The sequence below is a fragment of the Drosophila elegans genome, unplaced genomic scaffold (assembly GCF_018152505.1).
Source record: "Drosophila elegans isolate 14027-0461.03 unplaced genomic scaffold, ASM1815250v1 contig_368, whole genome shotgun sequence".
In the NCBI taxonomy this organism is placed as follows: domain Eukaryota; kingdom Metazoa; phylum Arthropoda; class Insecta; order Diptera; family Drosophilidae; genus Drosophila; species Drosophila elegans.
The window spans coordinates 375392-447480 of NW_024545750.1; positions in this window are offsets into that span (position 1 = coordinate 375392).

A 72089-nucleotide genomic window follows, 5' to 3' on the forward strand; every position below is an offset into this window, starting at 1 on the left:
GTTAAATCTCTCGCCAGGTGGTTAGGGTGCAAAGATAACTTGGTAAAGTTCTTTTCCTTCTGTACTGCGATCACTTCTTTGACTGGTAGAGTGTTTAAGTAACGATGTATGTTTGTCAGCTTGTTACAGGGAATAAGCCGGTAAAATCAATTGATTCACCTGTGAGCATGAAAATTGTTTTGGAAGACGACAATCCAGTTTATCAGCGCCCAAGACGCACATCGTATGAGAACAAGTGCTTTATTGAGAAGCAAGTGCAGGAATGGCTGGCAGAAGGAATTATTGTGCCCAGCTCCTCAGAGTATGCATCACCAGTTGTACTAGTTGCAATAAAGGACGGATCCAGAAGATTTTACTGTGATTACCGACGACTAAATTAAAAAATCAAGAAAGACAATTTTCCGATGAGTTTAATTGACGACGTTCTCGACAGATTGCAAGGATCAAAAATATTTACTACTCTCGACATGATGAACGGATTCTTTCATGTACCGATTGACTAACAATCCAGAAAGTTTACAACGTACGTAACGCATAACGGGCAATACGAATTCACGCATGTACCGTTTGGTATCTCAAACTCTCCTGCTGTATTCTGCCGATACCTTACAGCTACATTATGGGATCTCATACAAAGTCAATCTATGGTAGTATACATGGACGACATAATCGTGCCAAGTAAGGACGAAAACGACGGTCTGCAGGCATTGGGAAAAGTTTTGAAAGTAGCTTCAAAAGCTGGATTACGCATCAAATGGGAAAAAGCCCAAATTTTGAAGAGCAAGATCGATTTTCTAGGTTACACTATTGAGAACGGAACCATAACACCAACTAACGAGAAAATAAAAGCGGTCGTCAATTTTCCAATTCCTCAAAGCAGACAAGCTTTGCAGCGTTACTTGGGTCTGACGTCTTACATGCGCCGATTTATAAAGGATTATGCCTTAGCAGCAAAACCACTGAGCGACTTGCTGCGAGAGAAACATAGTAGAAAAAACGACAGAAATTTGACTGAGGAAGATTTAGTTTTAGTTAACTGTTCGATCCGCTAGCAGAAACCGAAGTGAATACAGATGCAAGCAAGTATGGCTTTGGCGGCGTTTTAATGCAAAGGGACTCAGAGGATCAACAGTTTCACCCAATAGAATTCACGAGTCGAAAGACGAATGCTTCTGAGGAAAAGAACAGTTCGTACGAGCTTGAGGTTTTAGCGATTGCAAACGCGCTGAAAAAGTGGAGAGTCTACCTGCTCGGAAAGCGATTTACAGTGATCACCGACTGCAACGCTTTTGGAATGACGATTAAAAAAGACGACCTGCCACCGCGAGTTGCAAGGTGGGCCATGTCATTGCAAGAATTCGAGTTCAAAGTGGAGCACAGAGCTGGAACCAAAGTGAGGCACGTGGATGCATTAAGCCGATTGACATGTTTTTTAATCACAGACTCCACAAAATCACTATTGTTAAAGGCACAAAACAACGACGACTAGATTAGAGCAGTTAAATCCGTATTGAGCAGCAATGACGTATATGAAGACTTCTTTTTAAAGAATAATATTCTTTACAAAGACACAGTAAACGAATTACTGGTTGTTCCTGACTCAATGGAAGAGGAAATCATACGCATTGCACCATATTAGGGACACTTCGGTAGCAAAAAGACTAGTGATATTTTAGAAAAGAGGTATTATATCCCTGGAATCCAGCCAAAAGTCGAAAGAGTAGTCAAAGGATGCGTCGAATGTCTGATCATTGAATCCAAGCGAGGAAAAAAAGAGGGGTTGCTCAATCCCCTTGACAAGGCTCAAGAACCTCTTGGAACGTATTATATCGACCACCTTGGCCCTTTAACTGATACAAAAAGAAATATAATAACATTTTGGCGGTCGTTGATGGATTTGTTTGGCTTTATCCAACAAAATCGACGGGATCAGAAAAAGTTTCGAAAAGCTTGAAAAGCAAGCAGCAGTCTTCGGCAACCCTCGCCGAATTGTTACTGACTAGGGAACTGCATTTACTTCTGGACTGTTTAAAGAGTACTGCAGCCGCGAAGGAATTCAACTACTTCACATCACCACCGGCATGCCTAGAGGTAACGGTCAAGTGGAAAGAATCCAAAAAAATTGTCATACCCATGTTGAGCAAGATGTGCCAAGAAAATCCTGCCAATTGGTATCGCCACGTCGCCACGTAGACAGAGTTCAACAGATAATAAACAGCAGTCCACCTCGAACTACCAAGAATAGTCCTTTTAAAATTTTGACTGGACTCGATATGCGCAAAAAAGACGATGATTTGAGGAAACTATTTGAAAACTTAGGTATAGAAGAGTTAATTGACGAGCGAGAAGAGATACGTGAAAAAGCTCAGGAAAACATAGAGAAAGTGCAGCAAGAGAACAGAAAGAACTTTTATGAGAAAAGAAAGGTTGAAACTGATTATGAATAGTAGCAATTAAGAGGACACAGTACGGCACTGGTATGAAACTTCGCCCTAATTTTTTTGGCCCGTACAAAATTACTCAAAAACTTAATCACGGACGTTATGAGGTACAGAAAGAAGGCAACCAGGAGGGGCCAAAACATACTACAACAGACGCAGAATATATGAAAAAATGGGGTTCATTCAGAGACGAATGAAGATGCAGGATGGCCGATTGTGGGATAGGGATACTTTAGTTGATTTAGTTGAGAAATGAGTTGATATGGGGACCCACTGTTTTGAATTTCACAATTATTGCAATTGCTGATGACAGCCAGATTCGCAAGCAGAATTCCATCCCTTTTTATCAGGTTGATCTATCGCCATCACTCTCTTCCCTAAAAGGCCCAAACCAAGAAATTGGTCGATTGCGAGAATTTGTCGAAGGAAGGTCATGGTCTCCATAGAGTGCGAAAGTCGTGAAAATTAATTTGTTCTGCTTTAATTAAATAATCTCTTGAAGAGTTTACCCGAATTAAATAAGTAATTTGTAATACCCTACATATATATTTTTTTTGTTTAACCTTGCTTTTATTTTTTAAATCTTTATTTGATTTTGAGACTAACAATAAGTTAACGAATCTTAACATTAAACTTTCACTAACAGTATACTAAGGCTGCATTCTGGTTGCGCGTCCCTCAAGTCGGTCACTGGGTGGGTAAGTCATTGCTACGGAGACGTGATTGGTTGCTCAACCTTGTTAAATCTCTCGCCAGGTGGTTAGGGTGCAAAGATAACTTGGTAAAGTTCTTTTCCTTCTGTACTGCGATCACTTCTTTGACTGGTAGAGTGTTTAAGTAACGATGTATGTTTTCGTTGCAAGCGTACCACGGTGCCCCGGTGATTGTTCTCAGTCTTCGACTGAGCTCGCTGGCCTTTGTCAATATCGCTATTGATGGTATCCCCCATAACTGGGAGCCGTACATTCATATAGGTTTTAGTACCGAGATACCATTTTTCCACATCGACCAGATGAAGAGCTAGCTGCGCAGTTGCTTTTATCGGACTTTTTGAGCGGCTAAGAATAGCTGTATCATCAGCAAACGCAGATGTTGAGATATCAGCTGTGTAGAGGATATATAAGGTTGGCCCAAGAACGCTGCCTTCAGGAACTCCATCTCGAATATTGAAATCGTCAGTTATGGCAATGTTGCATTTTTTGTCATAGAGGTAAGGCTCTAAAAGCTTGTGTATGTTGTAGGGCGGCATTTTCTTGATCTTGTACATTAGACCTTTTAGCTAAACTAAATCAAATTCTTGAGAGACATCTAAAAATATAGCTGTACAGAACTCTCACGAACGCGCTCCGAATTTCTGATGTTATCCGGTTGACATGCTCAATTGTTTCGTGCTTTTCACAAAACCCAAATTGATGTGATGGGTTTCATTCCTGGATTTTTCAAAGAAGAGCATGAAAGTGGGCTTAAAGGTTCATATGAAGTGGGGATTGTATGGTCTTTTAACGGCTTTGCTATCATTATTATATTTTTATTTCAATCTCACAGACGGCGCAATATGGGAGCTAAGTGATCATTTTGGGGGTTATGAGGTCGCAGCCCGGGGATTTTTTTCGGATTCAGATTATTTTTGATGACGTTTGGGCGAAATTAAATTAGTTTATGTTGAAACTGAGGCTCATATGGTAAAGTCGGCAAGGTGAACGCACTATTGGCAGGATTTGGTTGGAAGACATTTTTAAGGTGGTTGGCAAACGTTCTGACTCTGTCTGCATCGCTGCACGCCCAGCCGGCTGTGGGGTTTTTAATAGACATCGCAGCTTATTTTGGTGAGCTTAGAGTTGGGTGAGCTCTCTATAGTGAGTGTTTTGTACTAGATGTTGACAATTGCTCTATGTAGCGGCGCTGGAAATAAGCTTCTTCTTGCTGTAAAACTTTAGTGAGTTGACGTTAGGCATGTCTTAAGCTTTGCCTAGCAGTTGGCGATCTGTGGAATTGCCACTCTCGACGTAAGCGTCGCTTTTCGAGGACGAGCTGTTCGATTTGTAGATTTGTCTTCTTTTGGTTGTATTGTGTATTTGAGGTGTTGAAACACGAGCTGCAGAGACGAGTATAGTGTATTAACAAATCAGTCTACGTTGTTTTCATCGTTGAGATGAGGTCTTAGCTCAATGTGTGAGCTACTATATTCCCTGTACTCAACCCAATTGATTTGCTGTAAAGTCAATTTAAACGATTGTTCCAATGTTTCTGGATGTCGGAGAAGAATAAACAAGACAGACGAGTGGTCAGATGAAAGATCCAAAAGGCATTCGGCGCCCATCAGATTTTTAGGAATATTTGGGGTAATCGCAAAGTCATATCGGGTAGTTTCTTTGGGTCTGCCTGCCAGTATATTAGTCTGCTATAAGAAACATAGTCGAGCTTATTCTTGGCTGTTACAATTGCCTTCCTTTTGGAGACACGAGACGAGATCCCCAGTGTGTGTGCTTGGCATTGTAGTCTCCTGCTGCTATGAAGTAGTATCCTAGTGAGTTGCATAAACTGCATAAACTCATCTTCAGCTATAGTGAAGTGAGGGAGGCAGTATACGGCAGCTAGGGTAAGTTGGTTGCCAGTATTTAGTTCTACATTTATGGATGTGGCCTGTAGGTAGATTTTAGCATATGATAGTGGTGCTTAATGCGGCTTCTGATTAGAATTCCACTCCCACCATCTGTATGATTCGATCCGTAGAATGAATAGCCTCGTAGTTGAAAATTGTATTTGTTAGTGTTTCTGAAAGCAGCATTACGTCGATATGATTGTCGAGTAGTTTATGCTGTGAAACGCCGTTAGCGTTAGATATTCGTTAGATATCCGTAGGGAAATCATTATTTGTTTTAAAGGCGAAAATAACGCATATTTTTATGATTTTTTTGCGGCGACATCTATAATATTATTTTTATACAAAATAATAAAAATTAACCGGTGACCGTAAATCTTCGGAGGAGCCTTAAAAAAAGTTGTTTTGCTGTGAACATCATAACTTGTGACTGGATTATCAGAAAATAAATTTATATGCATTTTATGGCTGATGAATTTTTCGAGGTTATCACGTTTTTTTTTATTTTGAAGTGAACAGCCAAAATGTGATACAACTTAGGAAAATCCATAGAGGGCTACGTTTTAAGCAAAAACCAAAAATAGTGGGTGATTGGAAAGCACCACAGACTAAAATTACTGATCGTACAAAGCTAGATGCTCGGTCATTAATTTCAAAATCTAATTTTCAAAGTGCTTCAAAATTAATAAAAGATTTTTATACAATACAGGTGAGAAGAATGTCATATGTATGTGAGATGTTGGTTTACTATTGTTTATTGATTAATTATTAAGTAAGTAAGTAATTAAGTCACCTCCCCGTCTTCTCGTCGCCTGCATAAAGTCAACTCTCGCTTTTTGCTCATCCTCGTCATCCGATTTTGATCTTCATTTGTAGTCTTCTCGTCTTTCGTCTTTACTTTTAGATCTCACATCTTTCGTAATTCTCGATCAGCTTAATGGTTGTTGTCTAGGGTAAACGTATGGCATGCTGGCTCCTTAAAGCAAACACACCGCGTATTCGGCCATCCTGCTATGCTTTCACCTCGAATGCATCGTCGTCTTCATCAGGTGTTGACCAACGCTTCAAATACTCAGCACAAGTCGAAGAATTAATTGGACCATCAAAATTGCCGATCTTCTGCACATCGTAGGAGTTATTGCCTTTGAATGCCAAATTGAGTCCTTTTAATAGCGACAATGTCACCAACATCGTACTTATTAGCTTGCTTGCGACGCAAGTTATAGGATTTTCTGTTTTCATCTTGTACCTTCGAGATTTGAGTCTTAGCTTTAACTCTCAAATCACTTCGCTCGTCGTCAAACGCTAAAATCGCATCCTTGTTTATCAAGTCTTGGAGCTTGATGTCTTCCTTTGTACGCATTTTGGAACCTACTTGAAGCTCGAACGGCGTTGTGGCGATGGATCTAGAAAATGTAGAGTTTATCGCCTGCTGTACTTTGTTGACGTGCTTGTACCACTTTCTTTGGTCGCCGATGCTTAAATTCGAGAGGACTGAAATTATAGAGGCGTTCAATCTCTCGACTTGCCCGTTCGCGCGTGGAAGTCCTGTGTTCGACTTGATATGTTTAATGTTTTCCTCGTCGCAATATTTTAAGAAGCCCTACGAAGTAAATGCGGATCCTCTATCCGAGATGATGATTGTAGGGTTTCCAAATACTGCACTCTGGTTAAGCAGTTTTTGGATTACTTCGTTCGATGAAGTCGAAGTTCAACCAGCAGAACTTGGTAAAGGAATCAATTACTGGTAGGATATGCTTGTAATCCTTGTTGGTTGAGTCTAACGGACCTAAAAAGTCGATATGAAAGGTGTGTAGAGGAACGTCTCCTTTGTCCAGAGGGTGCAGTAGTCCTTTTTGCGATTGCTCAAAATACATGAATTTTTTCCTCAAAACCTGGAATTTAGTACCCTGTTCTGATCAGATCTTTAACATTGTTCGACGCAAAATGACCCTGCTCATGAGCTCTTGTTATGATTTGCCTTTGCATGTCTCTCGGTACCACAACTAACTCAGCGTCACTGACTAATTTGTGAAGAATGCCACCCTTTAAAAAGTAGTCATTGTAGGCTTCTTTTCCGTCTTTGAGAATATCAAGTATCGCTCTAAAATGTTCATCTTGCTCCTGCGCTTTTAGAATACCTACTGATAAACTTTGGTCAACAAATGTTATTACTGGGTAACGGCTCAGGGCGTCCACATGTTTCATACGAGTTCCAGATCGGTGTTCTACCTCAGGACATCTTGTAAAAATTGGACCCAGCGAGCGACTCTTGCGCAAAGATTTCGTTTGTAAAAAGTTTTTGTGAATGCGTTGCAGTCGGTTATTATTTTAAAGTGGATACCTAGCAAGTAATCTTTAAACATGGTGAGAGCTTCAATGACTGTGTATTGATGTGGTGAATTCTGTAACGAACAACGTTGAGCTGTTAGCCCTGCACGCGTTTAAATCCGGCTCTAACTCGTCAGCGACTGTCGTGGTGTTCTTGAGAGGCTGCAGCTTACGGGTGCTCTTGAATACCTTTAACAATTAAAATGTATCGCGTGCAAACAGTCAATGAGACAATATCGGCCGGAAAGGAGATAGCATAAAAAACAGACAGACAGATAGAAATAGCACTTCTCACATTACACGCCCCTAAATGTAAATGGGGGTTATCAGCCCACCCTACCTTGGCCAATGCTCTTCCAATAAAATACTGCATCAGTCCCCTTTAAATAATTGATTCTACGACGGCTCTCGGGTCAGCATGGAGTTAAAAATATGATTGTTTACTCAGACATTATAATCATTGTTTATTTACTAAATATATGAGGGAAAGATATGAACTTCATTTAAAATTATATATTTTTGTACACTGGTATTGTTTAAAACTAGCATGCATAATCCTTAATAAAACTTTAAATTTTCATAACTTCATATATCGTGCGATCTCAATTTCAGTAACTAAAGAATAATAAAATATATTTAAATTTAATATTACAAATTTACTCTTTTTTTTCTTAACTGTTTGTTTCATAAGTAAAATTATCGTTAGCATTCAGACATTTCATTTAGTATTTATTTACTTTACATTTTATTTAGTATTACTTTACACTCGATCACTTAATTGCGTCATAAAATTTCGGATAACTCTGAAGACCTTTAAATTTGCCGCAGGGTATAAAATTGTCAAACTTGGCTCACCTGAGATATCCCACTGATGAAAGCGCTTCTATATGTTGGTGGTGATGCTGAAAAATTGTAAACAAATGCAAGCCAAAGAAGTTCGGCAATTATAACCTTATCGGCTCATACGTCGGCATATATTTAACGTGATCGAAATTTGCATACACATCTCTTGAATTTTACATGTCCATACTCTTTGCCTATATTCGCATCTTTTTACTCTATGTATAACTAACGATAAAAACTTTGGAACTTCTTGTGCTCTCCTTATGTTCAACTAATTCTCATTTTTATATTAACATTTCGTTTAACATTTTAACTTATTCATATTTTTATTGATTTTACTTAGTAGAACTTATCCTTATCTTATAGGATTTCTATGTCTTCATTGGGTTTTATGTATTTACTTGGCGACTACTACTTTTGGGCACTAATCTGACCTAGTTTTAGACACTTTACTATGGGAATTACTGGGATTTATCTACTGTAGACCATAGCTGTTGATTAGCAGAGCACAGACGAATTTATAAACACTTTTTGGTATGCATTTTATTTACTTTGACACACGTATGATAACAAAAAAAATGCACTGTACACTATTGCGGCATGCTGCTGGCGCTGGATATGTTGAGCTCCGGATGGGGTTTCCTTATCCTCGTTGCACCGGGGTTTAGTTGAAGACGTTGTCGAACTGAACTGCCTTTTTGGGGCAGAAATGACTGAAGATACGATCGCCGGCGGTACTCGGCGACGAAAGGGCATGTAAGAATGCCGTCCCCTATGACAAATAAAACGCCTGAATGAGGGCATTTTCACTTGCACCGGTTATAGGTTATGACTTAACCGTGAGGGTGTGGTAATTAACCGTATTGACCAGAATCTGGCCAAGAATTGGTTCACTGCCACAGCAGCACCTTATGCCGTGCAAAAATTTTTGTGCAGTGGTGAGCTGCGAACGATTTGATCGGCCACAACCTCTTCAATTTTTGTTGTATTATCAACCGCTCAGGTCGAGACTCAGATTAAGAAGAAATCATGAGGTTTTCGAGGGCGGATATTACAAGATGGGTTACAACCGGGATTAGAGCTGGGCTTTCGCCAAAAACGTTAACGCTAATGCAGTCCTACCTATTGACGATTAATCTTTCACTTTAAGGTTGCCATTTACAGCCTATACCGCCCACTAGCGCAACTAAACATACGATATGTGGTTCTATACTCCACTACAATTCCTTAGATGATGAGAAATGCACAAATGAAAGAAAGACTGCATGATGAGACCAGATCCGATCTTACCGAAAAGGCTTAAATTTATCGATACTTGGGAAAAAGAGAAAAATACTAAAAACTAGATCAGGCGTGGACATTCCGCCCGCCTTGCAATCTAATTCGAATTGCAAAAAGAAGTCTTCAATGACTAGTAGCACCGTATGCATTATTGTGCACAGGTACCGGATAGCATCCATCCTAGCACAGTGTTCTGCGCCACCAGACGCCCACTCGGATTTGGTAATAACCCAGGCTGGATCAGATTAGGGTAGACGTCTGCACCCAGAACCACGGAGATTCCTGTTGGCCTATAGAAATTCGGATCGGTTAGGACGATGTTGGCCAGTTGTATCCGAACCGTGTCCGACAATTCCCTTGCAGGAATACGCATCCGCAACTGGTCTTCCACGCTGAAAACCACTTCCATCCTAGGCTTCTCGGCATTGATAGGGATAAGAAAAGCTTTGCAGACGCGCTCGCTTCCAACTCACAGGATTGGGAGATTCATGGCCTCGGCCTGCGAATTGTCAATTCGGCTGACGCTTGAACAGGCGTCCACCATGACTATGACATCAAATTTTTTTGAGCCTACGTCGAACCGTAAATTTGCCGGGGGCAGGATAGCTGTCGAGGTGTGCGCGAGAACGGTTGAAAGCCAAGGCAATTCAGCAGCTTGAGGCGGAGTTGGTGAACGTTGACGTCAGTTCTTCCTGCGATAAAGGTGGAGCAGAGTGTGGTGCACATGATCGGATGACGCCATCGGAATCAAGAAACGGATTCAGGTTGAAGATGTTTAAATTCATCTTGATACTCATTCCGTTGGGTCTGAATGATTAGAATTCGTTTGACATTAGATATTTCATCTGCGCCCAAATCGACATCGACATATGAAACGTTGCACGAACGCCCTAATCCTTAACATGCGGTTGAAATCGGAGAATCTATCAAGAATGTCCCATATTAGACATGCGCAACAAAATAAAACTCATCTGCCGTTGCATTCCATCGCACTCCCAGCGTTTTGTTGTGCTGACTTCCTCAGTCTCCAGAAAGTCGACCGAGAGCAGATGCTCTTTGTGGAGAGATTTGAGAAGGTCTATCTCATTGGATCAATTTCAATTTACAAAGGGGGAAACCAGGTGAACTGAGCGCTGATCGTAATTCCGAAATAGCTAAAATGGCTTCGGACCTTGAGTGTGCTCCTGCAAGCACATCATCGACATACATATAATTAGAAATAATGTCAGAAGCACGGTATCCCTGTGCTTCGACGTCATTGGATAGCTGCTTTAGGGTGCGTAAGGCCAAAAGTAACCGTCTAAAGTTCGTAATCAGCAATACCTTTTGATCATTTTGAAAGAGGATTCTTTGAAACGGAGTGTGTGAAGGGGTTACTCCGATTTTGCGGTACATTTTTGTAATATCGGCGTTGAATACGAATTTAAATATACGCCATTTAAAAATTTGAAGGGTCAGATCAGATTGTAGTATTGGACCTGGATACAGAATGTCGTTTAGACTGTTCCTATTTGATGACGGACTCGAAGCATTGAAAACTACACGTACCTTTGTAGTGGCACTCTCGGGCTTAAAAACCGCGTGGTGGGGTCAATAAAAATTGGTACTGTCCGTGTTTGAGGAGACCTGCTTTAAATGGCCAAGATCCAAGTATTCCTTGATGACTAAGTCATAAATGTTTTTCAAAACAGCATCTTTTTTTAAACGGTATTCGTTCCGTAGAAACTGTGCGAGGGCGAAAGACCTTGAGTGCCCCAGACTCACACGTTCCGCATTTTTTAGGGTAGGGAAACTACATACTTCCCCTCTGTTGATCTGGAAGTCGCTTGGACGAAATTTTGTTCACAACAACTATCGGATTCTTTCACAACCTAATCTGGGAGATCCTCCACCTCCCAAAACTTTGTGAGTTATGTCTCCATAGTAGGCTCAGATTCTATGGAAACCTTGGTTGTGAAGGAAAAAACACTTTTTCCTTTGGCTAAAGAAATTGGGCCGGTCAAAATCCACAAAACGAAAATCGTTTCTTGGCCCAGTAGCGAGCCACACAGATTAGGTTTAGAACCTGAGAGAAGTACTGACGGAAGAATATCCGCAACTATTAACAAATCAATTTGCGAGGGCTGAAAAAATAGAGGGGCAGCTAACTGAATATTTGGTATCTCTCTGACAATACTGCGATCATTTGTGCTCGTCCAGCCAACTGTGGCAAGACTAGTGCAGTCGTATCAGCTTTAAGCATTGGTTTGGCAGGGCTGCCAATCTGGAAATGGCATAGCTTTTGAGAGACTCCAGAACTGGCTTGGTTAAGCCCTGTAACTTTAGTCCTCTCGGTTTGAAATGGAAATTTAATTCGATTAGCAAGTTTTTCCGAAATAAAAATGCCTCCTGAACCTGAATCAATCAGGGCTCGGGCTGGGAAGTTTTCTCCTAAATGACACACATTGACAATGGCTGTACCTAAAAGGACTCCGTGTTGATTGGAAACAAAGGGGACAGAAGTGGACTGTATTGGGGTAGCTTCTTGCATAGTTGCTTGATCCTGCGCATAGCTATTATGATTACTAGGAACGTCTTTATGTAGGAGCGTATTGTGGTATCACTTGCTGGTAAAGCAGTTGTGCCTACTTTTGCACTCACGCAGATGATGTCCTCTAGCGAAGAAATTTAAACACAATCACCTTTGTTTAAGTTATATAAGTTTCTTGCTCTGGTTGAGACATCTGGAGGAAGCGAGGACAAAGTCGAATTGGATGTGCCTATTTGGAGCCGAGATCACAGCTGCGCACCTTTGTCGCAACCTGGGTATCGAAAGAGTTCACTCTTTTGGGTGCGGCACCGGAGAAGGAGCACACGAATTCACTCTTACGTCCTCCATCGCTTCTAATGCACAAATGAAAAGAAAGACTGCGTCGAGGGTATTATAGGATAATTCTCCAGTTTATTTTGTCGTAGGATTTTCAGCAAAAATTCGTGCGTGTGTGCTTTTACAAAAACGTATATATATAAAAGTGACGATCCATGATGAGAGCAGATCCGATCTTACCGAAAAGGCTAAAATTTATGGATACTGGGAGAAAGAGAAACATACTAAAAACTAGATCAGGCGTGGACAGACTGAAAGAATCTCAAGTGCGTAACTGGTATTTTTTCGTTGAACTTCAGTGGTTTTCTTGCTCAAAAAATGTACTGGATGCATGTGACCATCGCCCAAGAATTTCTGCAAAAGGATTGCCCCAAATCCGTCAATAGAAGCATCGAAGTGTACTTCAGTCTCGAGTTTCTGATTGTAGATGCTCAGAACTGGATTTGCGGTCAATATCTTCTTCAGATTGTTAACGGACATTTCTTCTTTCGGACCCATAAAAAATTTGGTATTGTTTTTAGTCAGGTCTGTAACGGGTTTAGAAATAATAGCATAATCTCGAATGAATGTCCGAAAATAGCCTGTAAGTCCCAAACAAATTTCCAGCTGCTTCAATGCTTGCGGTGACTTAAATTTAGACACAGCCTCAATCTTCTCTGGTGTTGGATAAATCTTTTGGTTTTCAATGATATGGCCAAGGAATTGTACTCGCGTTTTTAGAAAATGACATTTTTTAAGATTCAGCTCAAGACCATACCATATGCACAGGTGTCAATAACCTCCTTCAGATTGAGTACTGCATTTTCTTCGTTCAAAGCCGGTATAATGACGTCATCGATGTATGGCAAAGCAATGCATTTGCGTGGCGCTGAAAAACGCCAGGTGAGTTCGAAAGGCCGAAGGGCACCTTCAGGAACTGATATTGTCCACTTTGAGTGACAAAGGACGTAAATTTTCGGCTTGACTCTGAGACAGGTACATGGAAATTTCTGTTCTTCAAGTCGATCGTGTAGACAATCTTTGCATCTTGTAGACGGTCTAGTTGATCATCAATAAGAGGCAGGGGAAAATGGTCTTTAACGATTACCTTATTAATCCTTCGAAAATCAATGACTCATCGATGATTCCATTTTGTAGCCATTCTTCTACTTGCTCTTCTACTAGGCGTGCCTCAGCAAACGGCAATCGTCTTGGTCTGGCAAAAATGCGCATCTCGATTTTAGTTGTTTTTGTGTGAAGCGGCTTGTAGTTGGTAACTATTTTGTGAACTTCGGCTTTCGCGAACGCACTGGCTTGCTCGTTAATATTAAGTTCACTATTGTTTTCAGCCATATCAATTTGCATTACATTTACGAAATCGTTTTTTTGTTCGTCGTCACTGGGCATTTTACGCATTTGTAAACCGTCACGATTGAAAATAATCTCAGCATGTAAGGAAAGTTCCTCACCAATAATCAATTTGAAGTCCATGCAACCGATTGGAACCACATAAAAATCTAAAAGGAACGATTCCTTGTCAATTTGAATGGTCTCTTTGAAATGTCCAATAGGATTTATTTTGCTTGCTTCGCGCTTACTCCCGAAACCAATTAGAGATACACTACAGTTTTGCAGCTTCGGACGTCGAATTTCGTCATACAAGTCTTCGCGGACAAGACTGAACTTGCTACCGGTGTCGAAGAGAGCCACGCAATGTAATTTCCTTGCTCGTGCAACTGCTCTTCGACTGCACTCTATGCGTGTTCACTTTACTGTTCTCAGCTTTTGCATTTTGGTCACAATTGCGTGAAATATGTCCGTACTGGTTACACTTAAAGCATTTTGTACCTCGTTCTTTGTTTTTGAAATTATTCGAAACGTGTCCTTTTTCACCACAATTATAACAGGTAACCTCTGCTTAGACAGCTTTCCAAGTGCTTAGACCTCTCTCACTCATTACAAAGAGTTTTGCAGTTCCTTTCAAAGATTTTTTCGCGAATATTAACTTTTGCACCTCATTCCAGCACATGATCTCGGCCTTTTCTTCAAACTCAGTTAATCACGATTCAATAGATATTGAGTTAGTACCGTCGAAAAAACGAATTTAGTCTTCTAAATCGCGGAAGCTAAAGGCGAAACGCGGCATTGCCAGGTCTTTGCAATAAGTTTTCGGTTCTTGGTTCGCACTATTCGCAGAAATTCGCGCATTTTGCATTCTGTTTTCTTCCTCAGTCATGTCGATTCTTGTACTTCTTTCGCTCTCAAACACATCGACATCTTCGTCTTCGTCGTCTGATGAGTCGATTTGTTTGTGTAGGAGAAGCCTAGTTTGCAACAGATTGCGAAATATGTGAAGTCCCACGTCATCAACGTTGTATGTTATGTTTAAAACATTGCAGATCGATGCTAAGTCCCGTTCGCTTAGATGTTGCTGTATACAACTTTCGCCTGATAATTTTCCGAGGTCTCATCAAAATCCAATCCGGAAATGTCTCGAAGTCTTTGGCGGTTGTTTCGATCTCCCGCTCTTTCAAACACGTATTTGTGCAAAGCAATAATGTTCTCTTTTCTGCTGCTGCGCAAATTTTCACTTAAACGGCTCATTATTGTTCAAAAAAGTAAAATGACAGCGACGAAATAAAGTTCTAGAAGTTTACGCAAGTTGAACCACACACATGTTTTTTTTTCAGGTTTTCACTAGTCACTTATCCACTTATCCACATATCCCGGACGAGCCCCCAAATGTGGGATTTTAGTTTATTATTGTTTATTGATTAATTATTAAGTATTAGAAATAGAAATACACTTTAGCAAAATTTAAATTGAACAAGATCTCTCGTCTTCACGTCTTTGGTTATCGTCATGGAACCACACTCGTCAAAGGCTCAAACTCAACTCTCCGTCTTCTCGTCGTCTGCAAAAAGCCAACTCTCGCTTTTTGCTCATCCTCGTCGTTCGTCTTTAATTTCAGCTTGTAGTCTTCTCGTCTTTCGTCTTTACTTTTGTATCGCACATCTTTTGTAGTTCTCGTTCAGCTTAAAGGTTGTTGTCTAGGGTAAACGTATGGCATGCTTGCTCCTTAAAGCAGACACACCCCACTTTCGGCCATCCTGATATGCATTCGACTCGAATGCATCGTCGTCTTCATCAGGTGTTGACCAACGCTTCAAATACTCAGCACAATTCGAAGAATTAATTGGACCATCAAAATTGCCGATCTTCTGTCTTTTGATTTGACAGTTTTATACGGGTCCAAAATTCTGGTTTCCGCTTTGGGCCGCTGCCAAATTGAGTCCTTTTAATAGCGGCAATGTCACCAACATCGTACTTATTAGTTTGCTTGCGACGCAAGTTACAGGATTTTCTGTTTTCATCTTGTACTTTCGAGATTTGAGTTTTAGCTTTAACTCTTGAATCACTTCGCCCGTTGTTAAACGCTGAAATCGCCTCCTTGGAGCTTGATTTCTTCCTTTGTACGCATTTTGGTACCTACTAGAAGCTCGAACGGCGTTGTGGCGATGGATCTAGAAAATGTAGAGTTTATCGCCTGCTGTACTTTGTTGACGTGCTTGTACCACTTTGTTGGGTCGTCGATGCTTAATTTTTAATTTCGAGAGGACTGAAATTATAGTGGCGTTCAATCTCTCGACTTGCCCATTCACGCGTGGAAGTCCTGTGGTCAACTTCCTCGTCGCAAAATTTTAAGAAGTCCTGCGAAGTAAATGCGGATCCTCTATCCGAGATGATGATTGTAGGGTTTCCAAATACTGCACTCTGGCTACGCAGTTTTTGGATTACTTCGTTCGATGAAGTCGACTTAGTCGGGTACAACCAGCAGAACTTGGTAAAGGAATCAATAACTGCTAGGATATACTTGTAATCCTTGTTGGTTGAGTCTAACGGACCTAAAAAGTCGATATGAAAGGTGTGTAGAGGAACGTCTCCTTTGTCCAGAGGATGCAGTAGTCCTTCTTGTTTACCTGTTTTGCAATCTATGACCTTTTGAATTTTTTCCTCAAGACCTGGAATGTAGTACTCCGTTCTGATCAGATCCTTAACTTTCTTCGACGCAAAATGACCCTGCCCATGAGCTCTTGTTATGATTTGCCTTTGCATGTCTCTCGGTACCACAACTAACTTAGCGTCACTGACTAATTTCTGATGAATGCCACCCTTTAAAAAATAGTCATTGTAGGCTTCTTTTCCCTCGTTGAGAATATCAATTATCGCTCTAAAATGTTCATCTTGCTCCTGCGCTTTTAGAATACATAATGATAAACTTTGGTCAACAATTGTCATGACTGGGGAACGGCTCAGGGCGTCCACGTGTTTCATACGAGTTCCAGATCGATGTTCTACCTCATAGTCATACTCTTGTAAAAATAGAACCCAGCGAGCGACTCTTGTGCAAAGATTTTGTTTGTCCAAAGTTTTTGTAAAAGCGTTGCAGTCGGTTAATATTTTAAAGTGGATACCTAGCAAGTAAACTTTAAACTTGTTTAGTGCTTCATAGACTGCAAGAATCTCAAGTTCGTAACTGGTATATTTTCGTTGAGCTTCAGAGGTTTTCTTGCTCATAAAATGTACTGGACGCATCTGACCGTCGTCTAAGGATTTCTGCAAAAGGATTGCCCCAAATCCGTCAATGGAAGCATCGGTGTGCACTTCAGTCTCGAGTTTCTGATTGTAGATGCTCAGAACTGGATTTGCGGTAAATATCTTCTGCAGATTGTTAACGGACATTTCTTCTTTCGGACCCATAAAAAATTTGGTATTGTTCTTAGTCAGGTCTTTAAGGGGCTTAGAAATAATAGCATAATCTCGAATGAATGTCCGAAAATAGCCTATAAGTCCCAAAAAACTTTCCAGCTGCTCCAAAGTTTGCGGAGACTTAAATTTGGACACAGCCTGAATCTTTTTTGGTGTTGGATAAATCTTTTGACTTTCAATGATATGACCAAGGACTTGTACTCTCGTTTTTAGAAAATGACATTTTTTAAGATTCAGGTCAAGACCATACCATATGCACAGGTGTCAATAACCTCCTTCAGATTGAGTACTGCATTTTCTTCGTTCAAAGCCGGTATAATGACGTCATCGATGTATGGCAAAGCAATGCATTTGCGTGGCGCTGAAAAACGCCAGGTGAGTTCGAAAGGCCGAAGGGCACCTTCAGGAACTGATATTGTCCACTTTGAGTGACAAAGGACGTAAATTTTCGGCTTGACTCTGAGACAGGTACATGAAAATATCCGTTCTTCAAGTCGATCGTGTGGAAAATCTTTGCATCTTGTAGCCAGTCTAGTTGATCATCAATAAGAGGCAGGGAAAAATGGTCTTTAACAATTACCTTATTGATCCTTCGAAAATCAATGCAGAGTCGTGGAGAGCCGTCCCGTTTTTGTACCATTACTACGGGGCTTGTGAATTCGAAGTCAGACTTTTCAATGATTCCATTTTGTAGCCATTCTTCTACTTGCTCTTCTACTAGGCGTGCCTCAGCAAACGGCAATCGTCTTGGTCTGGCAAAAATTGGCGTATCGTCCTTTAGAATTATGTGCATCTCGATTTAGGTTGTTTTTGTGTGAAGCGGCATGTATTTTGAAACTATTTTACGAACTTCGGCTTTCGCAAACGCACTGGCTTGCTCGTTAATATTAAGTTCACTATTGAAAATAATCTTAGCATGCAAGCAAAGTTCCTCACCAACAATCAATTTGAAGTCCATGCAACCGATTAAAACCACACAAAAGTCTAAAAGGAACGATTCATTGTCAATTTGAATGGTCTTTTTGAAATGTTCAATAGGATTTATATTGCTTGCTTCGCGCTCACTCCCGAAAACAATAAGAGATACTCTACAGTTTTGCAGCTTCGGACTGAACTTACTACCGGTGTCGAAGAGAGCCACGCACTTTTTGTTTGCAATAGTAATTTCCTTGCTCGTGAAATTGCTCTTCGACTGCACTCTATGCGAGCTCACTTTACTGTTCTCAGCTTTTGCATTTTGGTCACAATTGCGAGAAACATGTCCGTACTGGTTACACTTTAAGCATTTTGTACCTTGTTCCTTGTTTTTGCAGTTATTCGAAACGTGTCCTTTTTCACCACAATTATAACAGGTAACCAACCTCTTGTAAGGACCTGATTTCATAAATATACTCGCTCGCTACGTTAACGGGCGGCTAGCTCAGAGAGGTTATGGGTTTGTTCCACCAAATTTATATTGGGTGATTGCCTTTGACCAAAGAATAACGCAAGAGTTCTGTTGGGATCGTAAAGGTTTTTATTCGTCTCCTTATACAAGCCTCGCGGCTCTTCCGCTACAGCTGCTCCTCGTCGTCGTCCTCTGCGGCGTCGCACCTCGACTTTGTCTCTCGCGGAGTCGCTCCTCGTCGTCGACTGATTGCTGGTATCTGACTCGTGACGGCTCCTTCGAGACTCTGGATATTATGCGAACCTCACTGTCGGCAAGGTGTTTTGCCTAGCAGGTAGAACTAGGTTCGACCTCTTCGCCCAGCCACCTTTATCGCTGACTCCACGCAAGGACTCCCTGAGCTCGATTTAACCACGACCTAGCGCCCGTTGGATCTCAGCGTTGTAGTCTCAGCCTTGTAGACTCTCAGTCGTACGGCGTCTCGACTTTGCGATCTTGATCCTGGTACTCGGCACTTGATTAGCTTGCTACTGGTCTCGCGTACACGCACTCGCTCTGATACTCGCACTATTACTTCCTGGTGCACCGCGCTTGCGCCGCCTTTTATAGTCTGTGATGGTCCCGTTATTTCCCTTCTCCAGCTCGTGTGATCGGGTCCAAGGTCCACTGCCGCACCGTTAGTTCACGGTGCGTCCTCTGTGTGCGGGTCCGAAGTCCGCCAATTAACCGTTCGACCTTGTTGCCCTTGCCGTGTGAGGGTCCAATATCCAGCGTGGTACCGTTAATTCACGGTGTCTCCGCTTTGTCCGGGTCCAAGGTCCGTTGTTTACCGTTTTACCTTGTTTCCCTTGACTCCTCCGGCATTCTCGCCTCCTTCGCTGTTGCTATGCAGCTCTCCTGCATCGGGATTTGTGGGGAGTTTTAAGACTCCTCACACTAATATTTAAAGCTCTTCTTCACTACGCTTTGGTTTCTCATTGTCGTGCATTTTTTCTCTTTCGTTTTTTGTGACGTAACTTTTTAACTTCTCTTTGAACTCACTCAAATTTCGTATATAAGTGTTTTGTCATTTGGATGACCGCTTATGCCATCGATTACGTACTGAAGTAAAACTGAATCACTAATTTCACCACGAATGGCCATCTCCTTCATTCGGTACTGGTAAGCGAAACTACACTCTTTATCGCGTTTACTTTTGCTTATCTGTTCGTCTATTTGCTTGCTGCTTACTACAGTTTTAAACTAATTTATGAGAGAAGTTTTAAGAGCTTTCCAAGTGCTTAGACCTCTCTCGCTCATTACAAAGAGTTTTGCAGTTCCTTTCAAAGATTTTTTCGCGAATATTAACTTTTGCACCTCATTCCAGCACATGATCTCGGCCTGTTCTTCAAACTCAGTTAACCAGGATTCAATAGATATTGACTTAGAACCGTCGAAAAAACGAATTGAGTCTTCTAAATCGCGGAAGTTAAAGGCGAAACGCGGTATTGTCAGCTCTTTGCAAAAAGTTTTCGGTTCTTGGTTCGCACTATTCGCAGAAATTCGCGCATTTTGCATTCTGTTTTCTTCCTCAGTCATGTCAATTCTTTACTTCTTCCGCTCTCAAACACATCGACATCTTCGTCGTCTGATGAGTCGATTTGGCGGTGTCCGAGACGCCTATTTTGCAACAGATTTCGAAATATATGAAGTCCTACGACATCAACGTTGTATGTTAAAGTAAAATTACAGCGACGAAATACAGTTTTAGAAGTTTACACAGATTGTAACACGCATGGCCTTTTTTTCAGGCTTTCTCTATACACTTATCCACTTATCCCGGACGAGCCCCTTAATGTGGGATATTGGTTTATTATTGTTTATTGATTAATTACCACTCTCGTCAAAGGCTCGAACTCAACTCCCCGTTTTCTCGTCGTCTGCATAAAGCCAACTCTCGCTTTTTGCTCATCCTCGTCATTCGATTTTAATCTTCATTTGTAGTCTTCTCGTCTTTCGTCTTTAAATTTAGATCTCACATCTTTCGTAGTTCTCGTTCAGTTTAATGGTTGTTGTCAAGGGTAAAAGTATGGCATGCTGGCTTCTTAAAGCAGACACACCCCACATGTATACAGTAAACCCATGTTTATAGTGTTAGAGGTTCATTAGTGTTAGAACATGTATAATTTCCATTCCACTGGTTAACACACTTTAAATTGATGAAATCTTCCAGAGATTAAACCTTTATTTTCCGGGGCAGATCTACTCCTTGATTCAGAAAATGATAGTCAAATTTTTTTGTGAGGAACCTTTTTTTTAGGTGTTAAAACGTTTTTCACCTGTTTTTGAGCCAATTTTATTTTTTATTTCTATCGATCTTTGATCTTTTGATCTTTGGAAGATTTCATCGATAGAAATTTGTAATCCCGAATTATCAGTATACGCATTAAAAATTTAAATGATACTATAAGATTACATTACATGGACACTGATTCCTGGGATAATACTGAATTTAAATTTAATGCATCTGGATATTCTGAAGAAAGAGCTACTTTATATGATTGAAAAGTATGTGTTGAGTCACATTCATTTATTAATCTAACTACATTAACTAAATTGTAAGCTCATACCCTGTATTAGCAAATGTTAGAACCTAAGCTCCTATTTCTACGAGAGAAAACTCTACTTTGAAACTTGTACAACAACTACCTATTGTACTCTCTGAACGCTGAGAAATACTCTCCCACGTTTCCGTTTGAAATATATTAAATGAGTTCACTTTTAGAAGCGCAGATCACCGGTCGTATTGTACCCAGCAACATTGTGGCGCCCTATGTGGTGCAAGAAAAATAACAATTTCGACATTCGCGTTTGTGACTACCATTAAAAATGGAAAATGTTCACTTCACTGGATTACTTTGTTGGCAAATTGGTACCACCAGCTCGTCCTGGAAAATGTATCTTTGGAAATCTAATCGAATCGGAACATCGAACACAGTGGGAACTACAGAGAATTGGATTTCATCGCTTGTCGTCATCGGAAAATTCTCATAACCTCGCTAATTCCACTCCTGTATCACGCACTTCTTCGTTTATTGAGAATTCGCTTTAAGTTTAGGGTCTTTAACTGGTTCATTGGACTATCGTTAACTCGTCGTCGAAAACATCGTTTTATAAAGCTGGTTCACAATATCGTTTGGGAACCACTATTGGAGTTGCCAGGTCAACTCATCGTTAAATCATCGTTGGAAAACTGGTTCGATTGGCACGAACTCATTTGGGAACTTTATCGGAGCGGCTTCATTGGCACGCACACTTTAATTTACACAAAATATATGAATTCTCTTGGCCATGACGACTGTCGTATTACTGTTCAGAAGCGGAACCTAATGGCACAGGCGACCAATCGCGATCGTCAACTGGAAAATAGACGTCGCTAAAGGTTCAACTTACCTATATTCGATGGTAAATATTCGGAGTAAAAAAATTTCATTACAATGTTTAACCGGATTATCAATAACCAATCAATCAAGAAGTTCAATCAACTAATTTCTTGTCTCAGGGGTCCTGTACTGGAAAGCATTCAGGCCTTTCAAATTACTGTTGATAATTATCCGAAGTCTTTAACTCGGTTAATGTCGCGCTATGATAATCCGACATTAGTTTTTCTCGACAACATTCTTTAATTATTTACTTTACCGATCATCGGGATTGTTTAGTACCCTGCAATCGCTAGGTACCGAACAACAGTCATCACGTCTTAGTCACAGCTTCAATTGTTCGACAAATTATTGCGTAATCTGTGGCAGTACTGTGCACAGGAGCTTGAAGTGTGCGCAATTCCGCGGGGTGAACTGTACCCAAAGATATGAAACTGCAAAAAGACTATTTTTTGTGCTTGAATTGTCTTGATGTTGGCCTATGGGAAATCAACTGTCCCAGTACACAACGGTCGCAATGAATAGTCTCTGGTCGTGTTGGAATCTCACACAATTTCTGTTATTTCAAGAGGAACCAATAAACAAGAACTTGGAGCGATTTTCGGCCACTGAAGACATCGGAAATTACTCCGAAGCAACAAATATGCGAGGAAATCTTCAAACGATCAGTTACCAGTGAATCTGATGGCAGGCTTGTGTTTTTTTGCCATTCAGAGCGGATCACTGCTTAGAGGACCTTCATATCTACTAGAACCGAAAACCAAACGGCCACCGAACACTAGTCAAATATTGGATCATAAAGTTCTTAGCTTGGAAAAAAGAAAATCGGCATTCATGGTTACTCAAGGACGAGTCCCCGCCTACTTTTTGGAAGCAATTCGCCAGATAAGTTCTTACAAGCGATGCTTGGTAGTCGTAGCGTGGATGAAAAGATTTGGATATGCTTACATTCTCTTGAAACGGCATCGCCATCAGCTCAAGAATTGCATTATATGGAACTTGCAGCAATGGCACTTCGCTGACGAATTCCACCCGCTTTAGAAAGGAAATCAAATGGTTGAAAGATGAAATATTTGTTCTGAAATACATTCAAAGTTCACATACAAAATTATCACGCTGGACCCAAGGCTTTGGTCTACTCGTCTTCAATTCTGGATCCTAAACACTGTTATGTACGAAATACAACATTGATTTACACAACACCTACTACGTATACTTTTTGTTGCAAAATGGAAGCTAATATTTTTATTTTAAGTATTAAGCACTTTCATTGCTCTAAAAATTGTTTTGAATAAGCTTGCAAAATTTGTTAAGGAAAGCTTCCCTAGCTCGTTGCTTACGCTGAAATACCCAATGTATATCATGCTCTCTCGTTCGATGCTAATTTTGAAGAGGACAGATAGAGCACAACAAAAAAATGAATATATTCAAATAGCTAGACCAATTATAAATTTGAATTGGTACATTAACAGTCAAAATATTGACTATGATTTTTTTATTTATGGCCTATGGAACCGACTACTGTGACTTCATAAGATTTTAATATAAAGACAGCAATTACATGAGGGTGAGTCACTTTTTGGGAGAGAGCTAGCTAAAATAGAAAAGTGTGAAATCGAGACTGAGCAACTATACAACTCCATAAAATAAATTGAAAATGATGAAAATAATTTATATATTAATATAAATCTCTTAAATTAATTATATTTAATTAAATTAATTATATTTTATTTGCTTGCTTTCTTCTTCTCTAGCAGATTTATTTTCTTCTTCTTCTTGATTATCCCCCTTTCTGATCTTAGGTAACAACACTACAGTACTTCACTAAGATTTCATTAATTTAATTTATTTATATCACTGCTATTGGTAATGATAATAGTTATTTTTGGTGCAATAACTGAACAATGTTATTATCAATAAAATTAGAACTAGAGTTTTAAACTTATATTAGGTGAAAACATATTAGAACCTTAAAGTTGAAGATATTCAACTGAAAAGAGAGAGAAACAAATTAAGCAAAAATAATATTAATATATATAGATATTTAACTCACCTTTTTTTTGTTTGAACGAGTTTTTGCTTCATTTTTATTTTTCTTATGAAAAATAAAGAAGTTAATTGTAGACTCCTACTTATTTGAAAATTGTTTCGACTCATCAAAGTTCTACACTCTAGCAAACATAATTTCCACTGCTATGGCATTCCTTTTTGCCTTTTTTTGGAGGGGCGTGTGAAGTCGGTGATCCCGGTAGTCTTGGATATTTCGGCACAGGTAGTTGAAACTTTATTTGCATCTAAGTAGGAATGTTTCTTTAACCTTGTTGATACCTAATGATATGCTATTCTCATAACAAACAAATTTTGATATCCTAGCTGATAAAATTTATAAAATCCCTTATTTTCTGTTACTGATGTAGCCTCTCTCGGTTTTCCCTTCTTAGTAAACAAGTTTTAAATTTTTGTAATAATATTTGTTATCAATGCTACTTTTCTCTTTTCCCATTGTTTTTGTTCATCGCTATCACTTACATCTTCTTCAAAATTTAACAAGTTTTGGGGTGAGTTGGAGGGTGTCAAGTCATCATGCTCATAAAAATGAGTTGTTGCTTCTGTAGTAGAAGTATTAGTTTTTACTGTTCTTGGTTCTGTTGTTATTGTTGTTGTTCCTATCTGTTCTGAAATTGATATGTTCTCTGTTTCTAAGATTGTTTCTGTGGTTGTTGATGTTGTTATTGTTTACATACATAGAGGAGATCATTTTAGCTGAATCCCCTTTAGCCCATCAACATTTTGCAGCGAGATGTTCTTGTACAGAAAATACTCCAAGTGGATTTCCAAAATATCTCGATTTGGGAGAATTATTTGTAGTCCAGATTCACTGGTTTTGGGCTATAGCTGTCGATTTCAGCAAAGCCTTTTTTAACTCTTGTATTTTGCCCACAAACTTGTATTTCATCATCCGAATCTACCTGAATTGTGTTCAAAAGCTCATTCAAAAGGAGATTGGATCTTGTATTTTGAGATAAATTGTGTTTCGCCTCGAAGGATATGAATGTTTTCGGGTTACACGAAAAAGCTTCAGGAACGAATTAGTCAGAAAAAACGCGATTATATGACTGTTTTATTTTAAAAATATATATTTACCCACACCACATCCCATAAAATAACATGACTTTCCAAAATACTGGCTTCCCTGCCTTGGATACACTGGCTTAAAGCTTGACTGTAAGCTATGTCGTTTTCCGCGACTGAAAGCTTAAGTTTTAATCAAAGCTTGTAGAAATTGCCGAGAAATAGGTTACTGTTTTGCTATTTTTCAGTTGCTAAATAAGCCGACTTCAATGTTTTTGTGAGGCTTTTTAATTCGATCCACTCAGCCGCAGTCAGATTCACTGATGTTTTAAGAGAAGACTCACAAAAATTCTCAAATTTTTAGAGATTATTCAACATGTGACATGATGAACTTCAACGGGATTTCTTTTCTACCAAATACCTTTTACAAATCAAATACCACAAGAGATTAATAATTTTTTCGGGCTTTTTCAAAAAAATTGAACTACTACCAGACATTCAACAAAGTCCTTCCCTGCTAGCCGAAGAGTGTGCGCTGCACATTTGATGGAGCTGATTGAATTGATATATATATAATCGACACGTAATACTCTCGGAATCATCTAAGCTATCAGTTTCAGAACTATTAAGAAATTCTACCGTTTTCATCATATTTCGACAGTTGTCAGTAGTGATACCTCTTGCTTGCTTATGTTGAACTTATTCAGAAGTGACTGAATTTCGGCAAATCCAAAAGAAAATAATTAAAATTATTGAACATGAGTGAGTTTACTAAACTCTGTAATGCTCAGCAGGACATCCATATTGCGACCGAGACATTTGCCAACTTGGACGACAAAGAAGAGAAACTGATTGCGTTGTTATGACGGGCTTGCAATGGAGACCAGTTTCTAAAAAGGGCAAGGATCCCCGTATATGTGAGAGTTATTTAATGCCAAAAATCCAGCAGTAATGCATTGTGGTACTGCGATCAGAATTTGCAGCATGCGCTCTAGGTTTCTGTCATTTTTATACAAAATAGATTTTATATTCAAAAGACATTAAAAATTGCGCCAACCTTGCCTTTAGAAAACAGCTGTTGTAGTGATGGCACGAAGAAAATATCGTTAAACATCGGTATTTTACGGTATTTTTTCTAAAAACTTTCGGGGCGAATGGTTTTTAATCGCATTTAAAAATCGCATTTATTTTAAATGCGGCATTTACCCTTATGGGATTCCCTGTGTAAATAAATGCGCATTTGGCTAAATGCGTTTTAATGCGGCAATGGAATCAGGCTATAAGAAAGGCTATCATTTCATGCAAATGTTCTTTTCTGCTACCAAGACGATTGTATTCCTGTACGTTACAACCAGAATGATCAATCCGTTAAATAGTTGAGAGTCAAGCTGCAGAGTGAAGGACAGCTAACGAAAGTTTTTCCACTGTGACAAAATCGATGGAAGCATTTTTAACTATTTTCGCACTTATTTTTACAAAAAATTTGACTTTTTCATTCCACTTGGTCATCCTTGTTCTCAGTCAAATCATATCAATCGTCATATTCATCCTTGTTTTGCTTCCAGATGCCGTTTGAGATTCCAGTAGTAGCTTGTGACGCTCAGGAGCGCACAAAGTAGATATAATAACATAAGCAGTAGCTATAGATAGTCGTTAAGTAGGCAAGAAGCCGAAATAATTATAAGTTCAAAGGCAAGAAGCCAAAATAAATTTAAGTTAAATGGAAATATTCAAATTTAAATAACCGGGCGGGCGCGCCAAACAAAGGAAACGGTCACACTGACCAATAGCCACCACAAGCCACACGCGGTATGGCCATGGCTATAGGATTATGAAACTACAGTCACACTGGCGAGGGCCGGGAGGATATAAAAAGGGTGCCGGGGCCCATACAGATCACTCTGCGGCCGACGGCGATCGGAGAAGGTAAGGCTTACACTTTGGAGTAAGCCAACTTCTCCGGGAGTTAACTGCGGAGTCTTTTTCGGGATAGGGTCTAGTGCCCCGTCCACCCCAATACATTGTAGTTAGTTGTTTCCCCTCCCTTCCCCTTCTTCCCAACACCCTAAGGACCGGCCGTCATCAGTGATAACCGACCTTTGGGATCCCACACCCCAAGACCGACCGTCATTAGTGACACCCGATCTTCTGGGGACTCCACCACTCGGTTCTCCGAGGCGCTCCTCGGCCGTCTGCCGAACCGATCCCACCTGGTTCTCACCCGGGTTGCGTCGGTCCGCAACGCGCCCTGACCACCACTCGGTTCTCCGAGGCCCACCGGCCCTGCGTGCCCGGAACTAGGACCGATCAGATCGGTAAGGCCGACCCTTCGTGGTCGCCACCCTTCTCATTCCCTGGTAGACCCAAGCGGCCTCCACCCTCTTCTCGAAACTGGTAGCCCCAGCGACTCCACCCTCTTCTCGGAACTGGTAGACCCAAGCGGCCTCCAAACTGTCTTATCTTCCTAGACATAAGCATAGCCAAGAGGGACGTGGCTCTTTCTTCTCATCCACAGGGTACCCCCCGCCACCGCCGCCGACGCCGCCGCCACCCGGGACGACGACGACGCCGAACGACGACACGGAAGAAGACCCGGCACCTTACGGGCGGACGAGCCCCCTGCAGCACGAACTATATATATATATATATACTATGTAACAAATAATTCTCAATAAACGCATACCGATTCGATTTCACTGAACCCGCTTACGTGTCATACTCTGGGAACCGGGTCGACCTCTTACAGCAACCACTCCTGACATAAATAAATGTTGGAACGAGCCCCTGGACACCGTTGAACTACCTCAGCAAAGCAGGATCATTACAAGCTTACAGAAAATTTGTTTCGAAATGAAAATTACAAAATTTTCGAATAGTTATATTTTGTTTCTTCTTCTTTTTTTCACGACGCCCCTTGGTGGACAATGAACAATAAATTAAAGGCAACAAGTTTTGAGTGACAGTGACACATACATATGTTGCAGCATTGTTATTATTTTCCGCCATTGTAATAGCGCAGCGAGTTTCATTTTCACACACACGAAATCCTAAATGCAACTGCCAGCGTCATCCCTTCATCTTTCTGTGCTTACCACTGCACCGAACCACACTCGCTGTCGCCCCGCTAAACCGGTACTTCTTAAGCGACAACATGTAGACAACCAACACAGCACCCTTAAGAGGCTGATGCAATATTACTATAATGATGAAATTAGTCTTCTGCTAAATTCCAGAGACTGTGTACCCATATACTCATACCAAAATCCACACACTGTGCGCGTTGACACATATACATAACAAATAAAGCGCAAGTGAAATTTAATTGCAAACCAATTTGCACAAATATTATATATAAAAAAAGTTATGCGTGGCGAGTGTTCTTTTTTGTTCGTTAACAAGCGCAAATTACTAACAAATCGTGCCGGTCGCGAAATAATGTATTTTCTACTTCGCCAATACTGCCGGAACCGATTGATGCCCAGTGATTGCTCTGATTGCATGAGGAAAGTGGCAGCCGAAATAAAAGATCCGAACGCTGAGCCTGAGGTATTTGTGCAAAAATGTAGAGCTCTAGTTGTAGACAAAAATTATATATATCATTAATTTTCTTGTGCTGAAAAATTTGACCTCGCTTTCAACTCTTGGCATATACTTTTTGATATGTATCGTAGCTTCAAAAGAATATTGCATCATCCTTCTTAAAAGTTATTCTCTGGTATCAGCCTTTCTTATGCAAACTCTGTTCCTATTGGATCATCTTATAACAGTGCACGCACAATACTAACATACTCAACACATGTATAAAAGATTGCAAAGGGAGCCGAATAAAAGCACTTGTATATTTGACCTCAAACCGATCGTATCAATCTATTCCTTCGGAACACAACATTTTCTGGCGACGAGTGATAAAGCCAAATACTTCGTGACGGTAGTCTAAATCGTAGGCATCGAACGGAAAGTGAAGAAAAACAGTGCCGCAAAATTTAGTCTTGTGTATTTCGTGTTGGTAGTCTAAATTTATAGAGATCGAACGAAAAAATAATGCCTGATAACAATTAGTTAAACTTTGAAACATTGTTGGCTCAACAGCAACAATTCTCGCAGCAGCGTATAGCAACAACACCAATAGATGGAGTCCATATTAACACAAAACCGTGTCGTTCACAACGTAGACAGTTCAGTATGTCCGCCGTTTCCAAATTTCAACAAGGATCATCAAAGTTGGGAAACGTATCCCCAGCAACTAACACAGCAATTCGCCGCATACTCAGTGCAATCCGCGGAGAATAAAAAAGCGTATTTTCTATCGTGGGTAGGCACGCACGCCTTTGAACTTATCAAAAATCTGTTCGGAAGCGAAAATTTGGATCAGGAGACCGATGCGCAAATAACGGAGAAGCTATCACAGCACTTCAAGCAGAAACGGCATATTGTTCCTGCTCGGTATGAATTTTTTAAACGTCAGATGAGGGACTCTCAAACACATAAGGAATGGGTCGCCGATCTACGTGGCATTGCTCGTGAGTGTCAATTTGTTTGCCAATCAGACAGGTGTTAATTAAATTACGTTAATGAAATGATCCGCGATCAAATAATTGTCCCACTCCTTTCGACGCAACTTGCACAGCCGCTTTGCAAATGCTTCATCCGTCACTCGAGGACGTTCTCTCTATTGCCGAAACGTACGAAGCAACAACGAAACCGTAGCAGCGATCAAGAAGAGCGAGAAGAGAGAGATTGATATGAACGCAGTATACACACACAAGCAACACCAACAGAAACGCAACTATGTTGATGGAAAGGGAGGCAAGATAGTGCCAAATCTGGCTCCGGCTGCGGTCACTCACACACTCGCGAAAATTGCAAATTTCATAAATGTTCTAGAAAGGGACACAAAGTTATCGTTTGCCTGTCGAAACAGTGCAAAGACAAAATGGACACCGACAAAGTCAAAAATCAAAACAAAAACAATCAAAAAACTTTAAGGCAAGCATTTATTTAAAACCGAACTCCGTTCCAAAATTCTACAAGAGCAGGTAATTCTGTTTGCCCAATTGGAAAAATTCAAATTGGAAGCGCGTCTAACAGAAGCAGGTATTTGCAAACCTTTTTAAATTGAGCAACTGGGCATCGCCTGTAGTACTAGCACTCAAGCCGGGTGGAGCACTACGAATCTGTGGCGATTTCAAACAAGGTGTCAATTGCCAATTGGACATAGAGCAATATCCACTGCCAACACGTGAGTCTTTGTTACACCAGATCCGCCATGGCACGCATTTTTACAAAATGGACCTGAAATACGCTTGTTTACAAATGGAGTTAGACGAAGCAGCAAAAGATATTATGGTCGTCAACACGCCGTTTGGTCTCTTCCAGTACCAACGTTTGCCCTATGGAATAGCGAGCCCCATCTATATTCCAGCGTCATCTTGAGCAACTTCTAAGTGGTGTAGGAGGTTGTGGAAATTATCTAGACGACATAATTATTTCAGTTCCATCAGTAGATCAACATCTTGATAGACTCGTACAAATTTTTTGCATTTTACAGGAAAATGACATATATTGTAAGAACAAGAAATGTTTCTTTCTAAGGGACGAGATAGATGTATCTTGGGAGAAGAGTCAGTGTCAAGGGCATCCTTCCGGACTCATCGGGACTAGGAAGGAGGAGCTAGAAGGAGCTAGAAGCCCTCCAATCTACAGCAGTTAGATGCGTTCATGGGAAAATTCAACTATTACTGCAATTTCAATTCAAATTACTCCCAGTTAGTTTCACCTTTAAATCAACTTTGTAGGAAGAATATTCCATTCAAGTTTGGCCCTGACCAACAGCAGGCTTTCACAGCATTAAAACGACATATTCTGGACGCTACAAAGCTAGCACACTTCAACGAGGATCTTTCGCTCGTTCTGGCCTTTGATGCTTCTTCCTTCGGCATTGGTGTAGTTTTATCACACATTCATCCAGATGGCAAGGAAAGCCCATAGCATTTGCATCAAAGTCCTTATTTGTACACCAAGTTCGATACAGCCAAATTGAGAAGAAGGCCCTTTTAATCATTTTTGGGGTAAAGAAGTTTCACCAGTACTTGTGCTTTGGGCAGGAAATTCATACTTATTACTGATCACAAGCAGTTGGTCACAATCTTCAATCCAAGCAAGCTTTTGTCGACGATGACTTCCAACAGACTTCAGCGCTGGGCTGTAATATTGATAGCCAACAATTTTGAAATCAAGTATCGCTCAACTACAGCTCATGGAAATGCAGATGCACTCGCACGTCTTCCAATTACTTCAGATTTCAACTTTGATAAGGAAGAGGCATGCTTAATTCAGACGAAATAAATCAAAATATGGAAAGCGACAGCATTTTGAAATGGGTCAATCGCTACGTATCAATAGGATGGCCAAAACAACTAGGCGATCTCGCGATAATGCCATACTTTAATCGTAGATTTGCTTCAACAATTAACAACAACCTACTATGTGTTCATTCTGACGTCAATAGAATTATTATTCCTCGCAAGCTACGAACTAAAATTCTCAACCTCCTTCACGGCGGGAACACGGCACGACAAGATGTTTGGTGGCCAGGTGTCGACGAAGGTATCGCACAATTGACCAAGAGTTGCAGCGCTTGCAAGCAATCCAGCCCCAGTTAAAGAATTTCAAAGCTGGCCAAAAGCTGCATCAACCTGGGAATGGTTACACATAGACTTTGCAGGACCCATATTTGATTCAATGTGGCTAATATGCGTCGATGCGTATTCTCAGATTCCGTTTATGACATCGACGACAACTGCAAACACCATATCAGCACTTACAGCTACATTTGCCATTGAAGGTTATCCCAAAACTCTAGTCAGCGATAACGGACCGCAACTTACAGCTGCTGATTTTAAGGATTTTTGCACTCAGCATGGAATTAACCACCTTACTATAGCCCCATTCCATCCAGCATCAAATGGACTTGCTGAGCGTTTTGTACAAACTTTTAAAATTACAGTCACCAAAAACATCAAGGAAGGGTACCCAGTCAAAACAGCGGTTACAAAATAGCTCAGTTCATATCGTTTTACACCTATCCCAGAAGGCAAAACACCTGCAAAACTCCTACATGGTCCTCCAGTGCGTACGATTTTAAGTCAACTCTTCGAAAAACGAACTGAAACCCAAGAGAACCAGCCGACCAAGTATTACCCAAACCAAAAAGTATTTTCCAAAAATTACGCAAGGGGAGAAAGGTGAATAAAAGGTTCTTCGAATATCCACAGATTTCATCAAGCGCCACGTTAACCAGGTCGAACCACGATCCTATTCTGACGACATCAACAGCAACTCCAACGTTAGCGACAGCCCGTTTTGGTGGATGCCTGATTCTCGAAATCCGTGAGCAACAATGTCAAGCCCTAGACATGAAAAAGAGCAACCGTGTAATCCAACCACTTCCATCCGACCCTGGTTCCAGTGAAGTAGTTGCAGCATCCCGGCAAGAGAACCACCAAGCGACACAGCCACGTCGATCGAGCATTCCAATCAGAAGCAGTACTCGACCACGCCAAGAAGTCAACCGCTAGCAGCAGCTGATTTTAGAAAGCGCAAAACTACATACTAACAATATGTAATTTTAGGGGAGAGATATGATATGTATAGTAACTTCAAAAGAATATTGCATCATCATTCTTAAAAATTATTCTCTGGAATCAGCCCTTCTTATGCCAACTCTGTTCCTATTGCATCATCTTATAACATGTACACGCACAATACTAACAAACTCAAAACATGTATAAAAGTTCCGAATAAAAGCACTTGTATATTTGACCTTAACCCGATCGTGTCATCTTATTCCTTCGGAACACAACATTTATCTATATAGTAGAGCTAAATTGCATGCATTTAAAATAATAATATAGCACACACACACACACACATATGCACAATATATTTTAAACTATATTTTAAAAATACATTAATTTATCAAATAAATAATCTATTTGAACCGCAATTGGATGCTAAATTTGTTAAATGTTAAAACTTGTTACTGCAATCACTGTCGTCCTCCATACCCTCTTCTCGTTGAACTTGCAAAATAATAGTTGGTAAAAAAATCCCAACCGCTATACATAACCAATACATGGTCAAACACATAAGCAGCTTTCGCTTGACCGCCGCTAAAATGGTTGTTGTTGGATTTTTTCGTTTGCCGCGATGAAGACTAGCGGTCCGCCAAGTGACGCGCTACCCTGCAATCGATCGGGTATAATACATTTTAGGCGTAATTTGCACCGACTATTAATTTTGATACCTCGTGCCCGACAATCAATTATTATTTTTTTCTCCTATTTGAACATATTAAATAATTTTTTAAACTAATAATATAATTATATTTTTCGTCGTTGTTTTTCATTTGAAAATTTATTTAATATTTTATCATCATGGTTTGCGCTTATAATTATTCATTTTATTCGATTTTTATTGATTTTTATTTTATTTTATTTTCTTGAATAAATTATAGAAAAATATGGAATCAAAAAAATTTTAAAATAAATCGGTTTTGGAAAACCTTAAAAACAAGCCTAAAAGCCGAGTTACAAGTATTCGACGCTTGGAAGAACGGCTAGATGCGAGGTCGGTTCCGATCCAAGCGTAATTGATAAGGCAAATCAAGAGAAAGATCCTAGATCCGCTACGTTTGGAAAGGAGTTGAAAGATTTAACAATAGTGACCAAGGTAAAAATTCTTTTGCTTGAAACGGCCACGCTCAGCCTCGTTAGCTCATCTCGGGTCCGACTTCCGAATTTAACATTCTAAGATTCTGCGGCAAATATTCGGAGTTTAAAAATTTCATCAGCCTTTTCGAAACTCTAGTTCATCGAGACGATAGTATTCCCGTTATCGAAAAATGCAATCACTTAATTTCATGTCTCTCTGGTGAAGCCTTAGGAACTATCAAGGCCAAGTCATCGAGAGCAACTATGAAAAGGACATGTCCAGTAGTAAAAAATGTTCTTTGAATCTAGCCGTTCTTTCAAGCGACGAATACTTCTAACTCGGCTTTTAAGTTTGTTTCTGATTTTTCTGATTTCAATTTTTTGTTTTTTTACTTTAATTTATTCATGAAAAGTATAAAAAAAAAAAATAAAAATAAAATAAAAATAAATAATGAAAAGCCCAAACGAATAAGACGAAATATTAAAAAAGTTTTAAAATCAAAAACAGCCTGCAAACAAGTGAATGATTCTGAATCTCTTTTTAGTTGGAGTGCTTTGCCACTGCGCTCAACATACTCCCCCGTTGAAAGCCTGTCTGCAAAACTTGTTGAAAGCTCTCCTGACGTCGCCCATGGACGTCTTCAGACTAGCAACTCGGCAGATGCCATCGCGTCCAGGAATAAGTGCGCTCACCCTAGCTAAGGGCCAACGCATGGGAGGTAGATTTTCATCCTTCACCAGCACTACGTCGTTGATCTTTAGCTTTCGTTCAGGAGACCGCCAGACGCTGCCAGTCATCCAACCAGTTATAATTGAGCTTGGTTAGATCGGGCTCAATGATAGTAGTAGGCCACCAAATTGGAAGTGCGCAGGTGTCAAAACATCGAGGTCATCTGGATTCTCTGAAATTGATAACAAGGGGTGAGAGTTAATGATTGACGCAATCTGACTAATCAGAGTGCGAAGTTCATCAAAACTTAAAGTTTGGCGGCCAACAGAGTGGTAGAAATGGTGTTTTGCCGTCTTGACTGCTGCCTCCCACAATCCGCCAAAGTGTGGTGAGCGGGGGGCATATATTTGCCAATCGACTCCCTCCGGCAAGCACACTTGGTGAACAGACTGCATATAGGAATCGCTCAACAGCTTCAACCGACAACTCATTTTTTGCTCCTAGCATTGTCTGACCAAAACTGGCTAGGCCTTCCACGTGGAGACATGAATCTTTTTAAAGCGCTTAAAAACGATGCAGTTGGTAGATCCTTGACAAGCTCTAAATGCACAGTTTTGCTTGTAAAGCATATGAACACACATACGTAGCGCTTGATGGGAGGCCTGGTGCGAACTTCTGATTTGTAGAAGAAGGGGCCACAAGAGTCGACCCCAGAAACAGCAAAAGCCCGTACGCACTCCAAACGCTCCTTCGGAAGATTGATGGGTTCCAGAAATTTAGGCTTGGTCCGGAAGCTCTCCACACAGCCTTTCACTGCATTTAAGACCGTTCTCAGTCCTCCAATAGGCCAGTATTGCAGTCGCATGTTTCACGATAGCCTCACCAACAGAGCTACCACCGGAAATGAAATCATCGACATAGAAATTTTGTTGCAATGCAGCTGAGCCTGCAGGAAAGGAATTATTTTCATTGGTGCATTGATCGAATAGATAGAAATGAGGCAGGCTTGCTTCCGTAGGTAACTGTATCCATTTTGTAAACTTCGAGTTCTTTGTCCGGTTCGTCTCGCCATAAAATGCATTGAAAGTAATTATGGGGTTCACTCACCCTTACGCACCGATACATCTTGCAATTGTCTCTAGTAAGGGCTACCTGATAAGTACGAAATTTAATCAAAATATTAAACAGCCTTGCCTGGGTCCAGCCATAAGGACATCATTGAGAGACGATCCGGATGAGGCTAAAGTTGATCCATCGAAAACGAAGCTTTGGTTGTAGTGCTATCCTTCTTTAGAACACAATGGTGCGGCAGGAAATACCTACGAAGGCTCAAGTATTACTTAATAAAGGCCCAAGTATTCTTTAATAAAGGCCCAAGTATTCCTTAATATAGGCAACATATTTATGTTTCAAGATTAAGAAATCTCCGATGTGCCTGCGTGTATAGACACGGTCTTCAGCATAGGGCTTCAATGGCAAGTGAACAAATTAATCGCCGGAGGGAAGACGAGAGAAGTTTTTGACAAAATGATCTTCACACTACAGCTCTTCCTTGCTGGCCATTATGAATCCACAATCCAAATTTTCGACTCTCAAAATTGTCTAACCAGGTCCTCCAAACGGATATCAAATTGGGTATTGTTTTCCGAGCCATTTTCTAAGCCTTGAGATGCCAAAAGAGATGTATTTCCGCGAAGCGTGTCTCCGCCACCAGTCACGATCCAGCCAAGACCATTCTTCTGCAGTAGAGGCAAACCATGAACCAGCTTAATTTGACCGGATAACCGGTCATAAAATAGGCTAGCACTAAGAAGCAGATCAACGCGCTGTGGACAGTTGAATGCAGGGTCAGCTAACTGTATGTTAGACGGCATATTCTTATCAGCGATATCAACGATGTAGCTAGGCCGACTGTCCGTACTAGTTGGCGCAACAAACGATTTTAGAGCAACAGAGTATTCAGAAGAACGTGACTGCAGCTAGATGTTGACTATAGATCCTTCCGAAAAAAAACAGCTGTATCACCAAGGACAGACGCCGTAGCTGCTGAACGATATTTCCTTAACTGCAACTCCTGGGCGAAGCGAGATGGCCAAAAGCATAACATCAGAATGAAATCCTTGGACTGAAAGAGAGGTAGATGGCTGCGAGGGTGCGGGGAACTTGCAACGATGAATCATCAGGGCCTAGATGGAGAAGCGTGTGGTGTTTTCCACCGCAAGTTCGAGTGTGGTGCCCCTTCTTTAAGCAATTGAAGCACAGGGAAAGTCTTTTTACTTCCCTTTGGATCGCCATAATATCGGTTGCTACTGTGTTTCCTTGCTCGGAATTCATCTGCGTGTATAAAGCAAACCAAAAAAACGCACTGCCCAACACGCGAGTTTACCGTTTCAATTTTGCTGTAACGGTAAGTAAGTGCTGTGACCAGTTGGCGGTATTAAAAAACAAACACCGCACTATTAGCACTCCGAACGTACTTAGTTGTAAAATTATGTACATATGTATATAAGCACTTGCAAAATATGCCGATATTTATGCAATTATATAACATACGATATTTTATTAGGACCAGCTTAAAGCAAAACCAGCCTAATGTAACAGTTGCTCAAGCGGGAATTTATGACTTCCTTGTGCACTGTTCTTCTTTGGCACAAACGAATTTTCACAAAACTAAATTTAAGTATCTCGCCGGGGCATCCAAATGTTGAGCTAACAAGCTTTTTTGTTAGTTATTTTAAAAACAAATTACAATAAGGTGAGTTACATACAATAAATCAGTTTATTAGCGTTAATATACAAGGTTTACGGGTTTTGCGAAAGCCGCAGCCTGCAAACAACAACAACGAAAGTATGCGCTGACAACGGACCGTAAGCGTTAAGAGGCGGGCTCAGAATGTGTACTCCAATTAATAGAGAGATAAGAAGAGCCGCTTAGAAATGAGTGATTTCGACTCTCTTTTTAGTAGGAGTGGTTTGCCGCTGCGCTCAACAGATACGTATATGCCAAGAATTGAAAGCGAAGTGCAATTTTTCAGCACAAGACAGGCTTTAAATTTTTTGCACAAATACCTCTTGCTCTGCGTTTCGGTCTTTTTATCCGGCTATCTATCGAAGGGCGTTTCCTCGGTGGCGGTAGTATTGGCGAAGTAAAAAACACAGTATTTCGAAACCGGTACGATTTGTTAGCATTTTGCGCTTGCGTGATTTTCGTTTGTTAACAAACATAAAAGGAAACTCGCAGCGGGCAACTTTTTATATATAATTTATATATTTGTGCAAACTAATTTGCACTTAAATTTCACTTGCACTTGAAATGTTATATGTATGTGTCACTGTCACTCAAAACTTATTTCCTGTACTTTATTGTTCACTGTCCACTCGGGGGCGCCATTAAAAATGAGAATATATTTAATTTTTAATATATTAATTAATATGTATAACGAAAAGAAACTTGGTGTCGTAAACTTTATTTTGGCAAAATGTGAACGAAAGGAACCAGCGTGCGATCGAAACGAATCAAGACACTTGAATCCAAGAGTAATTAAAATTTCACTCAAAAGAAACGGAAAGTTTCTCAGAACAATTTCACAACTAACTCAAATGACGAAAAGCTCGAGACCGAGGCTTGATCGTCAACAGAATCAGATCAGCAAGATAAGTTCAGTTTGAGACCTCAATGTAATAGGTCGGTGTTCTTCACTAATAAGTAAAAACTCTGTAAACCATCAGTTGAATAAAATAAAATTATATTTTTTTATTTAATCGGAGTTGCAAACTTATAATTGGCACAGTCGGTAGGATCTAAAAATAAAGTCCTTTTAAATACGGTACTGATCAATAAAAGGATATACCAAACAACTTGTTATCTTGATCAGCGAATTGAATAAAGTGCGCTTTAAAGATCCGCAAAAGAATATACGTGACGTAAAACCTACGAGTGGTCATAAGACATCCAAAAAATCCAATTCGGTCAGAAATAAAAAAAACATTCTGAAAATAAAAGTAAAAATACGTGACGTAAAACCTACGAGTAGTCATAAAACATCCAAAAATCCAATTCGGTCAGATATAAACATTTTAAGAAGCCCAAATACAAACTCAAGACAAGATGGCAATCTAACAGTTATCAGAGATCCATCTGAACCAGTTACTGGGTCAGATCAAAGAGCTACAGTACTTTGATGAAACACCAGGAAAACTCTCAGGATTCATAAACGAAGTCGAATATTTGTTACAGCTGTATCCAACCCAAGTACCAAAACAGACACACGTCATTTTCGGAGCAATCAGAAGAGTGGTAGTCGACACAGCAGCAGAAACCGTCGCACAATCTGGAGCCAATAACTGGGTAACAATGAAGACAGCTTTAACCATCGCCTTCAAAGATCACAGGCCCTACGAAACAATCATCAAGAAGCTGGCGGAAACACAATTCAATGAGAGTCTAAGTAATTTATAACAATAGAAAAACAATATAGGAATGTGTTCGACAAATTAGAATTAGAGTCTGATCCATCAGATAAAATAAATTATACAAGAATGTTGAATAGAACAGTTCATATTACCATTGATCGAAAACTTCCCGATCGCATGTATATGTCACTAGCAAGAAAAGATATAACCGGTATTCCGAAATTTAAACAAGCATCTATGGAGTTAGGATTTTATGATGCAAACCCAGAAGAAGAATACACACAAAATAGAAATAACCATAAAAATCATAGGATTAAAGGAAAATATCAGGGTAATAATCAAAGATATTACGATAATCAAAGAAATTTAAGTTCGTACTACAATTCTAATTCAAATTCTAATACTAATGCAACAACTTCCCAGAATAACCAAAATCAATATCAACAACGTCCCATTCCCCCACACTTACAAGGCAATTACCAAACATTAAGAAACAGTTTAAATCAAGCCAGACTACAAAACCCAAATAATCATCAAAATTCGAATGATCAGGCTAATACAAATAGATTTAGTGGTGCCACAGTAAAAAGACAGAGGGAAAGTCAAAGTGGCCAAAATAGGATGGATGTAAATTTTCAACAAACTGCCTCGGAGACCGAAGACACAATCCATTAGTAAAAATTGTCTTTCCCAATAAATTTTATAAGGGAATGATAGACACAGGATCATCAATCAACATAATGAATAAAAATTTTGCTTAATTAAAGGAGACAAAAGAAGATTTAAAAGTGTAAATTATGTTTTAGTTGTGCAGCCTCGCACTGTCCCTCGCCGCTGTCCGTGAGGGTGAAGAGTTGCGATCCAATTGCCACCGTGGCTGGTCCGGGGGAAGGGGTGAAGACGTAATTGCCACCGTGGCTGGCTGCTCATATGGATGTGCCGGGCGGTTGCCAATGGCTCTCTTCTCTCTTCTTACGAAGACTACGTTGGGAGTAACTGACTCCGTTGCTAACGGCCCTTAAGGCTCGATAACCAATTTCAATTAATGGAGTAAGTGTTGACGGCCACTGCCGGAGTTTTACATTCAAGCCAATGCTCTTTATTAAATGTCCAAATTAAAACTGAAAACATATATGACTTTACGTAAGCTATGGCGCGGCCGGCAAGCCGACCGCTCGTGCAGCAAAGTGCTGATACTAGCAAAATCAACATAACTCACCATACCGTGCACCGCCAAGAACCAGGCACGTCCCCTAAAGATGTTTATGCTGATTTTGCAACTAAACACTAGGGTGATCCAATAATCACCCAAGTTCTGTATCGACTTATGATTACTCCTTAACAGTGTTAACAACTCTCCCCTTAGGAATATGACCGTCCTCGGTCATCTGGAATTTGTCAACGGCTTGTTGGATCTCCCGTGCGTCTCGTCTCCTCCTCAGCATCATGATGAGTAGGAAGGAGCAGCTGAGAAGACTGGCTCCCAAGCCGACCGCGAACCAGTTGTCGATAGTTCCAGCCGATTTTACTTCCTCCTTAAGCCCTTGGATAACCTCCAAGTTTTGGTTGTTAATTCTTTGGAGAAGTGGCATGCTTAGTGTGTGATCGTGGCCGATGATATTGAGTAACGGGGATGCCGCCATGCCCGGAGTTTTTCTTATGGCTTCACGTTGGTTCGAGTATTTGGTGCCTTTGATGAAAGCCACTCGCTCGAACGTAATGAGGTGTGAGCCGTTGGTGGCTATTTCAGGGCCGTCATCAGTGCTGACTTTAGCTGGGCATTCATTGATTATTATTACTCCGTCATCTATTGACGTGATGGGGCTTAGGTGGCTGGCTTGCGTCTCGCATAGTGCGGTACTCCCCGCGTGTAGGCCTCGAGCACAAGTATCATGGGTCGCCAGCTTGCAAAACGTCGCGTAAGTTGTTGTTACGCAATCGGTGACTGCTAAGACATCGCTATTGCATTCGGCTACTGTGTTCTCTTTCAATTGCAGGATGGTATGTTGGTGTGATACAGGGGAGATCATGACTTTTTTACAAATACTTTTAGTCTTAGGGTATGCGATTAGCACATGGATTTTACTATCGGACTGAAGGACTCTAATGTTAGACGCCTCTAGTAGGCTAATGATGGGGACTTCTGTGGGGTGATCAACAAATACAGACTTCAAATCATTTTGATTAAAAATTGCTGGGTTTATGATGCTGGCTTTTGCAAGTTTAACTGTAAGCATTACGTTTTGAATCTCAGTTATTAGTATTCTGTTTCTGGCCAAAAGTACTTCGTATAGGTGGGAAGTGTCAACTATTTTATTTTGTTTTGCCTTGATAATTTTATTAACGGCCTCTGTTAATTCATTAATTTTATTCTGCGTCTGCGTATTTATTATAGCCTGCCGGTTATTTGACTCAATTAAACGTGCCTCGGACATTTTTAGCATATCGAAGTCGACCGCATCAGGTGTGCCTGCAATTACTTTGAGTCCGGTGCCTAGGAAGTCTAGACTCCTGGCCATCCTGTGGTGTATTTTTAAAACAGACAATAAACTTCTAACATATTCGGTATCGACGTCTAACAATTTTTTCATATGAGACTGTGGGAATAAATCGGACAACCTAGTAGTTTCTTCTATTATACTTGAAAATTCGGACAAATTACTTGAGTGTCGAAGCAAGTTTCTCTGTTCCCATACTAACGCAATTCCGTCCGTAATTGGGATATACTGCGCATGCGAATAATCCGTCACTCTAGTGCTTACTACAGTTAACGTTATCAATAAAATTCCCGCGATCCTGTAAACAAGCGAAAGGTTAAATCTACTGTGTATAAACTGGAATAAGTATCTAAGGTGTAGTGTATATGAAAATAGGGTAAAAAAGGTAAGAAGAGTTGAGGGGTATTTTATCTAAGGTTGTCCTTGTGGACCACCCTCCCTGTAATGAGGACAGACGTTCCCATGTCTGCTTGTACACGTTATTCTGTGTACAGTGCGGTAAGTTTATTTCCTAACCTCTTGTTATTTTTGAGGTATACTTTTTCTCCTACCTCAAGAATTCTGTTTTGCCTGGTAGGGTTGCATCTATCTAGATTGGCCTGTTGCGCCTTTTCAATATTACTTATTATTGCAAATTTCTGTTCGGCATTAGCTGAGTGCAAGGCCTGCTTAGGTGGTAGTCTTGTCACTAAATGTATTGTCTTGTTATATTCTACTGTGGCTCTCATAATAAGCTCAACGGTATCATCAACCTTTTGGTCGATTTTCATGCACCTAGCTATCTCAGTTAGGGTACTGTGGAATCGCTCCACTTGCCCATTTGAGCTGCTGTGTAGAGGGGGTGCATTAACAATGTCAATGTTAAATTGATTTTTTAATAATGAGGTTATTGTCTCTGAGTTGAAAGATGCCTCATTATCACAATATATTGTTTTAATGTTTGGGAAAAAATTTATAAGTTGTAATATGGGGCTGCGCACATCGACTATGGCCATAGAAAGTAATGGCTGTACTACAGCGAACTTTGAAAATTTATCTACGCAGGTTAAAAAAAATCTCTTATCCGTAGAGTATATGTCTATATGCAGCATTTCGCCAGCATATGAGGGGGTTGGTGTGATACCCAGCTCTTGCTTCTTGGGGTGTCTGTTGTACTTCCCCTTGGTGCATGTTTTGCAGTTTACAACCACTTCGTTGGCGAGTTTGGATATATTTGGAAAGTAGTAATCCTGAAGGACTTGTTTAACATTTTCCTGGGCTGCCCTGTGAGCGCGGTTGTGTTCGCAGATAATTATTTCTTTTTGTTCATTTGCATCCGTGATGTCATTCACGAATTTTTTGCAATGCCAAGACTTGGTTGCTGGGAATTCGGTCACCAAGGAATGTTGGATGCATGCTAGTGCGGAGAGGTCGCAGTAAATGGCGTTAACAACGTCTACGTTTACTACCTCTTTGACCAATTCGAACAGCGAGTCCCTGTTATTGAATTGGATTATGTGTCGGTTTTTGGTCCCGAACACTATGAAGTGTCGCCGTAAAGGCTGCTCTGCTTCCTCCAGGATTATTTGATTCCTGTAGCAGTTCAGGGGTTTATCGGTGGATTTGACCGTGTAGGTTAAGGAAAGTTCACTATGAATAGTGGCTACGTCATATTGGGGTTCGTTTTGTGTAGCGTTTATGTTTTGTCGTGACAAAGCGTCGTCCACAAAATTTTTTTTTCCGGGTTTGTAGAATACCTTGGCGTTATCTTCTTCGATGAATGCCTTCCATCGTTTAATTTTGGCATTTGTATTTCGCTCGGATACAGCCCAAACAATTGCCAATAATTCTCTTTCTTTGGTTGCGTAATTGAGTTCACAGTCTTTCAACGTACGAGATATCATTGTGATTGGCCTGCCTTTTTGGGACAGTACCGCGCCGATACCGCTTTCTGAGGCATCGGTGGTCAAATCGAAAGGAAGTTTGAAATCTGGATATGTTAATATCACATCTTCTGACGACAAAATGTCTCGCAGGCGCTCGAACGCTCTGCGTTGGGACTCATCGAATGCGATAGCCACCTTTTTTGACATGTGTTTATTAACCGTGCCATTCTCTCCCTTAAGTATGAAGGTAAGTGGTCTGGCTATGGTAGCAAAGTCCTTGACAAAATTTCTGCAGTAGCTGGCCAACCCTAAAAAAGACCTGAGCCTGAATAAATTTTTTGGTTCGGTGTACTCCTGAATGGTTTTTACCTTTTCCGGGTCCGTTTTGGCTCCGTTTGATGTAACAATGAAACCTAAAAACTCTACACTTTCTGTGAAGAATTTGGAGAAAATTATCACATCGTCTACATAAACGTAGCATATTTTCCCGATCTGTTCACGTAGAACGTCGTCGATCGCCCTTTGAAAGATGCTTCCCGCATTTTTCAGTCCAAAGGGTAGACGGCAAAATTCATACTTTCTTCCGTTTATGGAGAAAGCAGTTTTTTCACGGTCTTTTTCTGCCAGATAAATCTGGTCGTACCCTGATTTTAAGTCTAGGGTAGTAAAAAATTTTGCCTTTCCTAGGTTCGCTAAAATCATAGGAATACGATGGTTCGTTCATCCAGTTTCCTGAAATCGATCACCAGCCGTTTTTTCTTGTTGGCATCTGCATCAAGTCCCTTTTTGTCTACAACCCATGTTGGGCTGTTAAATGGCGACCTAGAAGGCCGGATAATGCCATCCTTTAACAGCTGTTTGATTTCTGTGTTAACGAAATCTGCTGCTCCCATGGGGTAAGGATATAGTTTGGAATATACTGGTTCGCTAGTTTCTGTACGAATTGTGGCGATGATCGAGGTGTTAAAAGATAACGCCTCGTTAGAGTGCGAAATCACTTGTTTCCTCGTAAGGATCATTTTTTTAATTGCTGCTTTCACTGAATTTGGGACTACTAAGTCATCGATATTTGTGAAGTTCACGTTATCGCATTCCTGGTATTTGAGTTTCTCAGATATGTTTCCATACCTGATTACACTGTTATGTAAATCTAATGCCGCTCCCGCCTGCGTTAGCAAGTCGAAACCTATTATGGCATCAAAAGTGTTGAAAGTATCGAGTAAAAAAAATTGAGCCTTTAGGCCGAATATGCGCATAAAGCATTTTTCTTTAATATTACTGGAGCCATGAATGGAACTCACAGTGAAAGGGGAGTCGACAGGCATTATGTTCTTCAGCTCCTTTAAAGGCTTTACATAAATCTTTGCCGCTCCAGTGTCTATTAGGATTTTTCCCGCCAGCCCTCGCTCAATGAAGGGCAAGCGGGACCTTCCTCTAAAAAATTGACGAGGTCGTTACTGTCAAATGAGTCACTGTCATCGTCAATTTCATTTAGTGCGGCTGTGGCCGCGCTTTCATAATCTTGAGTTTCTCCCGCGCTTGCAGTTTGCTCAACGTTGTTAACCCGCTGGCGCCTTTGGCCAGTCATTCTCTCCGAAGAGTTTGGTCTTTTTAGGTTCTGCAAATTTTGGTATTGAGTGTTGTTTCCCTGTTTGAAACCCGTAGGATGTCGGACTTTAGAAGATGATGGATCAATGTCCATAGGTTCCAGGGACTGATTTTGCTTACCCTGATCTACCCAGTTGTCCCGTTTATGCCATGTATCGTTGTTCTGATACTTGTTCGGCTTTTTAAGGAAATGTGGATTTTTTTCTGGTTCCCGGTCGGCACCAGGATTTTTCCCTTGTTTCTCGGGCGCTCGGTACTGGCCCTTGTGAAAATCAGTATTCTGATTTCTTTGCTCAGCTACTTTGGCATATGTGGCCGCGAACATACTTCGTTCGATACTGGCCTCTGCCTCTCTAGCTAATGCCAGTGCTGCTGGCAGGTCTTTTGGCTGTGCTGGAAATACAACAGCCCTTAGTGACTTTTTTAGACCGGAAATGAATACGTGTAGGGCGTCAGCCCTAACTTCTGTATTGAGTAATGAAGCCCTTTCGTCGTCATGTGTCATGACAATTTTGTTTGTAACGAGGGTCAATTTTTGTTCGACTTCATCGTAGTACTGCATAAGTGTTTGGTCGCCCTGACGGACCGACTCAAGTCCCTGCCGTAATAGGCGCAAAGATGTTTTATCTGCGTAGGAGCAGTCTAATCTAGCTAGTATGGCTTTAAAATTAAGCACTGTATTATAAGAAACTAGCAGTGCGCGAGTTACCGCTGATGTCTTCCCGATGACATCACCTCCACCCAAACCCCCTCGGGCATTGTCCCACTAACGGCGATGCCGTTCAACCCGGACATAGGATCGCCAACGCGGTTTCTGGATGCCGGATCGTGTAATCAACTGGGTCTCGGGCATCCGGCCGAAACCGCTGACCTAGGAGATTTCGCAAACTCAACATATGTACCCCACCGGCAAACGAAGCTCTCATTGTACTTGAAACCAGAAATAAAAATCAGTCTTAGAGTGACACTTGGAAGTATAAGTCTTTCATTCCCGAAACCTCCTAACTCGACAGCCTACACCAGCCAGATCCGACCTCTAATTGCACCAGCCAGATCCGACCTCTAATCTACACCAGCCAGATCCGGCCTTCGACTATAATTGGCGCAGCCGGTTTTTAAAAGAACCAAGGATGAAATTCAGCGAGATCATCATAGTAGTTACTATGTAATAATTCGGGTAAGCCAAGGGGCAAAGTAAAATAAAATATACCAGTGGAAATGAAAGTGCAAACATTTTTGTGTGCCCACAAAGAAATGTGGATAATAAAGAAAATATATATATTTGAACAAAATTTTTCTCAACGATCTGAGTCAACGAGTTAGTGACGGTTAACAAAAATTTATAACAAATACCCATTTGGTGTTTATCAATTGTTGACCAGCACAGTATACACTGTACATTAAATGTGGTTAACTCAATCTATCTAAATGTGGCCATCTAAATCAAATTATGTATCTATACGAATTGTGACCATCAATCGCTGATCGGCACAAAATGCATCGCGCATTGTTATAGATATATAAAACGACATGTTAAAAGAAAAAATATATATAAATAAAATTTTATACACGACAAATTTTTATTATATAACTATACCAATTGTGACCATCAATCGCTGATCGGCACAAAATGCATCGCGCATTATTATAGATATATAAAACGATATGCTTAAAAGAAATATAAATAAAGATTTTTATACACATTTTTATTATATATCTATATCAATTGTGACCATCAATCGCTGATCGGCACAAAATGCATCGCGCATTAATTTAGATATATAAAACGATATGCTTAAAAGAAATATAAATAAAGATTTTTATACACATTTTTATTATATATCTATATCAATTGTGACCATCAATCGCTGATCGGCACAAAATGCATCGCGCATTATTATAGATATATAAAACGACATGCTTAAAAGAAATATAAATAAAGATTTTTATACACATTTTTATTATATATCTGTATCAATTGTGACCATCAATTGCTGATCGGCACAACCTAAAATACTCCAAGTAAAACGTACACTGAAAATTTGATTTCCACACCCACATCATCAAAAGATAATAATAAAAAAAAAAAAAATAATAATAAAAAGCTACAATGCTGCAGAAAAAAATACAAACTCGTCGATGAAATCGTTGAAAGGAAAAAAGCCCTAAACTACTTACATTGTTGGCATTTCAACTATAATTTAAGAGTAAAATCAAATAACAATTTGCAAAACAAGCACACAGTAATCTTAGTAATCATTGCCTCACCAACGGATTGAATAATTACTTTGCCCCATGGTTACCACAGGAAAAAAGTACACACACACACACTAATTATGTCAGTTTTACAGATTCTCAGCGTAATACAACGACACAAATTTCCGTAACTATTAGCATAGACTAAGCCATACACCCGTATATATATTTACACGTAAAATTACCTATATACAAGCAAAAAATATATATATTTATTTTTTTAATTACACATACGACATTTACACAAACGTTTTCTTATTAAGTTAGCTACACGAGAAAATATAAGTAATACGATTTTTTTTCCTTTTCCACACAATTTATAATTTTACACCTCTCCTTTTAAAGCACATAATATCTACCAAAACATATAATTCCAAAATTCACATATATATCTCCTAAATCTTTAATTACGCAAATACGTATTTTCCCCACCAAATGTCACGGAAAACAATAGTAGAGAAAACTAGAACTAGACTAGGTCTCAGGAATAGTACTAGCCTACCCAATATTAGGGAAGAAGAAATTATAATCATGGATTCGGGAAACGCATCGGGCTCTAGGACCACTAGCCCCACTGATAGTGCCACTAACAATATAGGAAATGCTAGTACCATTCTAAACACTTCGTCAACCACAACCCTAAATACCACTCTTAACCCAACCGATATATTAGCCTTCGTCAAACAATTGCCTACTTTCGAAGGGACCCCAGGTACCCTCCAGAAATTTATTGTAAGCGTTGAGGAAATTATTATGCTAATAAGGGGAACGGACCAGACCCCGTACGGACAATTACTACTAAGAACCTTGAGAAACAAAATTATAGGAAAAGCGGACGAGACCCTGAATATCTTGGACACCAAGCTAGAATGGGACAGTATCAGGGAAAATCTGAAGCGTATGTATGCCTGCAAAAAGACTGAACCAATACTCATCGCCGAAATTCAGAACCTTCCCGCTAGTTTGTCCCTGGGTAAATTATTTTTCGAAATCACAAGACTCCGTAGCGAACTTTTGTCACTCCCCGCAGACCCAGACCACGGTGTAAGTGCAGCATCAAAAAGAGCTCTTTATGATGGAATTTGCCTTAACGCCTTCCTCGTCGGGCTACGAGACCCACTCAGAACGGTCATCCGAGCCCGGAATCCGACAACGATCGAAGCGGCTTACGAGTGGTGCCAAGCTGAGCAGAACTTCATTTATCAAAAACAAAACAAACTACAAAACAATAGATTCAACTTAGACCGCAATAGACCCTATCAGAGGGGTTCGTACCAGAACAACTCCGTTGGTGGAAATAACTACTCTTCCAATAATTATTCCTCGGGAAACCCGTTCCGCCAAGGCCCCAACCAAAGCCAGCGTCGTTTCAATAACAACAGGCAGAATAACGACAATAGAATGGGAGGAAATAATACTGATCAAAATCGTAGCAGTACCTCACGCAGGCCTGCTCCCAATTTTAACAACATTGACGACAGCTCAAATTTTCAACAAGAAGCCTCGACCGACAAGTCGGTTACATAAACAAAAAAACGCACGGTCTATCTCTTCCCTATATAGTTATCACTCTATCCTATTCCCCAAAACCACTAAAATTCCTCATCAACACCGGTTCCACTTATTCTTTTGTAGACCCAAGCCTTATCCCGCAAGATGACATACGAAAATTAGAAAATGATGTCCGAATCACAACAGTACTGGAAAGTTATTCGCTGACCTTAAGGGCTGTACTACCCATACCAATAGAATTTAAATAACATAGAGAAATTCAGTTACTACTTTTCAAATTCCACCCATACTTTGATGGTCTTCTTGGAATGGATTTCCTAACAGACCGGAAAGTAAAGATTAATATTGAGGAACTTAAAATCGAAACCCCATTCACCACAATCAACATTATTACAGAAGTTAATAGAGGAACAGACGAACTTTTTATCCAGCCCCAAAGTAAAACCATTATCAAACTACCAGTAAATCTAATGGAAGGTGACTTTCTCTGTAATTCATTAGAGGTAGACAGCAACCTTTCTGTTTCCGGGGGACTTTACACAGCCTCAGACGGCCATAGCTTCTTCGAAATAACTAACAATTCCGGGACAGGACAGATCCTATGCCTCGACCAACCATTGAAGGTACTACCATATAACAAAGAATGTTACGACCAAATAAACGGGGTAACACTCAACCCAAGCTACCAACAAATAAGGGGCAATCTTAGCGAACAAATTTTAATGGACCATCTAACGGACGAGGAAAAACAAGGGCTGGTTAAAATTTGCAAAAAATTTCAAGATCTTTTCTATGATGACGCGACACCTCTTCCAACACGGTCAAGCACCCTATCCCGACCACCGACAAAATACCAATACATGTCAAAACGTGCAGATATCCATATATACATAAGGAGGACGTCCGAAAACAAATATCCAAAATGCTTGAACAAAATATTATAAAAAACAGCCACTCCCCTTGGGGTGCCCCCGTGTGGGTAGTTCCAAAAAAATCTGACTCCCCCGAACAAAAGAAGTGGAGATTGGTAATAGATTTCAGGAAACTGAACGAAAAAACCATCTCCGACAGGTATCCGATCCCCAATATTAACGACATTCTTCACAACATCGGTAGAGCCAAATATTTTTCCACTTTAGATTTGGCTAGCGGGTTTCATCAAATCCAGATGGACCCCAGGGACATGGTTAAAACAGCCTTCTCGGTGGAAAACGGACATTACGAATTCACGAGAATGCCCTTCGGACTGAAAAACGCCCCAGCTACCTTCCAAAGAGTAATGGATAATGTACTAGGCGAATTAATAGGAGACATCTGCTTAGTCTATCTTGACGACATCATTATATTCTCTGCCTCCCTCCAAAAACACTTAATGGACATAAACTCTGTATTTCAGAGATTACGCCAAGCCAATCTAAAAATTCAAATCACCAAGTCAAATTTCTTGAGAAAAGAAATCGATTTCTTGGGACACGTAATAACACAGGATGGTATCAAACCAAATCCAGACAAAATAGCAGCGGTGAAAAATTTCGCTTGCCCAAAAACTGCTAAACAAATAAAATCCTTTTTAGGATTATTGGGTTATTATAGGAAGTTTATAAAGGACTTTGCTAGAATAACGAAACCCATTTCTCGCCAGCTTAAGGGTGGCAAATCCGTCATTATAGATGCAGAATTTATAGAGGCGTTTGAAATTTGCAAAACTCTTCTAACAAACAACCCGATCTTGCAACACCCAAACTTCCAAAAACCATTTTCTCTCACTACGGACGCAAGTAACTCCCAGGGCCCTGACGGGTCCGACAGACCAATTTGTTTCGCGAGTAGAACCTTGAATGAAGCGGAAACCCGGTATTCAACTATAGAGAAAGAAATGTTAGCAATAATCTGGGCAGTTAAGTACTTTCGTCCATATTTGTATGGCAACAAATTCAAAATCATTACAGATCACAAGCCCTTAGTATGGTTACAAAACTTTAAGGGCCAAAACCCGAAGCTCCTTCGTTGGAAACTAACCCTCTCTGAGTACGATTACGATATTGTCTACAAAAAAGGCTCACAAAACGTCATTGCCGATGCTTTGAGTAGAATTGAGCCAAACATACTTGCCAACGGCGGCGACTGCACCATTTCACCTAGTATCCCAGTAGCCCAAAAGGCACTTAACACATTCAACACACAAGTTATATTCGAAATCGGCCAGACCCCCTCATTTGTAACAAGCAATCCATCTAAAAATAAAACACGGACACGTATAACGGAACCATCTTATACCTTAGAAGGAATCACAGATATTTTAAAACAAATTTTAACACCAAACAAGACCTTGGCAGTTCATTCACCCGACGAAATTTTCGATATAATTCAAAATGCTTACACCAAATAGTTTTGCAGACTCCGGTTTGTATAAGATTTACAGATGTCTCATTCTCTTACACGAGCCTATCGACCCGAACGAAATTAACTGCCTAATAAAAACTCATCATTCTAACAACAATCATAGAGGTGTGGAAGAGATGTACCAGCATCTAAAAAGGGAAATTTACGTACCCCAACTAAAATCTCTAATCTCACAAGCAATCCGGGATTGCGAAACCTGCCTTACACTTAAGTACGATAGGTGTCCACAAAATCCACCATTTGTTTTACCAGAAATACCGAACAGGCCCCTAGAAATAATACACACGGACATATCAATAATAATAATAATATCAATAATAATTATAACTTAACAATTAATGATAAATTCTCCAAAAATCGCTCAAGCCTACCAGTTAACCAACAGAAACTCAATTCTTGTTATCAAAGCCTTTAAAACCTTCTTTTGCCAGTTTGGAATACCCAAAAAAATAGTACTTGATCAGGGGGCCGAGTTCTCTGGTGCTATTTTCAAAGACTTCTTGGCACAATACGAAATAGAACTTCATATTACTTCTTTTCAACAGTCCAGTAGTAACTCTGTAGTAGAACGTTTACATTCCACTCTAACAGAGATTTATAGAATCATTTTGAGTAAGAGAAAGGAATTAAAATTAACCATTGAACACGATGAGATACTTTCCGAAACCATAATAACCTACAACAATGCGATCCACTCTAGTACAAATTTAACTCCATTCGAACTTTTTAGTTCCAAACTGAACTATACCCGACCTTAAAGAAACACTTAAACGAGAACAGGACAACCCCCCCTGACTTACCGGTTGGAACTTCTATTTTTCGCAAGGAAAATAGGAGAAATAAAATCACACCTCGTTTTAGTAAGCACAAGGTTTTACTGGACAGCGGAGTAACATTACGAACAATAAGGAAACAAAAACTACACAAACAAAAAGTTAGGAGAGCTGTAATACAGACAAATGACACATAAGCATACTTGCGAAACTTGGTTAATCATACTCCCAATGTAATTTTACAGATTGACCTTGGGAACAACTCAACGGCTCGTTAGCGAAATATTGGATAAAAACCAACCCCTTTTAAAAATCAACATGGGTACAGCGAGAGTGGTAAAATCATTTAAAATATTTAAACATGTATTTCACCTAAAATATTATGAGGAATCGGCAGCTAAAATACAGGAGGTGATATGAAACCTACCCGACGAACAGGGTTTTGAAGATTTGAAACTAACTTTACATCAAAAATTATCTCAAGTTCAACAAAGACTAAATTCCTTGCTTCCCAACAATGGGGGTAATAGGCCAAGGAGAGGATTAATTAATGGATTAGACCACATAGTTCAAATAGTTTCAGGAAATATGGACGCCTATGACGAGGCAAAAATAAACAAAGACTTAGAGGCCTTACGCAGTAATTCCGAAACGAACCTTATTTTCCAAAACGAAACACGTATAAGATTTGAGGAAATAACTAACCACATTAACAGGGAGCAAGAGCTTATAGGCAATTTTGTAAATTCATACCAGAATAAAATCTTTAAACAAATAGATGAAGAACAGAAAAACATTCAACTTATCCAATATATAGACAGGATTAATTTCAACATAGATTTACTTTACAATCACTTAAATAATATAGCAGAAAGCCTACTATTTGCCAAATTAAAAATAGTCCCGAAATACTTGTTAAATTCTATGGAAATGGAAAAATTAAAAATTTTACTAGCAGATCAGAAAGTAGAAGTTCAGTTGGAACACGAATTATATAATGTGCTTTCATTAGAATCCACTACTATTAATAAAACACTCATATTTAACATTAAAGTTCCAATTCTGTCCCAACAATCGTACAATTTATACCGACTCATAGCACTACCACTTAACAAAACAATGTTTGTAAACGTACCGAATGTTATTATTAAGAATGATGTAGAAATTAAGATTATTGATACACCTTGTATAAAAGTGGGTAGTACACATGTTTGCGAAACTCCTTCGACTCCGAATAACACAGAATGCCTCTACAACCTTCTGGACGACAGGGAAGCGACCTGCAGCACAATAAAAAGGGACCATCAACCACAGATCTTCATTCCCATAAAGGGATTGATGGTGATCCTCAATGTGGAGAACTTGAACATCACCTCCAACTGCATCTCCAGTAAGATCTTTAGCGGCTCTATGCTCATAAAATACGATAACTGTTCTATCTCCGCCAACGGGACCAAGTACGTCGAGGCCGCCACTACAATAATTGACGACAAGGGAGGTTTACTTCGATGTCGTCCACATCCAACACTTAACAACAATTCCCGAGGTCGAACCCTTAAACCTTGAAGTACTACATCTGAGCAACCTGGAAAATGGATTGGCAGTTTCCAACATAGAAGAACGTGCCACTACTCACCTGTCAATCATATACTTACTCGTGGCATCGTCAATCCTGATTACAACTGTGGCTTGGATCTTTAAAAGGAAGGAGATAATTTTTTCCCTACCCCTGCGGACCCCATTGTCACTCCCGCCATACCTTCATTATGGCCATCGTTCCAAGTTAAGGGGGGAGGAGTTACCGCTGTCTTCCCGATGACATCACCTCCACCCAAACCCCCTCGGGCATTGTCCCACTAACGGCGATGCCGTTCAACCCGGACATAGGATCGCCAACGCAGCGGTTTCTGGATGCCGGATCGTGTAAACAACTGGGTCTCGGGCATCCGGCCGAAACCGCTGACCTAGGAGATTTCGCAAACTCAACATATGTACCCCACCCGCAAACGAAGCTCTCATTGTACTTGAAACCAGAAATAAAAATCAGTCTTAGAGTGACACTTGGAAGTATAAGTCTTTCATTCCCGAAACCTCCTAACTCGACAGCCTACACCAGCACCAGCCAGATCCGACCTCTAATCTACACCAGCCAGATCCGGCCTTCGACTATAATTCGCGCGCTGGTCCCTTAATTTTATTTCTAATAATAGTAAACGCTTGATAATGCGCGGAACTGCCCTCATAAGACTCGAATAATTCGTAGGCATCAGTGGCGGATTGCTTCCATGCCAAGTACTCATCTTGTATGCCAGTAAAATCTGGAATCGACTTCACTATATGTAATGGTATATCGCACTGAGGTGCTCCCGGTACTACCTTTACCCTCTGGTAAGATTCTACCTCTGGCGCTTCTGAAGTTGTTGGTTAACGGCGTTGATCTGACCCGGCTCTGAGCCTCTGTTCTGTGCTAGTTAATGCGGCCTGAATTAACGCCTCTATTTGTGTCGCGTTCATGGTTTCCGCGTTACTTTCTTGTTGTGCCCGTGCTGGTTGATATCTCCGGGTATCTCGGATTAATTCTTCTTCACTGTCACTGTCAAGTTCGTGCTTAGTTTCCCTATATGGGCCTGGAAAACTCATAAGGCGACTAATTTGTTGACACTAAACACACGTTATTGGGAGGCCGAATGTTTTAATTCGACAAATTAGTTTTGTATATTATAATTTTATATTAATAACTGGGTGCTTGACGTCCGAAGGAAAATTTTATTTAGGGACGGCCGATATTAATTCACATTTTTTGTAAGTCACCTTTACAATTGCTTTATTCAAACTGTATATTTTTAATTTTGGGTAAATAGTTTGTAGGGATTTTTATTTATTTTTCCCTGTATGTGTATTTGAAGTTTTACTGTATTAATTTTGATCAGCCCACTTACATATTTTTGTGTCGCGGATTCGGTATTAAAGTTGGGTGCCAATTATGTTTTAGTTGTGCAGCCTCGCACTGTCCCTCGCCGCTGTCCGTGAGGGTGAAGAGTGCCGGGCGGTTGCCAATGGCTCTCTTCTCTCTTCTTACGAAGACTACGTTGGGAGTAACTGACTCCGTTGCTAACGGCCCTTAAGGCTCGATAACCAATTTCAATTAATAGAGTAAGTGTTGACGGCCACTGCCAGAGTTTTACATTCAAGCCAATGCTCTTTATTAAATGTCCAAATTAAAACTGAAAACATATATGACTTTACGTAAGCTATGCGCGGCCGGCAAGCAAAGTGCTGACACTAGCAAAATCAACATAACTCACCATACCGCGCACCGCCAAGAACCAGGCACGGCCTGGTTTGCTGTTTTTATGTTTATGCTGATTTTGCAACTAAACACTAGGGTGATCCAATAATCACCCAAGATCTGTATCGACTTATGATTACTCCTTAACAGTGTTAACATGTATACTATTAGAGGTCCAGTAAAAATACATAAAAGTAACATAGTAAAACCAAGCGTAACATGTCCATCAGAACAAAAATTTTATTTACATAAATTTTCCGATAATTATGATATCCTGTTAGGCCGAAATTACCTAGAAGCTGCTAATGCAAAAATTAAACTAGGCCCGAAAACATATAAATTCCGATACAACGACGAAGACATAGACGAAGATAAGACCGCACAGGAGTGCCATAATCTACCTTCTACCGAAGATCAATCGGTTATTTTCGCGATTCATAATGATTTACGCGAAAACAATGAATTTAGGCTCGAACATCTGAATAGCGAGGAGATTGAAAGTTTAAAGAAAGTTCTATTTGAATATGGTGACATTCAGTACAGAGAAGGTGAGAATTTGACTTTCTCAAGTACCATTAAACATACAATCCAAACTCAGCATGAAGATCCAGTTTATCGTAAGCCATATAAATACCCCCAGAGCGTCGACGAAGAAGTTAATAGGCAAATCAAAGAAATGATATAGCAGGGAATATTTCGTAAGTCGAAATCTCCTTACTGTTCACCTATTTGGGTCATTCCAAAAAAGACAGATGCGTCTGGCAAGAAAAAGTTTAGGTTGGTTGTAGATTATAGGAATTTAAACGAAATCACTATCAATGATAAATTTCCAATTCCTAGAATGGACGAGATCCTTGACAAATTAGGAAAATGCCAATATTTCACAACCATAAATTTAGCTAAAGGATTTCATCAAACCCAAATGGACAGCAGATCAATTGCGAAAACCGCATTTTCTACGAAACATGGTCATTACGCGTACACTCGAATGCCATTCGGCCTTAAGAATGCCCCCGCAACTTTTCAAAGATGTATGAACAACCTTTTGGAAGATTTAATCTACAAAGATTGTTTAGTTTATTTAGACGATATAATAATTTTTCCACTTCATTGGAAGAACACATTTTATCTTTAAAGAAAGTTTTTGGAAAACTTAGGGATACAAACTTAAAACTACAATTGGATAAATGCGAGTTCGTGAAAAGAGAAACAGAATTCCTAGGTCATGTTGTAACTACTAATGGTATCAAACCCAATCCAAATAAAACCACAATCACAAATTTCCCACTACCATAGACTCCAAATCATTTTTGGGATTATGTGGATTCTATCGCAAGTTCATTCCAAACTTCGCTAACATAGTTAAACCCATGACCATTGAATTGAAAAAAGGAGCAACAATAGACACAGAAAATAAAGATTACATAGCAGCATTTAAAAGGTTAAAAGTACTTATTACATCAGATACGATTTTAATCTACCATGATTTTAGTAAAACTTTAGTAATAATATTAAAGAACCAAATATAAAACTTCAAAGATGGAAAATTAAATTAAACGAATTTGATTATAAGATTAAGTAACTTCCCGGAAAAGAAAATTATGTAGGAGATGCATTATCGCGTACCAAAATAGAAGAACTAATGCTTGGCGAAGTTGAAGATAATCTTAATTATATATTCATCACAGACCGACCATTCAATTATTTCTCTAGACAAATATAATTAGAGAAAGAAGACAACGATGAAACTGAGGTAAAGCATTATTTTCACAAATTGAAAATTAAAATAACTTACAAAGAAATGACAGATGACTTTGCTAAAAATATCATTTAAGAATATGTATGCACTAAGAAAAGCGCAATTTATTTCCATAATGATGATGACAAAAAATAAGTCCCAACAATTTAACGAAACTGGTAGAATGCACGCATATATTAAAAGATATCCTGACTTATGCCGAATTCAAAAATATGACATTAAAAATGGATAAAGAACTTCTACACCTAGGAATCGAAAAAACTAACAACTGGTTTAAAGAAGAACATTATTATCCAGATAGCCAACAATTAATACAAAATATAATCAATGAATGTAAAATCTGCAACATTGCAAAAACAGAACACAGAAGAACAAAACTATCATTTGAAATAACTCCAGAAATACTTAATGCAAGAGAACGATATGTAATTGATTTCTATATTGTCGTTAACCAGCAATTTTTATCTTGTATCGACATTTATTCGAAATTCGCTACTTTAAATGAAGTGAAAAGTAGAGATTGGCTAGAAGCAAAAAGAGCCATAATGAAGGTATTTAACGATATGGGAAAACCACAAGAAATCTAAGCAGACAAAGATTCAGCTTTTATGTATATAGCCTTGCAAAACTGGTTAAAATCTGAAGGAGTAGATTACCTATCAGTAACAACCAGCAAAAACGGTGTATCTGATGTAGAAAGGTTTCATAAGACAGTAAATGAAAAATTGAGAATTATTAGTAGCGAAAACAATATAGAGGACCGCTGTACGAAATTCGAAGTAATCTAATATGTGTACAATCAGAAAACAAAACACAACACGACTAATAGAACTCCCGCAGATATTTTTCTATACGCAGGAACACCAGATATTAACACTCAACAAAATAAAATCAATAACATAGACAGGCTAAATGAAAATAGACACGATTTTGAAGTTAATACGAAATATAGACAAGTACCATTAGTTAAAACCAAGCTTACCAATCCCTTCAAGAAAACAGGTTAAATAAGACAGGTTGACAACAAACACTTCGAAGAAACAAATAGAGGCAGGAAAATCACACATTATAAGTCAAAATTCAAAAAACAAAAGAAGATTAACAAGAGCAAATATGATAATTCCAGACAAACCGAGGAAGATGAAACATAACCAAGTCATCCCTATATTATCCCTAATATTAATCTCGCTTATAAGTACAACCAAGGCACAAAGTATCGAAATTAGTCCAATAAACGCAAAAAACGGATATCTGATATTCAAAACCGGATCAATGGAAATCCCAACGAATTTTGAATACCACCATTTAAGTATAAACTTAACAAAGACCGAAATGACATTCGACAACCTACTGGACGAAGCCAAAGAATTCCAACACATTGTCCAAATCCAATATTTAGTTGAAAAATTAAAAAGAGAAATGAATGAGTTAAGAATAGTCATACGAAGCAAACGCGGGCTTTTAAACGTGGTAGGTTCAGTCTATAAATATTTGTTTGGCACTCTAGATGAAGATGATAAAGAAGAACTCTATCAGATAATTCCATCCAATATCATGACTTAAATCTGATTATTGACGTTGTTAATAACGGACATGACATAATAAACAAACTTGAAGAATCTAAAAATGAGCAAGAACAAGCTGCAGTTCTCATTTTTAATCTCCAGTAATTCACAGAATACATAGAAGACATAGAATAAGGAATGCAACTAACTAGGTAATGCATATTGAACCCAAAATTATTAAAACATGATTATTTAAAACAGGTTAATTAAGAAAAGTTGTTAAAAGTAAAAACATCAACTTGGCTCAAAACAGACACGAACGAAATCTTAATAATTTCCCAAATTCCTAATGAAATAATGAAAACTCCTGTATATGAAATAATTCCATATCCAGATGAATTTGATAATATCTTAACAGAAAACACATTTGATAATTATTACATTTATGAAGATAAAGTATTCAATGGAAACACAGTTCAAATTATTTATGACAAATGCATAATTGGAATCCTAAAACAAGAACCGACAAAATGCAAATATGTAAAAACCCATAAAAATTTTCAAATAAATTACATCGAACCGAATATTTTGTTAACATGGAATATACAAAAATCAACTATAAATCAAAATTGTATAAGCACAGAAGTTTCGATCGTTGGTAATAATATTGTTAAAATAAAAAATTGTACTATACAGTTAGATGAGTTCATAATATTCAACAATATAACAGACTATTCACAATTAACTTATGTTATCAACAATATCACAAAACTCGAACTATTGTCATATATCCAAACTAAAGAAATAGTCGAATCACATATAAAATATTACAATACATTACTACACTACAATAAGTTTGGCATTATATTTAATTTACAAATTTAAAAATATTCCTAAGAAACTTATTGTAAAATATTCTAACCGTGAAGAACAACCAATCATAGCAAATAAGAATGTAAAAACTTCTGAGGAAAATATTGCAGCAGAGAGTATTATGTTATACCCTACGTTATCGCCCTGAGGACAGGTCAAATTCAAAGGTTGGGGGAAGACATGCCCATATTCCTATGAGACTCTGCATATATTTAAGCAACACATACACAGTCCCATAACACTCTGAAAATACCCATTACTTTATATATCCACAATATACCCTATACTACCCCAGAATTATGCACCCTTGTAACAAGAGCCCAAAATCGAAGGCCAACGGAAAGTCCCCAATGTTATCACCCAAAAATGTAGACTAAACAACTCACCCCACTGGTCACGTTCACACGTTCAAAGATAATCAAAGTTCGGCTTGCAGACACATAAACTCCTATTTCAAAACACATAAACTCCTATTTCAATCCAAAGACATTTCAAAGTCGTAAAATCTAAGAGCGCACTTGTATCCAAGAGTCAAGACACTTGAATCCAAGAGTAATTAAAATTTCACTCAAAAGAAACTGAAAGTTTCTCAGAACAATTTCACAACTCACTCAAATCCCGAAAAGCTCGAGACCGAGGCTTGATCGTCAACAGAATCAGATCAGCAAGATAAGTTCAGTTTGAGACCTCAATGTAATAGGTCGGTGTTCTTCACTAATAAGTAAAAACTCTGTAAACCATCAGTTGAATAAAATAAAATTATATTTTTTTATTTAATCGGATTTGCAAACTTATAATTATATATAAGTATTTAAAGCATAGCTTAGCGAGGGTTGCATCTATTTGCTGTATCCATTTTGAGACAAAGGATTCGATTTTTAGGAAATGCTATCATTTCAGATTTAGTGGAATTGTACTTTTCTTCTACCAAGAATACGTCACAGCCGAATTGCTGCCGAGTCAAGGACAGAAAAGTTTTTCCACAGTGACCAAATCGATGCAAGCAATTTTAACTTCGTTCGCACCCAATTTCACTAAAAATTTTACTTTTTTTCTTCCATTTGGTCATCCTTGTTCTCAGTCATATCATATCAATCGTTATATTCATCCTTAGGTTTTGCTTCCAAATGCCGTTTGAGATAGCAGTAGTAGTTTCTAGAATATGTTAAAAGCCAAATTTTACATTCCGACAAATTTTTTTCGAAATGAAAATTCGTATAGTTATAATTCGTTTGCATTCCATATTCATTGACATCCGAAAGACAATCTGATATGGCCCATACTAAACGTTAGTAACTAATCCTAAGTTAAATTGACGTTGTTTGCCCAAATCTCTCAGATATAGTTTAATTTGTTAACAGTTTTACAAAATTATAAAACATTTGGTGTAAAATATCAGCTTTATTTTGGTTATTGATTGTATCTCTAGGGTTGTTTTATAGGCCAATGAAAAAATATCGTTAAAACTCAGAAACACAGAAGTCGCAGTTTCAAAATGAGTTATATTTACGAGGACGAGAAGTTTTAATGCCTTGCAATTTCCCCCCATAACTATACATTTTGAGATGGTTGTAGGCAGTTTTCAAAATGTGTTTCTCTTTATAATTAACAAACCACTCGTACTTTCATCTAAAGCTAAATTCACGCCACATAAGTTCCTTCAAACTTCCATTGCCAGTGAGTCATATTTGGCGTTTTTTGTCTTATTGCTTCTGTCCACGGAAGCGGTTGCTGTTATTAATCGTTGAATATCTTCCCATTTCCACTAAATCTGCTTGCCAGAGATCAAATATACCGTTTGCCACTTCTCTTCGACGTTTTCGTCGACACGGTGTGCATGAATTTCTTTAACAATACCTAATTGTTCACTCAAGGTTTCGTGCTATTGGAAGTGCAATACAATCTATTTCAATTGGGAGAAGGACAACACTTGTTGTCCCGCTTACACGGCTTTCGCCGTGTATGATTGTAACTAACAAGTTAAACAAGTAATTGATTAATTATTTAAAATTTCATATTTCTTTTGGATTGTTTGTGTAAGTGTCTATGTTAGCCGGCAAAACTTTTTTTTTTTTTTTTTTTTTTTATTAAGAAAAGCTTAAATATATACAGAAGAGATACAAAAGACAAAAGAAGAAGAAGTTCCGTTCCCGCGGGACCGCCGCAAAGCTATACTTCGCGGGACGGATGGCGGTCAGGTTGCCGCTCGTCCTTATTGCTGGTTGCGTCGACTCTGTTCTCGACGCCTTAAGTCCTTTAGGATGCCAGCGGCCAGATTAGCTACCGCATCCCAGTTCCTTTGGTTTTCCAGCATGCAATTGATAATATTATCCACTGTCAGGAAACGCTCGGTTCTTAATTCGGCTTCGGCTCGGTTCCTCGCGTATAGGGGGCAGATGAAGAATGCGTGCTCCGCGTCTTCGATGCTTGCGGTGCCGCAGTGGTCGCAGCAGGGGTTCGGCTCGTGCTTGAACCTGTACAGGTAATCTTTATAGCATCCGTGCCCGGAGATCATCTGTGTGAGGTAGAAATCTACCTGCCCGTGTCTTCTCTGCAGCCAAGGGATTAGACTGGGAATTAATCTGTGCGTCCACCGTCCTGTGCTCGCACTGTTCCACCTCCTTTGCCAAGCCTCTATCGTGCTGCTGCGCTGGGTCCTACTTCCTGTACATCCTGTCCTTCGTTCTGCCGCCAGGAGGTCTATCGGTATTGTACCGGCTATCACTAGAGCGGCTTCCTCTGATACCGTGCAGAAGCTGCTTGTGATGCGCAGTGCGCAGAGCCTGTAGACAGCTTTGCACTGGCGACTATATGTTGCGGTCTTCATAGCCTCGGCCCATATGGGCGCGGCGTACAGGATGGTCGAGGTCACCACTGTGGCTATTATCCTTCTGCTGTGCTGCTTTGGTCCTCGGGTGTTGGCCATCATCCTTGAGATGGATGCAGTCGATCTGGACGCTTTGCCTGCTGCATAATCTAGGTGGGTCTTGAACGATAATCTGTGATCGATCATTACCCCTAGGTACTTGATTGAGTCGCTTGATGCTATTAAGGTCGATCCGACTCGAATTGTGGCCTTCTCAACAATCTTCCTGCTGCTTATGAGCACTGACTCCGTTTTGTGCTCGGCAAGCGATAGCCCGTTGTCTGCGAGCCATCTCATAAGGATGTCTATGGAGAGGCTGCACCTTACCGTGGCCTCTTCGAGGGTTTTAGCTACTGTTACCAGCGCTATATCGTCCGCAAAGCCCACTACGGTGCATCCTTCGGGTAGTGCCTGCCTTAGGATCCCGTCGTACATCGCGTTCCACAGAATCGGGCCCAGGACTGAGCCTTGAGGTACTCCTCCTGTCACCTGGTACTCATGCTCTCCGACGTCTGAAGAGTATGTGAGCACTCTGTCCTTGAAGTAGTCCGCTACGAGGTCGGTAAGGTAGTCAGAAATTCCCATTAGCCGAAGCGCTCGCAGGATAAGGTTCCAATTGGCAGAGTTAAATGCATTCTTGACATCCAGGGTGCATACGAGGCAGTACTCTTTTGAGCCGCCTATCCACCTTTCTCCTTCAATTGCCTTAGCAGCCAGTTGGGTGACCGCTCGGATCGCGTCAATGGTGCTTTTTTCCTTCCGGAAACCAAACTGGTGGTCTGAGAAAGCTCCGAGATCGTCGAGTTCCTTTTCGAGGCGGGTGCATATTATGCGCTCAAATATCTTACCCATCGTATCTAGCATACAAAGGGGCCTGTATGACGATGCGTCATCGTTCATCTTTCCCGGTTTTGGGATGAGCACTAATCTCTGCCGCTTCCATCCTGTGGGGAAGGTTCGTTGGATGAGACACTTGTTGTACATTTCCGCGAATATATCCGAGTAAGCTTCCACTATTGTGTGCAGTGCAGCATTGGGAATGCCATCCGGACCAGGGGCTTTTCCAGCCTTAGTTTTCCTTAATGCTGCCAGTACTTCGACTTCGCTGGTCAGTACAGTATCGCCTAATCCGGTGGCTTGCCAGGTAAGCGGCGGCTGTGTGGGGAACAAGGTAGCCACTATGTTGCCAAGCTGCAAGTGGTCAGTAGGGGTCGGCTGCCTGTTGAGCTTGCCCATGACCATCCTGTATGCTGAGCCTGAGCATGGAGGCATCGCACGCCGCCTTAACTCTGTCGGCTAAGCTCTTTGCGCAGGTGTTAGCGTCTCCTGTAACGGTAACGCCTTCCATGTGTGCTAGGAGGGCCACTGTGTTAAGGGTATGGGCTTTGTAGGACGTTAGGCGACTGCTAGGGGAGGCCAATCTGGGTCTTGTCTGGGTGATGATCAGCGCGTGGTCGCTGTGAGTGTAGATGTCTGACACCCTCCATGCGCAGGTACGTGCCAGTTCTGGGCTGGCGAAGGTCAAATCGATAATCGATTCCCGGCCTGACTTGCTAAAGGTTGGCCTGTTCCCTTCGTTGAGTAGGCAAACATTTAACGAAGCCAACGCCTCAAGAAGGATGGTTCCCCGCGGTGTCGTACTAGCGCTGCCCCATGTTGTGGACCATGCGTTGAAATCACCTGCGATGAGGATTGGTGACCTGCCGCGTGCGTCGTCAGTGATCTCCTGCATTATTGCTCTGAACTCGCTAATGCGTACGCTCGGGGCAATGTAGCAGCTGTAGATTGTTAGGCCTCTGAACATCGCTCTGGTGTATCCCGCTCTGGATGCCCTTTGCGATAGGTGTCCAGAAGGCTGCCCGCAACTCCAAATCGCTGCTCTGCCGTCCGCACTATGTTGCCATACGCCTTCGTGTTTGGCCTTATAGGGCTCCCTGATTATTGCCACATCAGCCTGTTGATCGTTTGCCGTCTGGGTTAGTAGGTCCTGCGCCGCTCTGCAGTGGTTTAGGTTAATCTGTAGAACCTTAACCATGTTGTATAAAGTTCAGAGCTTTCCGGTACTCAGGACACAACCTACTGAGGGTCGAGTGTTCGGCCTCTCCTCCAGTTATTCCTCGTCTCGTGCAAATTATACATTTCGGTTTGCCCTGAGTACAAGTTCTGTACTTTGACCATCCTTGCCACATCTGAAGCAGGATTCCTGCGTGTTTTTGGCTGTTGCCTCCGACGCTGTGCATCTAGCAGACATACCCATGCATTTGTAGCATCGCCTGGGCTCCATTTTCTGCCTTATGCGGCCGATTACCCATCCTACCCTGATTTTTCCCTTGTCAAGGATCCGCTGTGCATGCTCTTGTCTGAGGTGACCGTCGCCGTTTGGGTTCCGCCGGCAAAAATGTGACTGAATGTGTGTGTGTGTCTATCCAAGACACACACGTTTCCGAAATTTCTGGAACGCAATGGGGCTTTTGGCATAGACACACACACATATTCGGTCACTTACGCATTATTTTGGAAGGCCGGCATAGATACTCACATACTTTACATTTTTAAGGTTTCAATTTTAAAACAAGAAATAAAGCAAACTTCGGCAAGTCGAAGTTTTTATACCCTTGCAGCTATTGCAAGAATTAAATACTTTTGAAAACATTAAAATTATGATTTAATTGCGTATATGTTGAAAAACATTGAAGCTATGATGATTTGCAGCTCAAATATTAGATAGTTATTTTATATATATTTTTATTATTTCTATGGGAGCTATGTGATATATTCGTCCGATTTTGATGAAATAAAAGTGTTATTCTGAAATAATTACACAATACTATATGTCGAAGAACTAAGAAAAATATGTACAAACAGCTAGGTTATAATTTTTGTTCATTTTTTCCCGATTGTTTCTATGGGAGCTATATAATATAGTCGTCCGATTTTGATTAATTTTAAACCGTAATTCTGAAATAATTAACCAATACTATATGTCGAAGAACTAAGAAAAAAATTAAAAAACAGCTAAGTTATAATTTTTTTTCATTTTTTTCCGGTTGTTCCATGGGAGCCATATGATATAGTCGTCCGATTTTCATGAAATTTAAACCGTAAATCAGAAATAATAAAACATTATATTATGTCGAAGAACTAAAAAAATAAATGAAAAACAGCAAAGTTATAATTTTTTTTTATTTATTTTTCCGATTGTTCCTATGGGAGCTATATGATACAGTCGTCCGATCCGGCTCGTTCCGACTTATATACTTATATACCTACAATAGAACGACAACTTTTGGGAAATTTTCATGCAGATAGCTTTAAAACTGAGAGACTAGTTTGCGTAGAAACTGACTGACAGACGGTCGGACTTCACGGCGTTGCAAACTTCTGACTGATATTATAATACGCTCTGCAAGGGTATTAAAATGTTTAATATTTTGATACTGTTTTTGTGAAAAATGATATTATCAAAACGTATCACGCATAAAATGATACGGAATTTCATCGGAATGAGTATCACATCTTATCAATTTTTTGTTTTCTGTGTAAGTGATCATTAACACTGCACCCGAATAATCTATTGGGCTCCCAAAATTTTTAATTCGTTTCTGTTGAGTATTCGGGATACCTTCAATGTACAAACCCACAACAGTTTTAATATCCCTTTTTAAAACTTGTCGACAAACAATTATAAGACAATTAAAAGTTTGCTCACCTTATTTATATATTTAATATATGGTCAAGTAAAAAGTAATTGATTATTTGTACGTGAAATTCAAAGGGCAGGAGGCTGCGGCCTTGCGAGCATAGCGCCTGTTCACCCTAGTCCCTAAGCCCTGTTATCCCGCCGAGGCAAAGGTAGCAGAAGGCATCACGAGCATAGCATGCGACGGAGACATCACTCAGCAGCAGTCATAACCCAGCGAGCCGTTCAACGTGGGAAGGAACCGATGGCGGAGCATATTTATACACTGTCAATACAAAACCTAGGTCGAGGGTCAAGTCGGCGAATGAAGATCTTTATATACTCCCAATCTTTCTGGGCGTTTTCACTGATCAATAGGGTGGCTACGCTTATATAAATTTTGGTGGGACGAACACATACATCTTCTGAGCTAGCCGCACGATATACGTAGCGAGCAGATAACAAAGAAAATCAGTTCGTTAGATTGTCCTGACAGTGAAATTCAGCATCAAACAGAGATGCGGAAAGGATGAATCTATCTCCTCAAGAATGAGGATTTCTCAAAAGTGGCAACCAAGTTTGGCATCATCCTGGAGGGCAGGTCGGAGGACATGCGGAAAGCCCTGTCAAAATATGTCTCAAAAACTCAAAACGACCCAGGAATGGCAAAAATTAATACTATCAATATTGATATTAATAATGTTGGATTTTCAGTTATAATTAGAACATTTAATTATTAGGAAAAGCAATTTTGATGTAAGCGGAATTGAATTTGAATTTAAGTTTTATGAAAACAATCTAATTGTAGGATATGTACAGTGTATACATAAGCCCTGCCCGGCTTTCGGAATTCAGACTCATCTTAGTGAGTTTCCCCAGAAGTCACGTTTTCGGCTGCTGACACATAAAAACGGCAGGTCGAAAGCTAAAGTTGCCCGGCAGGTCGCACCCCCAAATCCCACTGCAAAACCAAGTAGATCGTTCCTCCCCCAAAGACCCAGAACATAACGTACTAGACCGACGAGGCGCACCACAGAAAAACCGAAAACTTTAGCTGGCTTTAAATTTTTATTTAGGCGCCGAAACGAAAAAGCAAAATATTTGCAAAAAGACGTGCGAACGATCTAATTCCACTTTAGCGAGTTCGTATATAATATATTTTGCAGCATTGTTATTATTTTCCGCCATTGTAATAGCGCAGCGAGTTTCGTTTTCACACACACGAAATCTTAAATGCAACTGCCAGCGTCATCCCTTCATCTTTCTGTGCTTACCACCGCACCGAACCACACTCGGCGACAGCGACACAACGCTATCGCCCCGCCAAAACGGTACTTCTTAAGCGACAACATGTAGACAACCAAACACAGCACCGTTAGAGGCTGATGCAATATTACTATAATGAGGAAATTAGTGTTCTGGTGAAATTCCAGAGACTGTATACCCATACACTCATACCAACATCCACACACTCTTAGTGTGCGCCGACTTATATATAAAAGTAACTCAGCTTAGAGTGTGGCTTTACGTAGGTTGGCGAAGACGGGGCGAATTCGCAAAGAGGGAGAGAGATCTTTTTTGTGCTCCCGACTTCGCCCTAAACTAACTTACTGTAAACTTCATGTAAAGCGACTTCATAATAACTTCAAATATTATGTTGGGATTGTTAATAACGGCCCGCCTGTCAGCAGGTGCCTGGACACTATTGCGTCGCCGTCGCAAGGGTACCTGCTCAACTCTCCGACGGCCTCTATCCCGACCATGAGTGTTTTCAGCTCATCCACGTTTAGAAGCGCACTGCCCGCCGCTCGTTGGAGTAGGTGCTTGGCAGTGCCCGAGGCGGTGTGAATAATAATAATAATTCGGAGTAAAAGAAATTTTGTTATCTGTTGCAGACATAAGACCTAAGGACAAGTACTCCACCATAAATTTTAAATATATTTTCTCCAACTCAGGATCTTGGGATAACCTTCTTTCATAAATTGTAAATATATTTTCTTCAACTCAGGATCGTGGAATAACCTTCTTTCAAGCGATAAAAGTTGCCGTTTTGCAACTTCAAATGAATTACCCAATTCATTTCAGAGATTGAGAGATCAGATTTAAACGGCAGCCTTCAAACCGGCCTGATGGCAATGCCTGAGTTTGTCTGACATTGTTTTTCGGTAATGTTTTTCGCCTAACTTATGCTCATGTGACAATATTTTTTTAGAAAATGGTGTTTACGAAAACTTATGCAGTAATTTAAAGGCTTTTCACTGCAACTGAAACTATTCACAACTCCATGGAAAGCACATGACTTGTGTCTTTCAGAAACAATCCAAACCAGAAGGGTCTTCTGCAGAGCCCAGGACCTTGTTTAACTTGACCAACAGCTTACAATTCGAAAAATGATTCTGCTCCTATCAACATATCTAGTCTTTGTCGCTTATATATATATATATGGGTTTGCTAAAGGTTGGTTATTTGGAATTCTCCAGTCATACACTGTCACAGACTGATCACGATGATCAGATTCTTGAGATCAATGTTAATATCCAATCAAACGTGAACTTTACCACCGTGTGTATTTTCTTCTTGCCTTGTGAATTTTTTTTAAAGCAGGACATGGCTTTTTCTTAGTTGCTCTCGGTGACTTGGTATGCCTATATGGTACCTAATGTTCACCAGACAGAAATAAAATTAAGTGATTCAATTTTTGATAACTGGAAAACTATCGTCTTTATGAACTAGAGTTCCAAAAAGGCTGGTAACATTTTTAAGCTCCGAATATTTGCCGCTGAATTTTGGCAATGATAAATTCAGATGACGAGCACGAGTTGGGGCATATGAAGCTGAGCGGGGAGCTTAACTGTATTCACGGCCGTTAAAAGCGATATAGAACACCTAGGATATGGCCTCTATATGAAAACCTTAAACTTTGGTGCAAAGAAAAAAAGAAAAAATTAAGCATTTCAAAAATGATTGAAGCTGATAAAAATGCCATATTGGCTTTGCAATCGGAAAATTTAAACCTCCACGATATTAGTGCTAAAGTTAGCTTTTCAAATAAATTATAACCTAATTAAAACATTAGAAAACAAGATTTTGTTCGAGTTCCTCAGTTTTTTAAAAAGTATCAATAATTTTAATTTTCGCTTTTCTTAAGAAAGGGTTTCTTGGATTCATTAATACATTTGTTTAATTCGTTTTTTTTTACATTTTTTTGAGACATTAAAATTTATTTAAAACAAGAAAGAAAGCAAACTTCGGCAAGCCGAAAAAAAATCATCATAGCTTCAATCTTTTTCAACATATACGCAATTAAATCATAATTTTAATGTTTTCAAAAGTATTTAATTCTTGCAATAGCTGCAAGGGTATATGAACTTCGGCTTGCCGAAGTTTGCTTTTCTTTCTTGTTTTTATTTATTTTTATGATTGTTCCTATGGGAGCTATAGTCGTCCGATTTTGATAAAATTTAAACCGTAATTCTGAAATATTTAACCATTACTATATCTCAAAGAACTAAAAAAAATTAAAGAACACCAAAGTTATAATTTTTTTTTATTTAATTTTCGATCCGGCTCGATCCGACTTATATACTACCTGAAATAGAAAGACAACTTTCGGGAAAGTTTCATGCAGATAGCTTTAAAACTGAGAGACTAGTTTGCGTAGAAACGGACGGACAGACGGACATGGCTAGATCGACTCTCCTATGGATGCTGATCAAGAGTATATATACTTTATAGGGTCGGAGATGTCTCCTTCACTGCGTTGCAAACTTTTGACTGAAATTATAATACTGTAATGCAGTTCTCTGGCCGGGGTAGAATCTCAATCGGGGCCAGGGAACCTGTACAAGAAATTTATATAGAAGGGTGGAACCTGTAGTAGGAATTTGTATGGGGTTGTAGTCTCGGCTAAGGCGGGAGAACGCGTGGCAACCTCCGTGCCTGGTGGGGAACTTGGGAATACCCTGTTCGCACGATCTCGCCACTTGGTGCGGAAGAGGATTCTGCCGGAGGAGGATTCTGCCGGGCGAAATTTATATGTTTCGGCTGGGCGCGGAGTCGGTTAGGATGCTAAGGGTGTTGTACTCCGGCTGGGCGCGGGGCCTACTGGGGATGCTGGGGAATCTATACTCCGGCTGGGGCGCGGAGCCTACTGGCATGCGGGAGGATCTATACTCCGGCTGGGCGCGGAGCCTACTGGGATTCAGGGATATTATACTCCGGCTGGGCGCGGAGCCTACGGGCATGCGAGGGAATCTATACTCCGGCTGGGGCGCGGAGCCTACTGGGATGCGGGGAAATCTATACTCCGGCTAGGGCGCGGAGCCTACGGGCATGCAAGGGAATCTATACTCCGGCTAGGGCGCGGAGTCTACGGGATGCGGGGTTAGGAACTCTGGATGACTCGGAGGTTACGAGGATTCTAAGGTTAGGAAGTGGGAAAAGGGGTTGGAAACAATAAGAACACACGAAGACTTCTTTTCTAGTTTCAAGCTTTATTCAGTATGGGTCCTGGCTGCTGCCCTCACACTAGGGATACTGGGCTTACGTGAATGGCGTTGTAGATATACCTGTGGCGTTTTCGAATTAATTATCTCGGGGTGAATTTTCCGAGCGCGTCTATACTCGACCAGAGTCAAAACCAAAGAGGGCAAAGAAAGGCCGAGGGCGAAAAATCAGCGATCGCACTTTAGCCGCGTCTCGTGCTCGCTGAACTAGTTCCCCGCTATCGATCGCGGGAGTTCATGAGTGCGATAACGCGTTAGGGGGGCTGTATTTTGGGTTGCATGTCCTGGCTTAAATTAATACTAGTTTTTAATGAGTTTTGTAACTTTAATTTGGTACGCAAAGGGGGGGGACTCCGTGTCCGAGCTTATAACTAATAACAAACTTAAAACTAGGGTAATAATGTATATGGAGGGAGTGGCGTGATTTGTACGCCCTAAATTTAGGGCGTTACATCCCCTCCTTACTTCCGGGGAAGAAAAGAGACGGCTCCAACTCCGGTAGGCTTCATGGTCACCTGGTACGAGCCTTCGTCTGTCGCGACTCGGAATCGCTGCCTTGACATTCGGGCGGAGGGTTGTCGTGCGCAGATGGTCTGCCAGACGACGGCTGGGACTCGTCCGTCCGTGCTGTTGCACGTCCACCCATCCGGGAGCGGGTAGCGCTCGCGTCCCGTGGTTGGTCTGTGAAAGAGGTGACTAAACTAACTTAGTTCTATTGATTTTTAACAACAGGGGTAAAATGGGCAGCAGCAAAAGAATCTCCTAACTTTTAGAGTTTACAATGAGTTCTACGTTAGTGGGTCACAAAGGAAGGTTGAGGCACTTAAGATCACCCCTCGTTGATTGTGTCGGCCGATTGGCCTCGTTGGGACGGCCCGGGTTGATCGCCGGTGTCTTCCTTGGGGATCTCGCTGTCTTCATCGTCGGAGTTACCTGGGGAAGAAGAATGAAACGCTTTTAAGTCACCAATATTAGCAAGTCGTCCTTTCCGCTGACAGGGTAGGCGGATTCGGACGACATTAGGTGAAGGGAAAGCGACCACTTTGTACGGTCCGTCGAATTTCGGGGCGAGCTTCGCTGCGAACCCTTCTGCCGCTTTGGACAGATGGTGCTGCCGCACGAGGACCAATGATCCCATCTCGGGCTTCCAAGTTCGACGGCGCAAGTTATAGTGCCTCCCCTGCTCTCGGCTGGCCTTTTGAAGATTGTTCTGCACGATTTGAAAGATTTCCTTCAAGCGGTCCGCTCTCTCCGATGGGCTCTGGGGCGATGTTGCTGTTCCGGGGGTTACGCTGTCGTACCAGGATCCAGGCAGCCGCGGTTCTGGAGCTTGTAAAAGGAAGGCCGGGCTACATCCGGTTCATTCCGAGACACTGGTGTTGATCGCGAGTGACAGCTCTGGTAGCAACCGGTCCCAGGTGTTCTGTCCAATCTCCACGTATTATGCGATCATGGTCTTGACCGTGCGGTTCGCGCGCTCAGTCGGGTTCTCTCGCGGGCAATATGGGGCGGTAAATTGGAGATCTACTCCCATTTCCCTGAGGAAGTCCTTGAATGCCTTGCTGGTGAATTGTGACCCGTTATCACACACTAGTTTCCTCGGGGCTCCGAAATGGCTGATGATCCGTTCGCGGAAGGCCCTATCAGAGTCGCCGTGGTTGCCTTTCGTAGGGGTATCAATTCGACCCACTTGGTGAAGGTGTCGAAGAAGACGAGGAGTGTGGTATTCCCCTCTTTTGAGCGAGGTAGCGGTCCGACGAAATCCGCACATAATATGCCAAAGGGCTCGTTGACCTGCCTCGTTAGCATCTTCCCAGCTTGTTGCCGCTGCTCTGCCTTGTATTTCTGGCACGGGATACACTGACGTATGTGCCGTCGCACATCGCGAAACATCCCTGGCCAGTAGTATTTCT